Source organism: Ictidomys tridecemlineatus, chromosome 3 (assembly GCF_052094955.1).
Source record: "Ictidomys tridecemlineatus isolate mIctTri1 chromosome 3, mIctTri1.hap1, whole genome shotgun sequence".
In the NCBI taxonomy this organism is placed as follows: domain Eukaryota; kingdom Metazoa; phylum Chordata; class Mammalia; order Rodentia; family Sciuridae; genus Ictidomys; species Ictidomys tridecemlineatus.
In genome coordinates, this window is record NC_135479.1 from 123,476,026 (window position 1) to 123,548,114 (window position 72,089).

General features: G+C 37.7%; 1 pseudogene; it reads left to right on the forward strand.

The window, feature by feature from the left end:
- Positions 1-18,117: 18,117 nt before the first annotated feature.
- On the forward strand, positions 18,118-18,699 carry LOC101974851 (large ribosomal subunit protein uL6 pseudogene; annotated as a pseudogene).
- The last annotated feature ends 53,390 nt before the right edge of the window (positions 18,700-72,089 follow it).

Genomic DNA, 72,089 nt, shown 5'->3' on the forward strand with positions numbered 1-72,089 from the left:
AAGGTCTATCAACAACTAAAAAAAAAATAAAAAAGAAAAAAGAATAAGCCTATACTGTGAATCTGAAAGTGGATCTGGTTAAAGAATTTCATAACCAGGAACATTTCCTAAGAGCACAGTAATGTATCTAAGTGACCCAGCAATTCATAATTTTTTCAATGATAGTGAGATCTATGTATAAAGAAAGAGAAAGAAGCATAATATTAATATTTTTATTAATATTTTTGATGCCTGATGCCTACATAGACCATTGTAATGACAAATCATACTTCTAAGGATTAAGTCTATTGATCTTCTGTTTGTATATCACTGGACATATCTGTACTGGCCTCTGGCCATATCTAACTCATTAGGCTCATGTTCTCAAATCCTACTTTGTTAACATAATGATGGGGTTCCTGTTAGAGAACCTTTGAATACAAAAGCCCTGTTTCATCCTTGTATTCCCCATAGTGTCTAACAAAATAGCTTGCATTTACCAGGTATTTAGTGAACAAACAAATGACTGATGACACTTGGTTACTTGTTTTACTCAAATAAATGTACCCCTGTACCTTTCAAAATCATGGCAGGAGGAAAGTGATCATTGTTTTTGGAGGAGTTTTATAACAGTTACATACTCAGGATGTTTGGATCCTCTATGACCAAGTTCAAAGAAGCTCCACTCTTGGTTCTAATGAAATGAGCATGAGTCCAGTTCTCAGATACGCTATATACAGTGCCCATATTCAACCTTTAGATCATACCTTAGAAATGGTCTACTTTTTTTTTTCTGATTTTACCTTATTTTGAGACAATGACAATGCACTATAAAGAAGAAGAATCTTGGCTAGGCATGGTGGTTGGTGCCTCTTAACCTAGTGGTTCAGGAGGCTGAGGCAGAAGGATCACAAGTTCAAAGCCAGCTTCGGCAACTTAGTGAAGCCCTAAGCAACTTAGGGAGACCCTGTCTCAAAATAAAATGTAAAAAGGGCTGGGGATGTAGCTCAGTGGTTAAGCGCCCCTGGGTTCCATTCTTGGTACAAAAAAAAAAAAAAGGCACTTCAAAGTGGACACTTTTTTCAGTCCTGCTGTGTTGTATGCTTTCCAATTCCACCATATACCATACCGAGGCCAAATTTTATACTTGCAACATTTTAACTAAAATAACAGGTTTTCTTTCAACTACAACAAAATAAATTTTAAAATATTAATAAAACCCTAATAAGATCTATAAGCATGGCCTGGGGCTGTAGCTCAGTGGAAGAGCACTTGCTTCACATGTATGAGGCACTGGGTTCGATCCTTAGCACCACATAAAAATAAATGAATAAAATAAAGGTACTATGTCCATCTACAACTGAAAATTAAAAAAAAATAAATAAAAAGGTCGACAAGCAGAGTTCCCAAAGATGTGAGAAGCAATGCCTTAGTAGATTCTGTCAGAAGTAAGTTTATGTCATTCAGACTCATATCCTTGATACGGACCAGTCATGTCTGAAGCCTACTTTCCTGCTCACACACATTGCATTTCTGTACCAAACTTTTTACAGCCTATATTTTAAGCCCACCTTGTTGTACTCCTCTGACACTTATGATTCAAATTAGTGGTAATTCTTGTCTTTTTTTTTTTTTCACTCAGGTTCTCAGCCATGGCAATTTGGAATCTATCACCCATATACATCACAGTGACCTTAGGAGAGTGCTATACTTAGCTAATGATGTCTGTTACAAGCATGGGAGAAGAAAATAGAAGAATATATCTGCAGCTCTATGTTCTCTATTTTAGGTCCAAAGAATCTGTTATTGGGAAGGAACAAGGCAAAGTGGAGGAAATACTAAACTTCAAGTCAAAGATCCAATTTAAAGCTTTGGCTCCACCATTCAATATCTGTGTGATCTTGAGAAGATCACAAACTGCCTGCATTCTGTTTTTATCCAATTATATCAAGTGAGGGTATCAAATGCCAACACAACAGTACTGATGCCATTGTTCAATACTATGCCCAAAAGTTAACTTCACTAATCAATCATGTACTCTTTTCCTCTAAGCCTCATCCTATCCCAGAAATTCTTCTGAACACCTTTTAGGAAGTTCCAGTGATTCATTTGTATTGATAAGTGAGTAAAAACATCATATTAGTTCTCTTTTGTTCTGAATAAGCTACTCAAAATTTAGTGAATTAGGCCTCAAACATACTGGGCCCAATAGCCATCACTTATTTTGCTCATAAATATCTGTGTGAGTTTGACAGCTTGGTTCTTCTCTGCTCCATGTAGTGCCGACTAGATTGGCTATATTCAAGATGGCACTCTCACATGGCTGGCAAGGTGGGGCACCCTATTGGCTGGAAGATGACCCAGGTATGTAAGCAGAGATCTCAGTTCCTTTTCACATAGGTCTTTCCATGGGTTATTTTAAGTTCCTCACAATTCAGTGGCTGGATTCTAAGAGCAAATGTTCCAAGAGAACAAGGAGGAAGTGCATAGCATTTTTATGACTTGGCCTTAATAATCACACAGAAATTGCTTTCCATATTCTCTTGGGCTAGGTAGTCACAGATACAAGTGATAGGGACATATTCTTCATGAAAGAGTTTCAGATTCCTAGAAAAGCAAGAAGGCTGGCACATATTGTTGTGGCCATCTTCAGAAATACAAGCTGCTGTAATCACATTCACCAACTCTGGATTAATCTATGAGAATCTAAGATTCTATCATTTCTTTCCTTCCTCCCACGTTGACTTTATTTATGCTAATATGTTCTGTCAGTTAGATATTTCAAACAATGGAAGATATCTTGCTTTCCTTGATAATTTGATTTTTTGAGTGCTTTCTTAATTTTTGTTTTTAAATTATACTGTAAAATTGATTTGTCTTTCTTTTGGTGTAAAGTTCTATGATTTTAAACATATCTACAGATTCATGTACTACCACTATAATCAGGATAAGGGCAGTTTCACAGCCCCCCAACCCCACCAAAATCCCTTTACATAACCCTTAGAAATCTTCTGTCCTCCCTCCATTCTTACAGTTTGATCTTTTTGAGAATATTATAGGGATGAAATTATATTGCTTGTAAACTTTTGAGACTGGCTTTTTTCCCCCCAGTACTGGAGATTGAACCCAAGGGTGCTTTACTACTGAACTACAACCCCAGCCCTTTGAATTTTTTGATTTTCAGACAGGGTCTTGCTTAGTTGCCGAGGTTGGTCTCAAACTTGCGATTCTCCTGCCACAGCCTTCTGATTTGCTGGGATAACAGGTGTGTACTACCTTCTTTTATTCTGCCTGACACCTTTGTTCCTTGTTATTGTTGAGCAGTAACCCATGGTATTTCATAACCTATTCATTTAGCAAATGAATAAACTGAAGGATATTTGGAGTGTTTCTAGTTTAGGGTAAGTATGAATTGCTTTTGAGTTGCTGTAAACATCATGCCCAGGCACCTCTCTACATGGGTTCTCTACCTACAGATTCTATAACCATGAATTGGAATTGCACTTTAGGCTATGATGGTTGTAACTATACTGAAAATGTATAGTTTTTTGTTGTTGTTATTTCCTAAACAATGTGGTATAACAACTATATACACAACATTTATATTGTAGTAGGTATTATAAATAATTTATTTATGATTCAAAGAATACAGGACAATGTATGTAGGTTATATACAAATTTGGGGGTTCTGGGAGTCAATCTCAGAACATTTTGTATTAGAGACGAGTATCTGTGACTTTTGGTATTCTTGGGATGTGTGTGTGTGTGTGTGTGTGTGTGTGTGTGTGTGTGTGTGATACCAAATCTGATATTTTTTTAGATTATAAGAATGCCCAATTCAGGTTTCCATTTTAAATTCTAAAATAGACAAATTATAACAAATTCCATAGAGGTCAAATATGTGATGTATTAAAATTACAATTTGTGTAATCTTTCCATTGTATAATATGTCCATTTTAGAGTACTTAGAGCATAACAATTTTTTTGGTATGACCTAGAGGTTTATAATTGTCTATTTGATGCTAAAATCTCAATCATGAGGTACTCATGATTATAACATTATATTCATGTCTTATAACATTATATCTATAGCATCTGCACATAGTGGGCATCTGTCAATGTTTATACAATGAATGAATTAGTGTTATGCAGAGTGTTATGGTGTGTTTGTGTGTGTGTGTGTGTGCTTGCATGTGTTTGTCCTAGAATCAATCCCCTGTGGATACTGAGGGACAACTATATAAGTTTTGGGGTTAACATGTATAAATTCTCTTGATAATGAAGAGTGGGGTTTGGGGTCATATAGTTAGTTTACGTTTGTTTAATTTATAAGAAAAATTGTGCTATCTATGTGTAATAAGAATCATAATGCATTCTGCTGTCATTTATTTTTAAAAAAGAAATAAATTTTAAAAAAAGAAAATACCAAACCATTTTCCAGAGTGACTGGTCCATTTTGCATTATTGCCAATAATGTAGAAGAATTCCAATTACTCTGAGTCAGTGTCAACACTTGGTATTGCTGGTATTTTAAAAATTTTACTCAAAGAAGTGTGTAGCAGTATCTCATAATGGTGGTCTATCTTTGTATCTTATTCAGGATCACACGTTCATGTTGCTTCTGCCTTCTCTGCCCTAACCCAGTCAATACATTTCTTTCAAATTAATCTTCCTAAAGCACAACACTAGTTATACTCCCTTTTTGGTTCAACGAACCTACAGTGGTCTCCAATTATTTACTAAACCGAATATACATGCCTTGTTCTGGCATGTAAACCCTTGCATGATCCAGCTCCAGTTACCTTTCCAGAGCTACCTTGTACTACGTTATTTGATTTCACCCTCACCTAAGTCATTTTGCTCTTATGAACATAGGTTCTTTGCCTTTCCATATTTGACAGTATTGTTCCCAAAACTGACTCTTCTGCCCTTCTTTCTGTAGCTCTCAAGAATGAAGAACTTAAGGAGACTGTCCATGTCCCTGAATATTCTTTTCTTCTGTACCTAGAAGATCATCATACCAAACCATGAAATCCATCTCAAACATATGTTCCAAAACTTAGAGCACCCTCCAGGAAAGTCATAAACTCTGGCACCAGATAGGTGACCAACTAGAAAATGACTTTCCAGGTAATTTTATTGGGCTCCCCTTATTTGGAGATGGGAAAGGACTCAAGGTGCAGGGATAGCTTCTCTTCATTAACATTGCATTCCACTGGAGGGATTTCCCCTTTCCCAAACCCTTCTCCTCTTTAACCAGAAACTGAAGACAACGACTGAAGACGTGTGTGTGTGTGTGTGTGTGTGTGTGTGTGTACACACACACACACATACACACACGTTCTCAGTCATATATATATTTATCTATATGTATATATATGTGTATGGATATATATACATATATGTGTGTGTATATATATATATATATATATATATATATATATATATATAGAGAGAGAGAGAGAGAGAGAGAGAGAGAGAGATGATCTTATGCCTAGTTCTCTGAGAGAGTTTTGAAACTTTTTAAGAATTGGGTTTAATTATATGGTAATTTTCAAATGACTTTTCAATAAAGCATGAAGAATTCTGATAGCTGTCAACAATATGTCACTTTTCCTTAGCAATGAAAGCTGAGAATGAATAATTTAATAACATTAATAGTTTCCTCATGGAAACAATTGCTTTGGTCTGATACCAAGTCTGGTATCTTCTTTAGCTGTACTAGAATACCCAATTTCTGGTTTTAAATTCTAAAATAGACAAATGATAACAAATTCAAATATGTGATGTATTAAAATTATAATCTGTGTAGTCCTCCCCTTGTATAATATGTCCATTTTAGAGTACTTAGAGCATAACTCTTTTTTCTTTTTTTTTTTGGTATTACCTAGAGGTTTACAATTGTCTATTTGATGGCAAAATCTCAATCACGAGATACTCATGATTATAACATTATATTTATGTTCTATAACATTATGTCTATAGCACCTACACATAGTGGGCACCTGTCAATATTTATACAATGAATGAATTAGTGAATGGATGCAGAGTGTTATGGTTTGGATATGAGGTGTTCCTCAAAAGCTCCTATGTTGGGCTGGGGATGTGGCTCAAGCGGTAGCCCGATCGCCTGGCATGTGCAGGGCTCTGGGCTTGATCCTCAGCACCATATAAAAATGAAATAAAGATGTTGTGTCCACCGAAAACTAAAAAGTATTAAAAAATTCTCTCTCCTTCTCTCAAAAAAAAAAAAGCTCATATGTTAATGCAGGGATGTTCAGAGGTGAAATTACTAGATTTGCAAGAGTTATAACCTTTAATGGAAAAACTGGGAGGTAACTGTGGGCAGGTGGGTGTGGCTGGAGGAGGTGGGTCATCCATCCGGGGGGCGTGCCCTGGAAGGGTTCATCTTCCCTGAGGCCTCTTTCCACTGCTGCCTGGCTGCTATGAACTAAGCAGTTCTTCTCCACTATACCCTTTCGCCATGATGTTCTGCCTCATCTTTGTCCTAGAACCATGGACTCAGCTGACCATGAACTGAACCTTTGATACCATGATCCAAAATATAAGTTGTTCTTGTCAGGCATTTTGGTCACAGTGACAAAAAGCTGACAGATACCCCTTCTGACACAGAGCTCTAAGGGGATGTCTCTGAGAGCGCATTCATTCATTCATTGTAAGTATTTAATATGCTCTCAGACAAAAAGGTCTCTTCATAGTTATTTAGGAACAAACAGAACCAGACTGATTAAGCACTTGATTCCACATTAGTGCCTCCTGGAGCAGTCTTGTCCTGCTAGGTGCAATAATCAAGCTGGGGTGAAAGGGGGGCCCAAGTTCTAACACTTGGGGCAAGTTTTACACTTTTCCTTTACTATGAGGCATCCCTGAGTACTGAGCTGTCTTCCTGGTTTTTAGTTCTTAGTGGGACATGAGGAGGGGCTGAGGGGATGCTTCTCTGAGATTTCTCCATCTGACAAGGGCTTTTGAAGCAATTCACTCTCCTCAAGGAGCAAGGATGGAAGAGGCCAGCTTTTTGCTCAAAGCAAAGCATGTGCTAAGTGCTCTAAGGAATCATGGCCTGGTTTTAAGTGCTCTTGGGGAAGACCCAGCCCTCTGAATTTGAGCCACATAATATCAGCAGGGTAATGATGGTTTAAACTCTCTTCTGTGAAAAGGGAAAAAAATAAACAATTAAAGCCAAATATCTGAAAATAAATATGCAAAATGAACATTTTAGGAACAGGGTAGAATTTAGACTTTTCCTAACAGAAATTATCTTCTTTTAAGTAGATTTCTTACTTTAGTTATTTCCTCTTTGATAGCTTTTAAACTCAATACGTTTTTGAAGCATGTTGGAGAGAGTGCTTCACATCATTTCTCTTATTGACTAGATACAACAGATTTACAAGGGGATATTATTATTTCCATTTTACAAAGGAGCGGGTGTAGGCCTGGAGAACTGAGCCCCATGCTCAAGATCCTAAAGCTCTACTAGAAGGTAGGGATTCAGGTCTCCACCCTCTTTAGACCTCCCTAACCCCCTCTACTCAACACCCTCCGGGCTACCTCAGCAACTTCACTAGCTAAGGAAAAGAGCTTGTTGTACCCATGGAGATTCAAAATCCCGCAGCAACGCTTGAGCCCCTGAGACTTTTTCTATATTGATCAACTATCTAATAAATGCTGGTGCTCACTTATGTCCTGGAACTTTCAAACACAGTTCTTAGATGTGTTCCTAAACCTGTTCTTTGCAACCACCCTACAATAGCTACCCAACTGTTTCCTCTTAGGTTTCATTTTAAATATTGTATTTCCTTCTAAATAAATCAGGGCAAAGCCTTAGAAGTTTTTCTGTCTTTCCATTTGGATCTCATAAACACAAATCAGGTAAGTACATCATTTAACCACCCCACCCTCACCCAACTTGACTGAACACTTGCCCAAATCCCAAAGGCTTCACAAATGCTTTCAATCTGGAAACATCAATTTCTCTTTCTCTCCCACCCCTTTCCTTCTCAAGATTAGCTACTTATTGCTCTTCCTGTTTTGCTTTAATTGAAATGAACTGGAGTTCTTATTCTTTCTATTGGATGGATCTCCTAGCTTAAAAGGTTTGAATTAGAATGACATTCACTGTACTTTTTCCGCAGTGTGGCATTATTGCTCATTACAGATATTTGCACTGCTCCATCTTACTCTCGAGAATTTCATGGGCTTTCTCACCGCAAATGAGTCAGTGTTCTGGAATTTGTGACTTTTCAAGTAACAAGTAGATTACCTCATTCTTTAAAAGTTCATTTTGGCAGGGAAACTGTAGCCCACTATCCAAGTTTTATAAAATATGGCTTATTTATAATCAAAACCAGAATTCAATTAATTGGCATTTGCATTATTAGCGTTGCATAAAGGTGAGTATATTTTCCATAGAAATTGAACCTGCAGCAGCTGCACAAGTCTGTACAAGAAGGTTCCTCTTTAAGTGACAATGAGTCAGATATGTATTAACTCAGAAATGAATTTAAGGAGAAAAAAATAAACCTGTCATCTAATGAGTAACTGTTTCATCTCGGTTTAGTTGATAAAGCAGCATCTCTAAAAATAAAACTGAGTGTAGATTGTTCTTTTTTTTCTTAAAAACCAAACTCTTAACTTTGCCTTTTTGCATATCCACATCCTATATAATTTTTTAAAAATGACTCTATTATTGGTATTTGGAAGGAATTGTTTGGTTGGAAAATGGTAAGTTAATGGTAGGAGTCCACACATGTAGGGACATATAAATTTCAAGGAAGTTTAACTATCTTAAATTTAATTCTTTTCCATGAAATCAGACTTAGTTTTTTAAAAAAATCTATATTGACAATAATTGCTAATACATCTTTCCTTCTAAACCAACCAAAGTCTAGATCTTTTTCTATCTCAATCTTCATGGCATTTTATACATTTCAATAGCATTAAATTATGCTTTTATTTAACAATATTTGTTTAAATATGTAAAAAGCAATTGGTGATAATAGGCTTAAAGATATAGATCAAATTGATGTATCTGATTTTTTTTTGGTTGTGTGTGTGTGTGTGTGTGTGTGTGTGTGCACGCACGCGATATTGGAGACTGAACCCATGGTCTCACATATGCTAGCCAAGTGCTTTACTATTGAACTACATCCCTAACCCTCTTTGTATTTCTTATGGCATCTAACAGAGTTTCCTAATTTTACCTTTCCCAGTCCATACAATATGTTATTGTCAAATTTATTTTCCTAAAGTTCAGCTCTAATTCTTAACTAAGTACCTGTTTCTAGTTGTTTACTGAATTTTACATTCCTGTGTTACCTGGCATACAATATTTTCCATAATCTGTCCCCAAACTTTCATTTCCAACTTTATCTCTGCAGTATTTTCCATTCAGACTTGTCTCTTCCTATTTCTGAGAAGAGGTCTGGGATTTCCCATTCTTCTTGTACTATTTCCACAAACTAGAATGTTTCATACAGAGACTATCTCAAATCTAGTTCATAAGCCATGTGAAATCTGCCTGCTGAATACATTTCTTTTTTTTCTTTTTTTATTGTTGGTTGTTCAAAACATTATAGTTCTTGATATATCATATTTCACACTTTGATTCAAGTGGGTTATGAACTCCCATTTTTACCCCGTATACAGATTGCAGAATCACATCAGTTACACTTCATTGATTTACATATTGCCATACTAGTGTCTGTTGTATTCTGCTGCCTTTCCTATCCTCTACTATCCCCCCTCCCTCCCCTCCCCTCTTCTCTCTCTACCCCCTCTACTGTAATTCATTTCTCCCCCTTGTATTATTTTTCTCTTTCCCCTCACTTCCTCTTGTATGTAATTTTGTATAACCCTGAGGGTCTCCTTCCATTTCCATGCAATTTCCCTTCTCTCTCCCTTTCCCTCCCACCTCTCATCCCTGTTTAATGTTAATCTTCTTCTCATGCTCTTCGTCCCTACTCTGTTCTTAGTTACTCTCCTTATATCAAAGAAGACATTTGCATTTGTTTTGTAGGGATTGGCTAGCTTCACTTAGCATAATCTGCTCTAATGCCATCCATTTCCCTCCAAATTCTATCATTTTGTCCTTTTTTAATGCAGAGTAATACTCGATTGTGTATAAATACCACATTTTTTTTTATTCATTCGTCTATTGAAGGGCATCTAGGTTGGTTCCACAGTCTTGCTATTGTGAATTGTGCTGCTGTGAACATCGATGTAGCAGTGTCCCTGTAGCATGCTCCTTTTAGGTCTTTAGGGAATAGACTGAGAAGGGGAATAGCTGGGTCAAACAATGGTTCCATTCCCAGCTTTCCAAGAAATCTCCATACTGCTTTCCAAATTGGCTGCACCAATTTGCAGTCCCACCAACAATGTACAAGTGTACCCTTTTCCCCACATCCTCGCCAGCACTTGTTGTTGTTTGACTTCCTAATGGCTGCCAATCTTACTGGAGTGAGATGGTATCTTAGGGTGGTTTTGATTTGCATTTCTCTGACTGCTAGAGATGGTGAGCATTTTTTCATGTACTTGTTAATTGATTGTATGTCCTCCTCTGAGAAGTGTCTGTTCAGGTCCTTGGCCCATTTGTTGATTGGGTTATTTGTTATCTTATTGTCTAATTTTTTGAGTTCTTTGCATACTCTGGATATTAGGGCTCTATCTGAAGTGTGAGGAGTAAAGATTTGTTTCCAGGATGTAGGCTCCCTATTTACCTCTCTTATTGTTTCTTTTGCTGAGAAAAAACTTTTTAGTTTGAGTAAGTCCCATTTGTTGATTCTAGTTATTAACTCTTGTGCTATGGGTTTCCTACTGAGGAATTTGGAGCCCGACCCCACAGTATGTAGATCGTAGCCAACTTTTTCTTGTATCAGACGCAGTGTCTCAGATTTGATATCAAGCTCCTTGATCTATTTTGAGTTAACTTTTGTGCATGGCAAGAGAAAGGGATTCAGATTAATTTTGTTGCATATGGATTTCCAGTTTTCCCAGCACCATTTGTTGAAGATGCTATCCTTCCTCCATTGCATGCTTTTAGCCCCTTTATCAAATATAAAATAGTTGTAGTTTTGTGGATTGGTTTCTGTGTCCTCTATTCTGTACCATTGGTCCACCCCCCTGTTTTGGTACCAGTACCATGCTGTTTTTGTTACTATTGCTCTGTAGTATAGTTTGAAGTCTGGTATCGCTATACCGCCTGATTCATACTTCTTGCTTAGCATTGTTTTTGCTATTCTGGGTCTTTTATTTTTCCATATGAATTTCATGATTGCTTTCTCTATTTCTACAAGAAATACCATTGGGATTTTGATTGCCATTGCATTAAACCTATAGAGAACTTTTGGTAATATTGCCATTTTGATGATGTTAGTTCTGCCTATCCATGAACAGGGTATATTTTTCCATCTTCTAAGATCTTCTTCTATTTCTCTCTTTAGGGTTCTGTAGCTTTCATTGTATAAGTCTTTCACCTCTTTTGTTAGGTTGATTCCCAAGTATTTTATTTTATTTTTTTGAGGATATTGTGAATGGAGTGGTTGTCCTCATTTCCATTTCAGAGGATTTGTCACAGATATACAGGAATGCCTTTGATTTATGCGTCTTGATTTTATATCCTGCCACTTTGCTGAATTCATTTATTAGCTCTAATAGTTTCTTTGTAGACCCTTTTGGGTCTGCTAGGTATAGAATCATGTCATCTGCAAATAGTGATAATTTAAGTTCTTCTTTTCCTATTTTTATGCCTTCAATTTCTTTCATCTGTCTAATTGCTCTGGCCAGTGTTTCGAGAACTATCTTGAACAGAAGTAGTGAGAGAGGGCATCCCTGTCTTGTTCCAGATTTTAGAGGGAATGCCTTCAATTTTTCTCCATTCAGAATGATGCTAGCCTGAGGCTTAGCATAGATTGCTTTTACAATGTTGAGGTATGTTCCTGTTATCCCTAGTTTTTCTAGAATTTTGAACATAAACGGATGCTGTACTTTGTCGAATGCTTTTTCCGCATCTATCGAGATGATCATATGGTTCTTATTTTTAAGTCTATTGATGTGGTGAATAACATTTATTGATTTCCGTATATTGAACCATCCTTGCATCCCAGGGATGAATCCTACTTGATCATGGTGAACAATTTTTTTGATATGTTTTTGAATCCGATTCGCCAGAATTTTATTGAGGATTTTTGCATCTAGGTTCATTAGAGATATTGGTCTGTAGTTTTCTTTCTTTGAAGTGTCTTTGTCTGGTTTAGGAATCAGAGAGATGTTGGCCTCTTAGAATGAATTTGGAAGTTCTCCCTCTTTTTCTATTTCTTGAAATAGCTTGAAAAGTATTGGTATTAGTTCTTCTTTAAAGGTTTTGTAAAACTCTGCTGTATACCCATCCGGTCCTGGGCTTTTCTTAGTTGGTAGTCTTTTGATGGTTTCTTCTATTTCCTCAATTGATATTGGTCTGTTTAGGTTGTCTATATCCTCCTGACTCAATCTGGGCAGCTCATATGACTTAAGAAATTTCTTGATGCCTTCACTATCTTCTATTTTATTGGAGTATAAGGATTCAAAATAATTTCTAATTATCTTCTGTATTTCTGAAGTGTCTGTTGTGATATTGCCTTTTTCATCCCGTATGCTAGTAATTTGAGTTTTCTCTCTTCTTCTCTTTGTTGGCATGGCTAAGGGTCTGTCAATTTTATTTATTTTTTCAAAGAACCAACTTTTAGTTTTGTCAATTTTTTCAATTGTTTCTTTTGTTTCTATTTCATTAATTTCAGCTCTGATTTTAATTATTTCTTGCCTTCTACTTCTTTTGCTGTTGTTTTGCTCTTCTTTTTCTAGGATTTTGAGATGAAGTGTAAGATCATTTATTTGTTGGTTTTTTCTTTTTTTAAGGAATGAACTCCAAGCAATGAATTTTCCTCTTAGAACTGCTTTCAATGTGTCCCATAGATTCCGATATGTTGTGTCTGTGTTTTCATTTATCTCTAAGAATTTTTTAATTTCCTCCTTGATGTCTTCTATAACCCATTGATCATTCAGTAACCTATTGTTCATTCTCCAAGTGATGCATAATTTTTCCTTCCTTCTTTTATCATTGATTTTCAGTTTCATTCCATTATGATCAGATAAGATGCGTGGTATTATCTCTACTCCTTTATATTGTCTAAGAGTTGCCCTGTGACATAATATATGATCTATTTTTGAGAAGGATCCATGTGCTGCTGAGAAAAAAAGTGTAACTGCTTGATGTTGGGTGGTATATTCTATATATGTCAATTAAGTCTAGGTTATTAATTGTGTTATTGAGTTCTATAGTTTCCTTATTCAACTTTTGTTTGGAAGATCTGTCCAGTGGTGAGAGAGGTGTGTTGAAATCTCCTATGATTATTGTATGGTGGTCTATTAGATTCTTGAACTTGAGAAGAGTTTGCTTGATGAACATAGCTGCACCAGTGTTTGGGGCATATATATTTATGATTGTTATGTCTTGTTGGTGTATGGTTCCCTTGAGCAGTATGTAGTGTCCCTCTTTATCCCTTTTGATTAACTTTGGCTTGAAATCTATTTTATTTGATATGAGTATTGACACTCCTGTTTGTTTCCGAAGTCCATATGAGTGATATGATTTTTCCCAACCTTTCACCTTCAGTCTATGTATGTCTTTTCCTATCAAATGCATCTCCTGTAGGCAGCATATTGTTGGGTCTTATTTTGTGGTCCATTCTACTAGCCTGTGTCTCTTGATTGGTGAGTTTAAGCCATTAACATTTAGGGTTATTATTGAGATATGGTTTGTTCTTTCAGCCATATTTGTTTATTTATGTTACTAAACATGGTTTGTTTTCCTCTTTGATTATTTCCCCCCTTTACTGTCCTATCTCTTACTGTTGGTTTTCATTGTTATTTTGCATTTCCTCTTCCTGTAATGTTTTGCCGAGGATGTTTTGAAGAGATGGTTTTCTAGCTGCAAATTCTTTTAACTTTTGTTTATCGTGGAAGGTTTTAATTTCATCTTCCATCCTGAAGCTTAATTTTGCTGGATACATGATTCATGGTTGGAACCCATTTTCTTTCAGTGTTTGAAATATATTATTCCAGGATCTTCTAGCTTTCAGAGTCTGTGTTGAAAGATCAGCTGTTATCCTGATTGGTTTAACCCTAAATGTAATCTGCTTCCTTTCTCTTGTAGCTTTTAAAATTTTCTCCTTATTCTGTATGTTGGGCATCTTTATTATAACGTGTCTAGGTGTGGATCTCTTATGATTTTGCACATTCGGCGTCCTGTAGGCTTCTAGGATTTGGGATTCTGTCTCATTCTTCAAGTCTGGAAAGTTTTCTCATATTATTTCATTGAATAGATTGCTCATTCCTTAGGTTTGGACCTCTATACCTTCCTGTATCGCAATGACTATTAAGTTTTGTCTCTTTATGTTATCCCATATTTCTTGGATGTTCTCCTCATGGTTTCTTAACAGTCTTGCTGAGCTGTCTATGTTATTTTCAAGTTGAAATACTTTGTCTTCATTGTCTGATGTTCTATCTTCTAAGTGTTCTACTCTGCTGGTAGTATTCTCAATTGAGTTTTTAAGTTGGTTTATTGCTTCCTGCATTTCTAGGATTTCTGTTTGTTTGTTTTTTATTACCTTTATTTCCCTGTATAGTTGATCTTTTGCTTCTTTGATTTGTTTATGTAATTCATGTCAAAGTGATCTTTCATTGTCTGATTTTGCTGTCTAATGTCTTCCTTGAGACTCCAGATCATCTGAAGCATGTATATCCTGAATTCTTTATCTGACATTCCATCTGCTGCAGCTATTACCTCTTCTAAAGTTGAGTTGACCTGCATTGCTTGTGGTCCTTTCTTTCCTTGTCTTTTCATACTGCTTGCGTTTCTTTCTGCTTGGTGAAACTGTTGTGTTTTTGAAAATTTTCCCCCTATATATTTATATTGCTCTTGTATAGTTGAAAAGTCTCCCCTGCAGGGGCGGGCGGTGGTTGTGCTCCTCCTCCAATTGGGGTGATCTGTCTACCACACTGGCGGGCCGCTGGGTCTGTTCTGCCGGTCGGTCGCAGGTCTGCCTACCTTGCAGGCGCGGGCAGCAGCTGTGCTCTGCCCCTCCTCTAATTGGTGTGACGTGTCTACCACGCCCGCGGACCCCTGGGCCTGTTCTGCTGGTTGTTCGCAGGTCTGCCTACCTTGCAGGCGCGGGTGGCGGCTCTGCTCTGCCCTTCCTCCAATTGGGGTGACGTGTCTACCACGCCGGCAGGTCGCTGGGCCTGTTCCAGACGCGGGAGGTGACTCGCTCTGCCCCTACTCCAATTGGGGTGATGTGACTACCATGCTGGCGGGCCGATGGGCCTATTTTGGGCACTAGTGGTGGCTCTGCTCTGCCCCTACTCCAATTGGGGTGACGTGACTACCACGCTGGTGGGTCACTGGGCCTATTCCAGGCGCGGGCAGCGGCTCTGCTCTGCCCCTACTCCAATTGGGATGACGCGTCTACCATGTCAGCAGGCCGCTGGGCCTGTTCCACCAGTTGGTCACAGGCCTGCCTACCTTGCGGGCGTGGGTGGCGGCTCTGCTCTGCCCCTACTCCAATTGGGGTGTCGTGACTACCATGCCTGCGGGTCGCTGGGCCTGCTCCGGGGGCGGGCGGCGGCTCTGCTCTGCCCCTCTGGCCTGATGACAAAGTGAGAGAGACTTGGGTGTATGTCACTCACTTTCTTTACCAGGAGACCAACTGTGTCTGTTGCCGCTGGTATCGATGAAGGTATCTCCTCTGCCGCTTTCTGATGACCTCAGATCTCTGCCATGTTGGTATCCCATGCAAATGGCAGCATTTGGTTTCCTTTGCCGGGTGACCAAAGCAATGGGTGAGTCCTGACCGGCCCTCACAAGCCCCATCTCAATCCTGTTGCCACTGCCTATGAAGGCTCAGTTGGTATTTACCTCCACAGTATTCAACAGGGCCCGGACCAAGAAGCAGTTTCCGCGGGTTCTTTAGCCCTGGGCCAGAGCAGTTTCGGGAGCTGGAATTTGGCCGCTGCCGGAATTCAGCCGCTCCGGGCTTGGTGTATGTTCTGATAGGAGCCTGAATACATTTCTTCTTGTTTCTAATCTTTGCAGCACTTGGTTTATACTACTCTTGTATATTTATGTCACTACTGCCCACTTGGGCTTAAATTATAATAGTCGGTGCACTTGTTTTATCTTCCGTAAGCATGACATGTTTTGAAAGAACATGAACTATGAGTTTGGAAAAATATAATTTCACATCCTGCCTCTGTCACTTATGAGCTGTGTGACTTTGGACAAGTAAACTCTCTTTCCAAACTTCTTTTCTTCTTCTATAGAAAATTACTGGTTTGCTTTTGTTCCTCTCTCTTCTCACATTTTGAGCTATCAGAAAATCATTGTAAGTATAAAAATTATTTCCACCCAACTCCATATACCAACAATTGTGATAACGATGGAAGTAAACCAGGAATAATAAATGAAAAAAAAAGAATACTTACACTGAAAGTCTAAGGACGTCTAAGAGAAAAAAAATAATGTTACAGATATTTAGCTGAGAAAAGAAAGCCAGAAGAATAGTTTTATTTTCAGATTCTTGGAAGAGTTTTTATGAGTAGTGTGTACCTTCACTGTCAGGAAGCAATATCTGTAGTTGTTAAAAACAACCTCACCCCTGGGAAACAACAAGAAGTCAACTCACTTCCCTCTGGCTCTGCCCCTCCTTTAGATCTTTCAGAAGAAGACATTGAAGAGCATATGTTGAGACTTGTTAGCATATTTCCTAAAACAGGAGAAATTTATCATATTGGTCAGGGACAACTTTCTGAAATAATTTTGCCATTGCTTCTGCAGGAAAAGAAAATAATGTCTACATTGATAATACTCAAAATCACAACCCTAGACATTTGTCAAGTGTTTATGATGAGAAAAGCCACTCTGCCAAGAGCTTAGGAACATCATCTCGTATTATCAACTCAGCCCTATTAGGTACGCTTTGTTTTATTTCATGTTATAGATGAAGATTCGCCATATTCGTGTAACTGAGGAGATTAAGAGATCTTTCCCAAGAACACTCAGACTTTTACCCAAATATTGGATCCTTAAAGTTTAAGGGCAATCGTTCTATTGCCCTTTACTCTTTCAATTGTAGTTTCTTTTACCCATGTTATCGAGATAGCATTGATAAATCGTATGGTATAAAGTAGTGCTATCATATTACAAACTTGCAAGGAATTGAAACTTGTAATCCCACACCAAAATGCAAATTTTCATAAGCAAAATTGCTAGAGAATCAGGCAGTTATTCTGGAGTTAATGTTGGTTATCTTCATGGTAATTTTTAGCCCTTCAAAGGGCCTATAAAGTTATTGGTAACCAAAGCTGTCATCCTTTTTTTTTTAAGAGAGAGAGAGAGAGAGAGAACTTTTTAATATTTATTTTTTAGTCATCGGTGGACACAACATCTTTGTTTATACATGGTGCTGAGGATCCAACTTGGGCCGCATGCATGCCAGGCAAGCTAGCTACTGCTTGAGCCACATCCCCAGCCCAAAGCTGTCATCCTTACCAGCTGGATTACCTTACTGTTCAGAGTAGTCCACAGAGCTTGTTAGAAAGCACGTTTATAGTCCCTGCCCAATACCCTATCATATACTCTAAATTTGCTGAGAGTGCATCTTACATGTTTGCACAAACACACACACACATACATGTATGGGATAGATATGCTAACTTAATTGTGTAATAATTTCACAATATACACATATATCAAATAATCACTTTATATAGCTCAACTATATACCATACGATTTATCAATGCTATCTCAATAACAGGGGAAAAAAGAAACTACAATTGAAAGAGTGAAGGGCAAATAATTCAAAGAATTTTGTAATTGAACAAAAATAGGAACAGCTTGTACTATGAGTTCTGGAACCATATTCTAAGGTTAGTATTATATTGATGCAGAAATAAATGTGTTAAGAGCTAGAAGGCATAATATTGAGTAAAAAATAAGCTGCAGAGTAAATTTAGTGCAAAAATGTTAATCACACCATAAAATATCAATATTTTTTAAAATAGCTCTTTTTGCCATATCTACTTCGAGAATGAAGACACTTCTCAGCAATGAGACTGTCGACATTTCAGAAAATGTCAACAGCACTCTGAAGGGAAGCACAGTTCTTGTGAAGGGCCCAAGAGGAACCCTCTGGAGGGATTTCAATCATATCAATGTAGAACTCAGTTTCCTTGGAAAGAAAAAGAAGAGGCTACGAGTTGACAAGTGGTGGGGAAATAGAAAGGAACTGGCCACTGTCCACACCATCTGCAGTCATTTAGAGAACATGACCAAGGGTGTTACACTGGGCTTCCATTACAAGGTGAGATCTGTGTCTGCTTACTTCCCCATCAACGTTTTTATTCAGGAGAATGAGTCTCTTCTTGAAATCTGAAATTTCTTGGATGAAAAATATATCTGCAGGATTCGGATGAAGACAGGTATTGCTTGTTCAGTGTCTCAAACTCAGAAAGACAAATTAATCTTTGAAGGAAATGATATTGAACTTGTTATGAATTCAGCAGCTTTAATTCAGCAAGCCACAACAGTGAAAAAAAAGAAGGATATCAGAAAAATTTTGGATGATATGTATGTTTCTGAAAAAGAAACAGTTCAGCAGGCTGATGAATAAGACCTAAGAGTTATCCAGCCACAGAAACACAGCCCTGGGGTCAATTTGTGATATTTCAGTGATGCAGTAAAAGATCTCCATTGAAAAAACAAATAGACTGGGGATGTAGCTCAGTGGTAGAACACTTGTCTAGAATGTGCAAGGCACCAGCTTCAATATCCAACATGGCAAAATAACAGTAGTATAGTAGTAGTAGTAGTAGTAGTAGTAGTACTGCTCTACTAGTAGTAGCAGTAGTAGTAGTAGTAAAAATAATAAAAGATACCCAGGTAATTTATAAGCACATTAAAGTTTGAGAAACACTAATGAATAAGATTCTTTTTATGAGAATTCTAAAATGCTGAACATTAAGGTCTTAGTCATTTGGGTTTCTCAAGTACTGATAATGATTTGGGTAAATATTAGATTTTGAAATTGCAAACTTGTCCTAATGTTAATATGGTTGTAAGACAGTACTGAAAGAGATGGTGCCTTTTCTCCCTTACAAAGGCCAAAGAATGGCAACCTATAATTAAAAAGTTCTTTCCTAGTCACCTAAAGCTGACCATGGTGGGGGGTGTTAGTATTACTCTCATAAAATAAACCGTGAGATTGTATTGAACTGATTTCCATTATTATAACAAATACCTGAGAATCAAATTGTAAAGAGAAAAACATTTATTTGGGTTTATAGTTTGAAAAGTTCAAGTCCACGATTGGCTGGCCCTGTTACTTTTAGATCTGTGACATGGCAGCACATTAAAGTGAAATCACATGGCAGCGTAAAACTGTTCACCTTCTGACCTTGAAGGGAAAGAATTAGCAAGAAACTAGGACCCCCTAATCCCCTTGGAAGACATTTTCACAATGACCCAAAGACCTGCCACCATATCCCACTTTTTAAAAGTTTCTACCATCTACCAGTTGCACTCAGTTGGAGACCAAGCCTCTAACACATGGGCCTTGGGGGAACACTCATGATCCATATTGTGTTAGGGATGGACAGGTGAAAATAGATTTTGAGGAGGCAAAACAGAGAGGCCATTGCTAGTTGAATTCTGAATTTGCAGGAATATTTTGTTAGTGTAGCTTCTGCAAGAGAAATTGGCAAATATGTAGTAAGAACATTAAAACTCTTTGACTTAGTGATAATATTCTAAGAATTTATATTCTAAATAAAGATGCACATAGGGCTCTGGAGGCTGAGGCAGGAGGATTGTGAGTTCAAAGCTAGCCTCAGCAATGGGAAGGTGCTAAGCAACTCAGTGAGACCCTGCTCTAAAGAAAATACAAAATAGGGCTCTGGATGTGGCTCAGTGACCAAGTGCCCCTGAGTTCAATCCCTGGTTATGCTCCCCAAAGTTGTGTGTACCATTATTTATATTAGTGAAAAATTATAAACACAACAATTGAATGATTAACTAGATTATGATGTAGCCATATAATTGAATTATGTGCAACCATTAATTTTTTTTTATTTGGGAAAAGTTAACAATATAATAAATGTAAAAGTAAACTCATCAAATAAAAATGGAGTATGAGGGATTGGGGTTGTGGCTGAGTGGCAGTGGTTTTCACAAATGTGAGGCACTGGGTTCTATCCTCAGCATCACATAAAAATAGATAAACAAAATAAATATATTAAAAAAGGAGTATGATCCCAATTTAATACAGAAATACTTATTCTTAGGAAAAAAACTGAAAAGATATGCCAAAATATCAACAGTAGTTACTATTTGGTTTTAAATTATGGAAAAGGTTGTTTATGATTTTTAATATTCACCAAACTTTCTATAGTGAACATGTTATTTCTATCAGTAGAAGAAAAAGTAATTAAATCCAAAATATATAGTTAGTTCTTACTCAATTACTACTCCTGAGTGCAAGTCTTGAGCTGGGAAGGGAACTACTACATTCGATGTAGTAGTTTATTGCTTTTTTCTACTCAGTGCTACTGATTCGAAAGAAGAGATTCTCTTAATCTTCTGCTGAATTCTAGAACACAATAGTAATTCTTTCCAAGGTCAAAAGTCCATTTCCCCTACTAAAATAACTTTTTTTTAAAAAAAAAAACACTTTATTTTGGAATAATTATAAAGTCACCAGAAGTTACAAAGGAAATAATGAAAACTCTTTTGTATTCTTCACCTAATTTCCTCTTGAAACAACTTTGAAACATGAATTATTTCATGGATTTAATTCCTTCACTCTTAAAGCATGAGATCAGCACTGAGAAGTAGTGTCAGTTCTAAAAGCATTTCCAGTCCTTTCTGTTTCTCTATTTTGAAAACACGGAAATAACTTTTTTTTTCTAACTTCCCATAGTTCACCCTGAGTCACAGATGTTTGAAAGGAAAGCCTAGTCTGTTCTTTTGTATAACCTCCATGGCTGTGTCTATGTGTGTATTATAAGGAATTACCAAATGCTGGCAATTATTCTTGGTTTAGATGATACAGGGGAGAGGAGAAAGATTATGAAAAAGTCAGTCTCTGTTAATATAAACCGGGATTTCTTTCCTGTCATTTTTGATTTATTGAGGCTTTGTCAACTTAAAAGTTTGGGAATTGAAAAAGATAATACTCTATTAAATGGCTTTTGCTTGATGATATTTTAAAAGAACCTGATTGAAAAAGACAAAACTCAACTACTTCTCTTGCACATTACTAAAGGTAAAAGCACTCTATCACAGTGGCAGGTGGGGCTTACAGTTAAGGGTACCACTCTGGAATCAGAGGACTATGATGTGGAGTCCTATTGCTCAAATTTAAATCACATAATCTGCCACTTTGGTGTTCCTGTAACTCTGAGTGGCTTTTTATTACTAAAATTCTCATTCCTACCACAGAGATTATAAATAGCTAATTCATGTTCTTTGAGACATGAATAACCATCTTATTTATGCTACTCAAGAATTCTTCAAAACTAGCATTATTATCATGCTGATTTATGAGACACCAAGATACACCCCTGTGCACAGCCCACTCATGCCAGGGCAGTGAGGTAGGTTGCTGAGAGACCAAGACAATACCTGGAGACAATGTGTGAGGCATAAGATTTTATTGAGAAGTGCTTATGGGGAAGGTCCCAAGGTGATAGGCTCAACAGACAGCACCTCTTTCTATTGTGGTTCTTCTCCAGGCAGTGCCTCTTATCTCTTCTCCAGGTCAGCCAGCTGGATGAGTGACACATATCCTTCCACAGTATCCTCAGTTCTGCACCAGTTACCACTGAGAAGGGTTTGAAATATTAGGCTTCAGAAGCAGTGACATCACCAGCTTTAGCTTGCTTAGTTTGCTTAGATGACGAGAATTCCCAGAACAGCTGTCCTAGTGTACGAGCAAAAAGGAATTTCCTACAAGTAATATTAACTTGCTCTAATTCCCAGAATTTTGAAAAGAGGAGGGTCTTTCCAGGTAATACATATCTAGACATTTCAGCCCTGGCTTGCTCTCTTTGTTTCCTCAATGTGGCTAGGTTTTAAGTAACAGAAAGGGATCATTAAGAGGATGTTTTACCACGCCCCTTTTTGCTAAGGAAAATACAGTCTCTAAGAAGTGATACTGTACAATCTCTGGTATCCACCTGGTTTTTAAATAGTTGGGATGCTCTTCTCCCAATACATGTTTCCAGAAAGTGATCATATTTCCTCTGTACTCCTCAAATTTGCTTTTCAACAAATTTGTGTTTGTCTCTCATAGCTATTTAGACAATGTAACAATTCTTTGTTCATAACATGTAGAAACTGAAAACATTGAGAAGAAAATCAAGTGACATTATTAACCAAAGGGCCTTACTTATCAGACTAAGAGCCCCAGATAGATATAATTTGGCTTTATCTATCTAATAGAATGAGTGCCTTAATTGGAAAAAAATCACAGTCATTTTGACAAACTAATAGAAAAACATGTTCCTAATTCACTTAAAAGCCTTCTATGAGCTGGGCACGGAGGTGCATGCCTGTAATCCCAGCAACTCAGTAGGCTGAGACAGGAAGATCTTGAGTTCAAAGCTAGCCTCAGCTAAAGCAAGGTCCTAAGCAACTCACTGAGCCCCTGTCTCTAAATAAAATACAAAATAGGGTTGGGGATGTGGTTCAATGGTCAAGTACCCCTGAATTCAACCCTGAATTCATCACCCCCCACCTGGCAAAAAAAAACCCCAAAAACAGAAAAACAAAAAATAAACAAACAAAAATTCCATGAGCCTTTGACTAGTTCAACCAAAAGTAAAACTGAAGTGCAAATTATATAAGAGTGTATAGTAATAAAAATATTCAGCTAAACTCCTTTTAGATAGTAAATATCAGGGTTATTATAGTTTTCAAATGTTCTTAAATGCTCTAACATCCTTTAGAAACATTGCAAATTCTCAGGTCATAGAGTTAGAGTATTTTTAAAGCATAAAGAATCTTCTAAGGGTCACATAGATCAACTCTTATTTTATAAATGAATGGTGTCACCAATGTAAGAGACTTGCTTGAAGGTATTACATACATCTGGTAGCTAAATCAAGATGACCTGGTGCCCTGTGATAACAATTTATAGATGCACAGCTCAGAAACCTAGTAATATACCATCTTCCTTTAACCTTCGCTGTTCTTACTTCTCTCCATCAGAAACCATGTCTCTTATTCCTAAGGTCTTAAGGAATAGGTAATCAGAGAATCATACAAAGTTGTAGGTACAAAACCATATATGCTGGGCTAGGGTTGTGGTTAAGTGGTAGAGGGCTTGTCTAGCATGTGTGAGGCACTGGGTTCAATCCTCAGCACCATATATAAATAAATGAATAAAATAAAGGTTCATCAACAACTAATATATATATATATTTTAAAAAGGCCATGTATGCCAGTGACTCAGGAAGCTGAAGCAGAAAGATCACAAGTTCAAGTCCAGCCTCAGCAACTTAGTGAGGCCCTCAGCAACTTAGAGGGTCCCTGCCTCAAAATAAAAAATAAACAGGACTGGGGATGTAGCTCAGTGATAAAGCAACCCTGGGTCCAATCCCAGGATTATTTGTAAAGGTGGAAATTTAGAAATAATTCATATGCGATCAATAGGGAATTAGTTAAATAAAATATTATACATTCAAAACGAAAACCTCAGTGTCATGTGCTTTAAACATTATCACTTTAAAAAACATGCTCCATGGGAGGATTAGATGAACTCTAGATAGAGCAAAGGGGGTAGGAAAGTGGTAGAATGAGATGAACATCATTACCTTAAGCACATGTGTGATGACACGAATGGTGTGACTCTACTTTGTGTACAACCAGAGATATGAAAAACTGTGCTCTGTGCTCTATATGTGTAATATGAATTGCAATGCATTCTGCTATCATACATAACAAATTAGAATAAAAAATTTTAAAAAAATCGTGCTCTAATTGTTGGTTATTGACTCTTTTTTAATATATATGTATCTTAATATATTTATTTAATTTATTTATTTTATGTGGTGCTGAGGATCAAACCCAGGGCCTTGCATGAGTGAGGCAAGTGCTCTACCACTGAGCCACACCTCCAGCTCCCTGGTCATTGACTCTTAAATCTTTTGCTGCTCGTGCTATCCCTGGAAAATATATTTCAATTATACAGTTATAAAAGACTTTTCCCTCTAACTCAAATGTAACATGATGGTTTAAACTATTACAACCCCTTTAGATTTGTTTATTTTCAAATTAGAGGAATTTATTGAGGAAGTATCATTAAGGATAAGAGCCATGTGGCCAATTTAAAAGACTTCAGTAAGTAGCATCAGAAGATGCTTCATCAGAATCTGCCACTTACTCATTATAGGATCCTGGATAAACTAACTAAACCCTCTGTATTTCAGTCTCTTTATCTTTGCCCTTCATCTCTAAAATGATGTTGACCACTGCCTAGTGTGCTCACCCCACTTATTGCTTTAGAGTGCACAGGGCATAAAGGTCTAACCATTACCCAGGGGTCAAGAAGCGATGTTGAAGCCAGAACTTAAAGAATATGGGGAGAAGTGCAGGAAAGTTCATCTGGAAGAGTGTGTCTGTCTTTGGAAACTTCAAATCTAGTGTGAACAGAGGGCCAGTAGAGCTGATGGTAAGGATGGATTAGGATGTGAGTTCCATAACCTGCCCTTTCTCCACTGACCATAAATATTTTTTAAGTTATTGTGTTTATTTATTTAACAAATCCTCTATTAGGTGCACTTTAGAAGCTTATTTTGCATTACTCTCCATCTTAATATTGTGATATCAATTTGAGGAGCTTGCATCTAAATTTTTAAATTCCTAGTTATTGTCATAAATATTTGCCTAAAGTTGAAGACTTTTCAGCTAAAGAAAAATAAATGTAAAGAAAAAAATAAAAATATCCTCAATGTCTCCTGCAATAATCCAGTGGGCCTGCATATGATTCCAATGAGTTTTCAAGAGATTTCTTGAGAATATAAAATAAATTTTGATCCTATTTCACTTGATGTGACTAAGTACAATTTCACTGAAGCCCAAAGGAGAAGAAGATCTGAGTAGGCTGACACTTACAAATCCATTTTATTTTTTTAGTTTTGGATTGAACCCAGGGCACTTGAACACTGAGCCACATTTCCAGGCCTTTTTGTTATTTATTATTATTATTATTATTATTTTGAGACAGGGCCTTACTCAGTTGCTTAGGACCTTGCTAAATTGCTGAGTCTGGCCTTATGATCCTCCTGCCTCAGCCTCCCAAGTCACTGGGATTACAGGCATATGCCACCATACCTGGCTCAACAAACCCATTTTAAAACCTAAGTTTTGCCTAAAATTCAGTAAACTGGGTCCATGAACAAATGACTGCACTGCACAAACTGAATTACTAGTGAAAATCTAAGGCTTAAGAAACTGTTCTCAATCAATAATTAGGAAGTTGTCTTGCTTTGTGAAAGGTGTGTGTGTGCCTGCAAATAAAAAAAAACTATTTAAACATCTGTCCTTACAAATAACCATAAAGTTCTTTTTAAAACATATTGGCATAAATCAAGCTGGAGAAATTGGACATGTAGTCAGAATTTCTACTTCTATTTAAAAATGGCTCTTTCTAAGGAAAATTTGAAAGACAGAGAAAGCTTTCATCCAAAGCATGAGACACTTCATTATTCCAAAATCTAACCAAACCCATTTTAAATAAGTCATTTAATGCAACATGTGCTTACTGTGAATGTCTTTAGACTTGGAAAGCAAAATACAGAATATTTAATAAGCCAGTTTCTACAGTGTTTAACAAAGAAAGGCATGCAGTGAACTGGGATGAATATGCTAATAGCATTTGAAGGAAGAAAGATTATACAACCAAAGTCATCATATCCTCTTATTTTGTTAGAGAAATTTTCTCAAGTGTCATGAGCACCTAATATTTAATGTTTTAATTTGGGTCATATAGAATTACCATGCCAGATGCAAGATCTAAAATGCTAGCTATTTTTTAAAGTATGATTTCAGTTATAAGATATGACAATCCTATGACCAAGCGTTCATGATTCTGAAATAACTATCTCTATTTTAATTTAAAATAATTTTCTTTATCAGGAAATATGTAAAATTTTAATTAGGAGCATAAAACATTTAGTAATACTATATCAATTAAAAGGGACAACATTCACTAACTTTGTAATGGCAGTCTTCTATTTATGTCCAAAAAGTTTAAAATATTTTACTGTTAAAGTTACACTGTACAATTTGACTAATGATATAAACATTGGAAAAATCAATCTACAGATAAACGTATTGATTGCTCATTATAGCTAGTTCTGAGCCTCTTGTCAGCCAAAGCACAGAGAAATACAATCTAAATCATACTGACCACCAGACCAATGGAAGTATGCTATTATTGCCAGGTTTCTGTTCTCGCGACTAAAAGGCTCAAGGGTCACTCCAGGTAAACTGGGCTAACTAGGCTGCGCAAAATAGCCACACAAGAGACACAGATACTTTTTTCATTGGAGTTGCTGTGAAGGCTCCTCTGACCTTAAGGTTCTGCAGGAAAAGAGAGAGCTAGAGCACATGCTGACCCCTTTTATTGAGGAGAAGCTATTCAAATGAGGCAAGGGGTCAGGTTTCAGGGGGCTGAGTCTATCTTCATGATGTCAACTGTCAGCAGGTTGATTGACATCTGGGTAGGCCACCCAAGTGTATAGTAAGAGAAGGGGACACACACAAGACACTTCCATGGAAGATTCTATCCTAAATAGGGCAAGGGATTATATTACAAAGGAACAGGTGAGCATAGCTTCACTCATGGGGCTGTAGCAAGACACACCCATGCACGAGACACACACCCTCAAACCCAAGAAGGGTGGGGAAAGCTCTGCCACATTTCTGTGACTGAGTGCCTCAGCACCAGTCGGGGAGTGTGACTCAGTCACGTGCAAAGTTGGTCTCCCACATGCTATTTCTGCAGGTAGGCTTTTCCTGGTACTAAATTCTAGAAGGAAGTAGGTTTAATGTGTATTTTCTACCTTATGCATACTGGGAAATTTGCATACATGATATGATTTCATCCTCTCAGGGAGCATCATATTAATGCATTTTCCATTTAAGGGAAATGTAGATTTAAATCTAGTACTATCTAATTTCAAGGATTATACTCTTTCCACATTTCCTAACTGCTTTGTCAGAGCACTAGATCTGCATACATCTTAAATACCTTACTAGAAATATAGAACTATTCTTTAATGGTCAGTCCTACTATTTAACCTCTGCAGAAATTGAGGATATTCATTTTTTAAAAATTTAGTAAATTTTGGTTCTGGGTAGGATGAAGTAAGCATAATTCAATCTGTTTCACCCACTGACAGCAACCAAAAAACCTAGACAGAATGCATAGAAAAGCTATTTTAGAACTCTGAAAAATAAATATAGCAGATGGATTGGAGAAAAAGATCAGAATTTGAATTATCATTGAACTGGCAGTGACTTTCCTATTTTTTTTTCCTCCAGTACTCCCTAGTCTCAACTCAAGACAGACCCAAACATAAAAGTATAGTCAAAATTTGCAACCTGAACAAATCAGTTTTCTGCTTAAACAAAAATATGTTCATTCTCGGCAAGATTTCATAAAGGCCTAGATCCTTATAATATTCAAAATGTCAAAGCACAATTCAAAATAATTCAGCATTAAAAGAACAAGTGAATTCTCAGCTTTTATAGGAAAAAGACAATAAATGCCAACACTAAAATGACCCATGCATTAGAATTATCTGACAAAGTCCTTAAGAAAGCTATTACAAAAATACTGTAAAAAATAGGGAAGGGTGAGGCTGGGGCTGGGGCTCAGTGGTATAGTGCTTGCCCTAAAGATGTGAGGACTTGGGTTCAATGCTCAGCACCACACAAAAATAAATAAATAAATATATATATATATATATATATATATATAAAACTAAAAAAATTTTTTAAAAAAAGTAAGGAAGGGTGAACACTCTTGAAACAAATAAAAACCAGAGGTTTTCAGCAAATAAATATAGAATATAAAAAAACAAAACAAGTGGAAATTTTACAAAGCTGAATTTTAAAAAGTTTTAATGTACAACCACAAGAATGGGATCCTAATTAGAATAAATTATACTCCATGTATATAGTAAATGTCAAAATACACTCTACTGTCATGTGTATCTAAAAAGAACAAATTAAAAAATAAAAATAAATTTTAAAAAAGTTTCTATGATCAAAGAGCTTGCCATCTGATTGGAAGGATAAGAAATTTTAAATTTATAAGAATACTTAATAGAATAAAGATCAAAATTAACAGATTGAAAACCATTTGCAGATTTCAATGAACTCTGAGTGCCTACTGAGGCAGGTAATAATATATTATTGAAAGTGTTGTGATAGAGGCATAAGTAAAGAACAGGAGAGCCAGAAGGAGGGAACGGTCAACCCTATGGGAGAATAAGGATTATCATAGTTTTATACTTTAGGATTAGGCTTGCCCAAGAATGATAGACACAAAAATCATAATGTTGTGGGGTTTTTTCTTGTAAAATTTCATATGGAAGCACTCAAGAGTTAGTGTAGAAGTCCTAAGACCATCTGGATCCCAGGCTGACAGGAACTTTCTGCTCAGGCATGTTCCAAGCCACAGCAAGGAGGGAACAGGGAGTGGGAAAGTATACTTTTTTTAAGGAAGTTTTCCTGAAGTGGTTATGGACATATCATTGACCAGAACTTAGTTAATATCACCACACTTGAAAGTTTAAGGCAAACTGTGAAATGTCTTCTTTATTCTGGAAAGAATTCTGGAGTAATATCAGAAAGATTGAGAATTAAGAGGTCCCAAGGTATACTCATACACTGCTGGTGGGACTACAAATTGGTGCAGCCAATATGGAAAACAGTATGGAGATTTCTTGGAATATTGGGAATGGAACCACCATTTGACCCAGCTATTCCTCTCCTCAGTGTATACCCAAAGGACTTAAAAACAGCATACTACAGGGACACAGCCATATCAATGTTTACAGCAGCACAATTCACAATAGCTAAACTGTGGCACCAACCTAGATGCCCTTCAGTAGATGAATGGATTTAAAAAAATGTGGCATATATACACAATGAAATCTTACTCAGCAACAAAAGAGAATAAAATCATGGCATTTGCCAGCAAATGGATGGAGTTAGAGAAGATAATGCTAAGTGAAGTTAGCTAATCCTGAAAAATCAACGCCAAATGTTTTCTTTGATACAAGGAGGCTGATTCATAGTGGAATAGGGAGCGGAAACATGGGAGGAATAGACGAACTCTAGATAGGGAAGAGGGATGGGAGGGGAAAGGAGGAGGCATGGGGTTATTAATGATGGTGGAATATGATAATCATTACTATCCAAGGTACATGTATGAAGACACGAATTGGTGTGAATATACTATGTATACAACCAGAGATATGAAAAATTGTGCTTTATATGTGTAATAAGAATTGTAATGCATTCTATGTCATATATAAATAATAAATAAATAAATAAATAGGTCCCAACCTTCATCTCCCCCACAGAAATAACAAGAATAATGAATAAACCACCATATACAATAAAAATAGCCCTGGGAGAGCTCTGGAATACAATAGAGAAGTAGTAGAAACTCACAAAAAATTGATGATGGCTACATAGAAAAGTGTAGGAAACATTTTACTTTTGTTCCTATACGTTAGTCCAGGGTTGCTAGGAACCTATAGGGATGTCCCTCTGAGAGATTTCCATTTGTAGGGAAAAGAATTCAGGAATCCCCAGCAGTTCTTGGGAACACTGCAACATCTGTAACCTTTGTCACCAAGGACATCCAAAGTCTTCAATGATGCAAAACTCAGCAGATAGAGCTGCCCAGAGTCCATGTCATTACGCTCCCTTTGGAGAGGGAAGCACAACTGTGTTCCCACAACATGGCCTCAGCTGCTGTAGCATTGCATCATCCATAAGGTCACAGTTGCTGCTGTGCTATGCCCCACCCCTGGAGCCTAAGTTTTTTCTGTGTCCTACTCTTAAGAGCCTTAGAAACTGGTTTCTAGACGCATAGAACCCAGTTACATGGGTAATCAGCGCGCACGCGCACACACACACACACACACACACACACACACACACACTTAAGATTCAGGCATCAACACTATAGCAAGTCTGTCTGTGTCCTCGGACCCACCCTTCATATTTGCTTCACATGTCCCTGTGCCCAGGACCATGCCTGCAGAACCACTTAAATGCCTTCATCCTTGAATCCAGCAGCACTGTGACTGTCTGTGTGCTTATATGCCAGATCCCATACCAGGGGGCTATCCTTTCAGCCTGGACATCCCCCCCACCACTACAAGGAAAACTTGAACAGGAGGAATGCTAACAGCCTTTGCCACTGACATGCCCAACAATCTTTGCTGAGGCCAGCATTGCCACTGCAGATACCTGCAATCAAGGCTCCTAGGTTCCCTGGTTATCTTTGCTGATACTTACCTCAGCTGATGGAGCTGCATGGAGGCTATGTTGCTGCACCCTCTCTAGAACCATAGCTGCCACATTTCACCCAGTCCGTGCCTTCACACCCACTCACAGGTGAAAAGTCTTTCCCCACAGAAGCCAGTTCATAAATGGAAGTGACTGTTCCTCAAATGTGTAAACATCAATGAAAGTCTTCAAGAAACATGAAAAGACAAACATGGCACCACCAAAGGAATGTAATAATTTTCCATTCACCAATTCCAAAGAACTAGAGATAAATTGTCTGAAAAGAAATTTAAGATACTTAAAGAAATCCCAATAAAATACAAGAGAACAGAGATCAACAACTAAACAAAATCAGGAAATAATACATATACAAAGTGAGAAATTCAACAATGAATGGAAAGCATAAAATGGAACCAACAGAAAACCTAAAGTTGAATAAAACAATGAGTGAAATACAAAAAAGCAATAGAGAGCTTCAAAAGCAAACTTAATCAAGCAGAAAAAAGAATTTGTGAACTTGAAGGCAGGTCTTTTGAAATCATCCAGTCTCAGAAGAAAAAAAGAAAAAAGAATAAAAGACTAAAGAAAACCTATAGAACTTAAGGACATAATTAAGCAAAACAATTTATGAATTATGTGAGTTCCTAATAGAAGAGAGTGAGAAAAGGGAAACAAACTTATTTAAACAAATAATAGCAGCAAACTCCCCAACTCTTGGGAGAGATATGGACATCAGATTTATGAAGCTCAAAAGTCCCCACACAAGAACAACACAAAGAGGACTTTACCAGGCCTCATTATAATTGAATAATCAAAAGACAAATAAAAAATCTCAGAAGCAGCAAGAGAAAAGTGACACATCACATACATGGGAGCTTCTATAATGCTACCCGTGGATTTTTCAACTGAAACTTTGCAGGCCAGGAGAGAATGGGGTGATGTGTTCAAAGTGACAAAAGAAAAACAGCAAAGCAGGAATATTTTTTCCAATATATCTATCCTTCAGAAATAAAGGAGAGATGTATTTTTTATGAGACAGACAAAAGCTGAGAGAATTCATCACCATGAGCTCTGCTTTATAAGAACTGTTAAAGGGATTTCTTTAAACTGGAATGAAAGGACACCAACTAGTTACATAAAAACATGAAAATATAAAATTCACTTATAAAAGTGATGTATAGTCAAATTCAGAATGCTCTAAAACCACAATTGCCGCAGTCTGGCTGGGCACAATTCAGGATCCACTTGTCAAAAGAAACGAACTTTATTTTTAGAACCACACAGGCCAAACAAAACAGCTCCTCAGGAAAAACCCTCAGAGCCCAACTGCCACCACCAGCTTCCCACAAGCCTCTCACATAACCCCAAGCATCACCATCTCCCACAATCCTCCTGCTCTTGAGGCTGATTGGCTGGGTCGCATGGGTGGAGCCAAAGAAGTCCCCCAATGAGCATCACCGCAGAGGAGCCAATCAGCTAGATGTTGCTGGGGCCCCTTTGGCTATGGCTCTCAACATCTCCCCCACTGTTTAAACAACAAGCATGTGGCTTAGGGACCGTGCCTGCCTTAGGTTGTCTAATAGTACATATGGTCCTTACCCGTTATCAGATGAGCTGACCTCAAGGCGTCAGCCTCCTGTCTTAGGTTGGTACCACTGCAATTGGATCTTACCTGTCACTGACTACTGGTCCAGTATACAGCCACACCTGTGGAGAGGTCTTTGTACCAGTGGGGAGGTAAGGTTCTTTGCCTCACTTCTGTTGGCCCCCAAATTTTAGCTGAATGATCATGACAAGCAGAAGGGAGGAAGATACATCAAGCCAATTGATGGCTCCTTTTGGAAAAATTGTACCACCGATGACATCATCAGCAAAAATACCCCAACACTACCACAAGTCGCTGCACCAACAGATAGTTCACAAGGCATACAGGTGAATTCACAATGCATACAAGTGATACATAGTCCAGGCAAGTTCTGCAAGCAGTTCAGTGATGGCTATTGCAGAAGCTGTAGATTGGTTTTAGCTTTGTCTTCACCGGCACTGGGATGAAGATAGGAATTCTGGCAATAATGGCTAAAGAAAAAATTATGTAACATTCCAGAAGGCACTAAAAGAAAACAATTTTCTTAACAATTTACATTATCTTGAAGAGAATTATTAAATATAATGAAAAGGAAAGGTGAAAGTAAACAAACAGATCTGTTAACCTCCTTTTTTGTTCACATGTTAAAACAATCCTCAACAGTTGTTTACCCAATTTAAATTAAACCATTTAAATCACGTGAATAAAAAAAATATTTGGATCCATTTTTTCATGAGCGCTCATCATATATGATATATGGACATACATATATTCAAACATATAACACAAAACACAAGTTTGCACACATAATATAATACATACAACACATAACATAATAGTAAAGACCTTATAACTTTTTACAGGTGAAATCTCCATTGCAATGTTTAAAAACTCTATAGTCAAAAAATAGAACTGATCAGCAAAACATTAACCGAGGTCTGTATGAGCTCAAAAAACAGCTCTAAAACCACAATGACATGTAAATTATTTTAACTCTAGACAAAATTCATAAAGATTAAGTAAAGCTCAAATATTTTAAAGGATTCATAATGTTAAATGAAATGAATTGTGACATCAAAAACCATAAAATTTGTGGGAGAGAAATTAAAGTATGAAGCTTTTGAGTGTAATTGAAGCTATTATCAGCTTAAAATAGACTATTGTAACTGTTCGACATTTTCTGTAAGCCTTGTGGTAACCATAAAGCAAAAACCTACAGTAGATACTTAAGACATAAAGAGAAAGGAATCAAAGCATACCATTACAAGAAATTATGAAATCACAAAGGAAGACAGCAATAGGAGAAGAAAAGAATAATGGAAGTACAAAGTAGAAAACAATCAACAAAAATGCCAATAGTACATCTTTACCTAATAATAATCACTTAAAATGCAAATGGATTAAATTCTCCAATCAAAAGACATACAATGGATAAATGGATTAAAGAACAAGACCCAAGTATATGTTGCATATAAGAAGCTCACTTTGACCTTAAGAACAGACATAGGTTGCAACTGAAGGCATGGAGAAAAGTATTTTATGAAAATGGGAACAAAATGGATCAGAGGTAGTTAAATTTATATCAGACAAAAAGATGTAACATCAAAAACTGTAGCAAGAAACAAAGAAGGTCATTATATAATGATAAAAGGGTCAATTCATCAAAAAATTGTTATTACAAATAACAATTTGTATGGACCAACATCAGAGCAACAAAATTTACTAAGCAAATATTAACAGAATTGAAGAGAAATAGATAGCAGTAGAGTAATAAAAGGGACTTTGATATTTCACTTTCAACAATGGATAGATCATACAGACAGAAACATAAGGAAACACTGGAATTGAACTCTACTTGAAACCAGATGGACTAACAGACACATGCAGAAAAATTCCATCCTATGGCAGTAGAATATACATTCCTTTCAGATTTATGTCTCCAGGATAGATCATGCTATTCCAATAAAACAAATCTTAGCAAATTTAAGAGATAAAAATAGTATCGAGATCTTTTCCGATCATAATATCATGAAATAGAAATCAAGGATAGGGAAAAAACTGGGAAACTCATAAACATAGGAAGATTAACATGTTCCAGAGAAAACTTTTCCTTTTCAAAAGGAAATTTTTAAAAGATATTTTGAGTGATTTGGGATATAATTCAGTGGTAGAACATGTGTTAAAATGTGCAGGGCTCTGTGTTTAATTCTGTGTATGTGTGTGTGTGTGTGTGTGTGTGTGTGTGTGTGTGTGAGAGAGAGAGAGAGAGAGAGAGAGAGAGAGAGAGAGAGAGAGAGAGTGGCAGACAGACAGAAATGGAAACACAATATACCAAAACTTATGGCACAAAACAAAATCAATCCTAGGAAGGAAGGTTATATCAATAAACATCTACATTAAAAAAAAAAGTATCTTAAATAACCCATTTTTTTACCTCAAGAATCTAGAAAAAGAGAACAAACTATTCTCAAAGTTAGCAACAGGAAGAAGACAACAAAGATCAGAGTGGAAATAAATGAAAGTGAGAATAGAAAAAAATACAGAAGATTAATAAAATTAGAATTAGTATTTGGAAAAATGAAATTGGCAACTATTTAGTTAGCTAAGAAAGAAAGATAAGACTCAAATAAATAAAATTGTAAATGAAAGGGGAGACATTACAACTGGTACCAAGGAGATATCAAAAGATCATAAGAGAACAGAATGGATAATTTTGCATCAATAAATTGGATAACCTAGAAGAAATTAAAAAAAAAATTTAAAACATAAAACCTATTAAGACTGAATCATCTGATATGTGAAAGCTAAAAAAGCTGATCACATAGAAGTTGAGAGTGAACTGGTGGTTACCAGACGCTGGGGAATAAGAAGGGGGAAGGATAGGGAAGGGTTGGTCAATGAGTCCTAAGGCACAATTAAATAAGAGTAAGAAGTTCTGGTGTGATATTGCACAGTGGAGTGATTATAGATAATATATATTTCAAAAGCTGGGAGAAGGAAGTTTTGAAGTTTTTCATTATAAATGATAAATGTTTAAGGAGATAGTCAGACATATTTAACTTAATTTGAACATTGCACAATGTATGCATATACCAAAACTTTACATTCTTTGTGTGAGAGTTTTAAACATGAAAGGATGTAACTATTGAGATGATTGTGTTTTATTTTTAGCCAAAAATTGTTCATTCCATTAATGTGAGATATCCCCTTTATTGTTTTGTATATTTTGAGCCATCCTTGCATCTCAGGGCTAATTCCACTTGATCATAATATATGATCCTTTTAATATGCTGCTGATTTCAGTTTGCTGGTATTTTGTTGAGGAATTTTGTATCAGTGTCCATCAAGAATATTGATCTGTAGTTTTCTTTTCTTATAGTATCCTATTAATATATACAACTTTGTGTTTTATATATCAACTGTACATTTTTAATAATACTGAATCATGAAGAAATAGAAATATGAATAGATAAATGAATAAGAATATTGAATCGGTAATCAAAACTCTTTCAATAAATTAATGCTCAGAGGGTTGGGATTGTAGCACAATGGCAGAGAGGTTGCCTAGCATGTGTGAGGCACTGGGTTAGATCCTCAGCACCACATTAAAAATAAATAAATAAATAAATAAACAAATAAATAAATAAACAAACAAACAAATAAATAAATAAATAAAAATAGTGTGTTCATCTACACACACATTGAAGAAAAAAAGCCCAGGATCTCATGGCTTCATTGGTCAATTCTACCAAATATTTGAAGGATATGAATAATGCTCAAAATCTTTCAAAAATTGAAGAGAAATACATCTAAATTCATTTTATAAGATTGATCTTACCCTAATATGAAAGCCTGACACTATAAGAAAACTACAGATCAATATTCTTGATGAACACTGATACAAAATTCCTCAACAAAATACTAGCAAAGTGAATTCAGCAGCACATTAAAAGGATCACATATTATGATCAAGTGGAATTTGCCCTGAGATGTAAGGATGGCTCAAAATATACAAAGCAATAAAGGTGTGATACATCACATTAACCGAATGAACAACCAAAAAAAATCACACAATCATCTCAATAGTTGCATCCTTTCATGATTAAAACTCTCAATAAATTAGGCATGTAAGGAATGTACCTCAGCATAATAAAGTTCACATATGACAAGCTTACAATAAACATACACAATACAAGGTTTTCAACTTGTTTGGGTTAAACCAGATGAGGAACTAGACAAAGATTCTCACTCTTGTCACATCTATTCAACATAGTTCTGGAAGTTCTAACCATAGCAATTAGGCAAGAAAGATAAAAAAACATTCAATTTGGGGAATAAGTAAAGTTGTCTCTGTTTGCAAATGATGTGATTTTGCGTACAGAAAACTATAAAGACTTCACCAAAAACCTGTTAGAATTAACACAAATTTATTAAAATTGCAGAATACCAGAACAACATACAAAAACCAGTTGAGTTTCTATACACCAACAGGAACTATCCAAAAAAGAAATTAAGAGAACAATTGATATATAGAGAAGTAAATCCTCCTGCTTAGTTGTGATAACATAAATGAACACAGAAACATAATGTGAAGTGAAATAAAACAGAGAAAGACAAATACTGCATAATCTTATTTATACTGTATGTTAAACCTATGAATGTCAAATTCATAGAAACAGTAGAATTGTGGTTTCCAAGGGATGGGGGTTAGGGGAGATGGGGGGATATTGATCAATAGGTACAAACTAATGGTTGCAAAATGAATAAGTTCTGGAGATCTAATAATATAGAGTGTGATTGCTGTGGTTAATTATAATGAATTATACATTTGAATTTTGCTCAGAGAGATTTTAACTCTAAGTAATAATGTGAAGTGATGGATCGGTTCATGAGCTTGATTGAGAGGGAATCATTTTGCAATGTAGGTGTGTATCAAAATATTATGTGAGCATCTTAAATATGTACAATGTTTGTTTGTCAATCATATATCAGTTTTTAAAATGTGAAAAAAAATCTGGGAGTTCTAAAACTGATACTAGACATTTTTCCAGACTCACTTCGAAAGTGAGAAAGAAGATGAAAGTAGATCCCGAGGGACATCATTCAATCTCTGATTTAGTAAGCTTCAGGGAGTAAACATCTGAAGATCTCTTGGCTTTTAAGACACCCCTTTTTCTTAGTTATCCTTCTTCTTCAAAGGTCTCTTTTCTCTGTCTCCTTGCTGGTGTGTCCTTAATATTTCTGTTGTAAATTTAGTTCTCTGGAAGCAGAGGCTGAGATAAAGTTTAGAATACAAGATGTATCTTAGGGGTGAATACCTATGCAAGGAAGAGAGAGAAAGCAGGAATGGTCTGAGGGAGAAGTCAAACTGCCCCAGCAAAGTTTTAGCCTATCTAGTGGGCTGCTCTGGGTCAACTGTTACTGGTCACAGTTGTCTCACAGCAGGAAGAAAATACCTGGGCTTTAAAAAAATAACGGAATCACTAAACTAAGGCTTTCTTGAAAGGGCAGGACCTTGGATGAGGAGGCTCCTTGTGTTGGATAAGGTTCTATTTTTTTTTTAAAGACAGAGAGAGAGAGAACTTTTTTTTCCTGTTTATATTTATTTTTTTTATTGGTTGTTCAAAACATTACAAAGCTCATGACATATCATCTTCCATACATTTGATTCAAGTGGGTTATGAACTCCCATTTTTTACCCCAAATACAAGTTGCAGAATCACATTGGTTACACAATCCACATTTTTACATAATACCATATTAATGACTGTTGTATTCTGCTACCTTTCCTATCCCCTACTATCCCCCCTCCCCTTCCCTCTCATCTTCCCTCTCTACCCCATCTGCTGTTGTTTAATTCTCTCCCTTGTTTTTTCCTCCTTACCCCTCACAAACTCTTATATGTAATTTTGTGTACCAATGACGGTCTCCTTCCATTTCCATAAAGTTTCCCTTCTCTCTTCCTTTCTCTCCCCCCAAACTGTGGCATTTATACACAATGGAGTATTACACAGCACTAAAAAACGACAAAATCATGGATTTTGCAGGGAAATGGATGGCATTAGAGCAGATTATGCTAAGTGAAGCTAGCCAATCCTTAAAAAACAAATGTCAAATGTCTTCTTTGATATAAAGAGAGCAACTAAGATCAGAACAGGGAAGAAGAGCACGAGGAAAAGATTAACATTAAACAGAGAGAGAGAACTTTTTAATATTTATTTTTTAGTTTTCGGCGGACACAACATCTTTGATTTTGTATGTGGTGCTGAGGATTGAACCCGGGCGGCACGCATGCCAGGCGAGCGCACTACAGCTCGAGCCACATCCCCAGCCCTGGATAAGGTTCTAAAGGAGCAAAGAGCTGGAGGCAGCCTGCTGACTACCCTCCCTGTAGCTAGGTTTTCAATCCTTTACAGAAGGGGAATTGGGAACACCTCTCCTCATCAACCACACTCTCAGCTCTCAGCCCTCATCTTTTCTTTCTTCAAGGTTATTATGCAGGTGATCTTCTCTTGTATTTATAACTCTCACCTGGACCTGAGCCTCATAGCTCTTCTAAACTCCAGACCCAAATGTTCAATTGCCTACTTCAAATATTCTCTTAGACATTTAATTTATCTAAAAAAAAAAGCATGATTATAATTGTACTTCTGATTCTATTCTCCCAAACCTCCAACTTTTCACATTTCAGTAAGTAGCACAGGTCAAAGCTTGGTGTCACCTTGAGTTCTTTATTTTTCTCACAATGTACAGTCAATTCACCATCAAAGTGTTTTATCTATCTTGAAGTTGTCCAGGGCTGGCCGTGTGACTCAATGGTTGAGCATTTGCCTAGCATGTACAAGGTTTGGGGTTTGATCCCCAGCACCCCCAAAAAAAGATTAAAAAATAAAAATAAATTAAAAGATGTCCAGAATCTGGTCACTTTTCACCATTATTACCTCTTTATCCCAAGCACCACTACCTCTTTATTCTAAGCACATATACTTATTAAATAGAGTTTTAGGTCTCCTTATTATTCTACCTTTAATTTTTCTGTTATGAATTTCACAATTGTCATATTCTAGAGGGAAAATCCCACTGGTATATATTTTGTTGATAATACTGGAATGGTCATAAGCCTATAAATTAAGTCAGAGAAAACTGACATTGCCACATTTAATCTTTCCTTTGAGGAATATAGTATTTTTTTCATAATATTAAAGCTTTCTTTTACATTTCAGTTAAAATTTATGGTTTCTTTATTTATGTCCTGTGTATCTCTTATAAGCTCCTTCTGAGCTACTTTTATATTTTGGTTGCCTTATGAATAGCATCAACCTCTTCATCATATTTTTCTGCTTTCTATTGCAGCAATATTCATTTAATGAATGAAGGCGATGATTGACTAGGTAATGGTAGCCTCCAGTTTATCCTTCAGGTGGGCTTTGAAATTCAGGTGCTTTTGAAAAGATAAAAATAAAACCCCTAAACTTTAATAAAGTCTACTGATGAGGTGGCATACTTAATCCTCAAATAAAATATAGTCATTTTAATCAAAGATTAAATGTTCCAGGTGTGTGCATTTTGTAAGACTTGCCAAACAGTACATTCAAGCTTTGTGCATTTCACTGTATGTAAATTTTACCCCCAAAAATCCGTGAGCAAATTTTTTAGCCCTAACCATTAATAGGCAGGCTGAAATATTTAGAAATAAATGCTGATGCTACCATGTATTTAAAGCACACTTTTAAAAAGATGGATTTGATGGGTGGACAGAAAGATAAAACAGATGAGCAGATATTTAATAAAGCAGATATGGAAAAATGTTAATAGGATCTGAGTGGTGAATACAGGCATGATCACTAAAATTTTTATCAACTTTTTAGTATATTTGGAAATTTTCATAATAAAATGTTGGAAAAAAACTCTAGAATCAACTGCATATCCCATTAAAATATTCTGGTCTCCAACAGCTGACCAATATCTCAATAGTTTTATTGCCAACAGAGGGAATTTCTTTCATGCCCAGCCTGAGCCTTCCTTTTGTTCACTACTTGTGAATTAAGAACATCTTAGATTTTTTTTGTTTCTATTCTTAGACCCTTATAATCAACTTTGATGAGTTTATGATGTCACAGCACCCAGTGTTATCTCGTGCCAGCAAGTAGCCCCAGACACAGGCTTCATACTGCATGGAAGGTTGGCTCATTATTCAAATACAAGGATGCAAACCTGCATGGTAGCATTCAAATAGCCAAATTAAAGGGCAATGACTTTAAATTGGGGAATGAATCACAAACCAAACTTGGTGGATCTATTTTTCATTGCCTCAAAGTCAAAATTTAAAATATGGCTCCTGAGGCTTTCAATTGCTTTCTCTTTTCAAATATCTTTTTTAGTTGTAGATGGACACAATACCTTTATTTTGTTTATTTATTTTTATGTGGTGCTGAGGATCGAACCCAGTGCCTTACACATGCGAGGCAAGCCCTCCATCGCTGAGCCACAACTCTAGCCCCTTGGTAGCTTTCTTTTGCTTGTAAAAGAATAGACAAAGCTAAGTTGAAGTAAACTGGGGAATGGCTTTGAATTCTGAACTCCTAGAGCTATCTGAGTATACTTTCCCCCCACTTTCTCATAACCAGTTTCCAGGAATGAGTGGGACAGTGAAGCTTTCATCACTGCTTTCTTTTGATACTGTAATCCCATTCATTCCTCTTAGTCATAATTCTGGACTTTCTAGTATTGTTTGCTTTTTCACAGGTTTGAGATTTTTTTATAATGGTGAATATTTTAAACATACTTATCTCAGTTATGAGAAAGAGATAAAGTTCTATAAAAAAAATTTCACCTTCTCAGGTCTAACATTGTATCTCCCACTCAGGCCGGACATTGTGTAAAATATATCAGTGGAGGGCTGGGATTGTGTCTCAGTGGTAGAGTGCTTGCCTAACATGTGTGAGGCACTGGGTTCAATTCTCAGCACCACATATAAATAAATAAAATAATGACAACTAAAAAATATTTTTAAAAGAATATATCCATGGAGGAAAATATATATTCTTAATATACAGGACTTTTTTTTTTGTCTTAGTTTTGTCTATTTCCCTAAATATTTAAACAAAAAAAACATTCTGATTCAGCATTTAGGACCTGCTAAATTTTTTTGTTGTTTTTTTCTATTCTGGACTTTCTAGTATCCTCCAACCTGCTCCTTCTCCTTCTGTATCCCTATTCTGCTAAAACGTGTAAAACACATTGTGGATTTAAGTCCATCTCTCACTTCTAGCCTATACATAAGGAATGTTGGAGGTGAGAATCACTTTGGAAACCGTTATTGGAGCACTATGAGTTGAAATCTTTCTATCCATCCCCCTCCTTACAGGAGATAGGGAGCTTTAAGAGACACAGAGCTTTTCCATGTCTCTCCAGGAGATTGGAGGATCCAGAGACTGATTTGCACCTGGCTAAGTCTAAACACAGAGCTGGTCAGAGCTGTCCCTGACACCAACAGAGTGAGAAGTGAAGATTATAATGGGAAGAGCCAGAGATTTCAAAATTTCATGGGTTAGAAGAATATGTATTTCTAGCAGCCTGGAGTGGACATTGCGGTAGGTGGTCAATGTGCATTGTCTCAAAGTATCTTCAGTGTAGAGGGCTATCTGAAAACATGGCCCTAAGATAGAATGGTCCTGGGATGTAAAGCCAGAGGCAGGGAGTGGGGGAAGAGTTGTGGGGTCAGCTGGAGGTGCTTGCCTACATCAGGGAACAATGTAGTGGGAGGCTGTGGTAGAGAGTCTTTCAATAACCCACAGAAGTGCCCCACGAAAGAAGAAGCCAGTCATTTTGCACCTGATAGAAAGAGGGCTGTCGCCTTCATGCAGCATCAGTTAAACAGGGGAAGAGGTAGAACAAGAGAACAAAAGCAGATTTTTCCACTGCAAGAGTCCAAACTTAGGTCTGAGAGCTATGGGAGAGAAAAAGAGCTTTAAACTGACTCAGAGATTAAAATTTCAGTTTTGATCAAGTAGAATTAAGTCATGAAAGTGAGACTGTGATAATTCCTCACAATTTTAAGAAAAGCTTTTAGGTCTGCTCTGAATAATATCTAGAGTTGGAGAAAGGAATAATATTAAGGCTAATTTGAAAAATTATAAGAAACATAATCCTATTTCATAATTTTGCCCTATGAAATCCAGTTAGTTTCACAAAGATGAAACATTAATAAAAGCAAAATACACATACATCCACAGGAATTTGGAGCTGATGTGATTTTATTACTGTTGCCAATGATTCACTGTTTTTCTGTGTGAAAAAATTATACTTAACCACTGACATCAGACTTGAACATGTGACTTGATTTGGAAAAAAAAAAGTGGTAATGATGGACATTTCCAAGAAAAATCTTTAAGAGTCATCATATGATTCCACTATTGCTCATTTCTCCCTGCCAAAAGATTAGCATGTCCCACATTGAAGCTGATCCTCCAACCTAGTTCCCAAAGTAAAGAGCATGAATCTGATCCACAGCTAACCTGCAACCAATATGAAATATAAGTGGGAAAATAATATTCTGTTAGTAAGACACTGAGATTTTGGGGGTTGTTTGTTACTGCAGCATAACTAACATATCCTGACATATACACAATATTTGGCAAAACTAAGCACATAAGAAGTTAAATAACAATATAAAAATAGAAAGTGTGATGAGAAATAAGATAAGTGGCACTGATGATAGTGTTAGGAATTTGGAAAAGGGAAAGAAAGCATAATGTTGAAATGATAAGTATTTTTTTTAGTTGAAGTTGGACACAGTATCTTTGTTTTGTTTATTTATTTTTATGTGGTGCTGAGGATTGAACCCAGAGCCTCGCATGCGCTCTACCACTGAGCCACAACCCCAGCCCCTTCAGTCTTGTTCTTAACATTTAAAATTAGAAACAAGTTAACAGAATAAAATAGAGTATTAGAGATGGTTAAAATAATCATAAGGACAGATGAAGATATTACATAAAACTGTTTAAGGGCTTTTTAAAAAACATTTTCTTTAGTTGTAGTTGGACACAATACCTCTATTTTTTGTTGTTGTTGTTGTTTATTTTTATGTGGTGCTGAAGATCAAACCCAGCACCTCGCACATGCTAGGTGACCACTCTACTGCTGAGCCAGCCCCCTGTTTAAGTTTTTAAAAATCAAAATATACAATATGATTCTTGTTTTATAAATAAGAAAAGGATATGGACTTTATTCTCTCTCACTTTCATTTAGGATTAAAAAAAAAGGAAATTATCCTAAAACATTAACAGCACTTGTCTTCGGGTAATAGGATTGTAATTAGTGTTTAAAATGTATAATTTCTGCTTATACAATGCAAAGAAGGAACGATTGTTTTAAAATAAAAATACAAAAAAAGAGAGAGAGAGAAATACTTAAAGGAATAGGGAGAAAGTGAGCTCTTGTCATAGTAATGCAAATGACAAAGACGGGAGGGCATATAAAGCTTAACAAATTTTATATGTTGGAAACTTGGTTCACCAACCTCTGAAACTCTGGGGCTTCACCATGCTTTCCTACTGAAGGAATTTTGATCAATGTACTATTTGAGTCCTTGAAATCAGTTACTTTCATTATGCCTTTCAAATCCAAGATTCATACTCTCCTCGAATTAATACTCACCTTTCTGCTTTTCATGCTTATTTTTTCTATATCACCCTCTTTAATCCTCTCTCTATTGTAAATCAATTCCTGAACATCCTCACTCTTGTCTTGAAGCCTATTGTTCAACCCAAGGTAGCACAATGCTTGGTACATAACAGATGTTTCTGTGATCCTGCATCTGACACCCTCATAGTGGTTCTCCATCCTTCAACCTGCTCCTTCTCCTTCTGTATCCCTATTCTACATAAATGGCATCACACCCAGTTACTTGGTCAACCAGAAATTGCAGAGAATCCTAGAGTCACGGTTCACTTGCCAGGACTTATCAGTTAGGTTTCCTTTATGCTTCTCCGACAAGTTTCTTGCCTCACCTTTTCTGCCACTACTCCAGTTCAGGGGCTCTTCATGCCCTCCCTGAATTATTGTATTACTCTTGTGTCTAGGCTTTTCCTCTTTCCATCCTTCTCATTCTTTTACCAACCTCCAGGATGACTATTTTTTCCCTCCAATACGGGGGATCAAACCTAAAGCCCCATGCATACTAGGCAAGAGCTCTGCCACTGAGCTACATTCTCAGTCTCAGGGTGATCTCTTAAAAATACAATTCTGATTTTATATCATCCCACACTTATAAATCTTTCCAGGGTAAAAAAGAAAAGAAAGAAAGAAAGAAAACCTAGCCATATCATGGTGAGTAGAAAGAATTCTTCACTATCAGGTCTCTAATTACCCTTCTTCTTCCGCCAAACTATGATGCTCCAAGCATATTAAAAACTGCAATCCTTGGAGCACACCCTGCTCTCATTTACCTCTGGACTCCCTCTGCCTGGTGTGTTCTTTGCCTCCATCTTCATCCTGTTCTTCTCATGATTAAAACCTAATCCTAGCCCTCCCCTGCAAATACAGCTCAGGCATTATCTCCTTCAGTAGGGTTTTCTGGAGTCATTTTGTCTTCCCAAATCATCCCATGCCTGTCTCCATCACAGCGCTTTGTATCAACCAGTCTGGCATCATTTTCATTGGTGTTGTTATTGTTGTTCTTGTTTCTTCTCACTGCAATTTATGCTCCTTGGGATCACAGATAATGTTTTATTCATCATATCTTTGGCCGAGAGATGACACCAAAAAATGATGTGAACTGAATGGATAACCACATGTTTTGCAGATTGATAGGATACTAAGACTAAATGAAATGGAGAAGTCCAATTGACCGATATTGATACAGGGTGGTTAGGAGAAGTGAGGCACTGAGAGTAGAAACAGGGAAGTTTGCAGGCAGAGTTAGTGTGAGGAGAAGGCTGTTTCTTTGACTTTACACATAGTGAATTTTAACTGAAAGTATCCAAATGGAAAAAAGACAAATCCAGACACTTTCTTATATAACTGCAATACCCCCACCCACAGAGATCCATGGCAAATATAACAGCTTGGGAGATATGTGGGCATAGCTGACTCCTCACTGGAGTGGCAGCAGCCAGACCATCGTGGAGTGTGAGGTTCCCACAATGACCCCTCCTCTCAGAGTTGTGTAAGAGAAGAATAGGGTTAAAATAGATAGCTGTCTTCTTATATTTGCAAAAAGTAACTGAACCCAAACTAATAACAATGCAGATGGAAATGATTCGTCATTTCCTTATTATAGTTTCTGTTTTCGTTTTCCCATTAATATTATCATATCCAAAAGGTGAAAATAAAAGTAATCCCTAATAATTTCAAAAATAGAAAATAATAATGTGTTAGTCGGCTTCCCGTCACTATAATGAGCTACCTGAGACAATCAACTTATAAAGAGAAAAGGTTTATTTTTGCTCTTTTTTTTTTTTTTTTTTTGAGATTCCAGTTCATGTTCAGTTGACCCTGTCATTTTAGGTCTGTGGCAAGGCAGCACATCATGGCAGGAACACATGGTGAGGTAAAACTTCTTACCCCATGGCCAGAAAGCAAAAGAGAGGGAAAAGAAAAGTTCCCAGAGTCCCCTTCTGGGCCTCTAAAAGGTGGGACTCTTAAATGTTACAACACTTCCCAATAGCACACCACTCTGGAAACAAAGCCTCGAATACACGGGCCTTTTGGGTGACTTTCAGCACCCAAACCACAGTTAATTTTTCATTGTTTTTAACTATATATCAAGTTAGTGATATAACCACAAACAGAAAATAATGACTTGACATTGTTAACTCAGTATTTTGACTAGATATCCTAAATAGAATAGAGTCTAAGGACAAATAGAGCTGAAATCACAAACATCATGCATTGAATTGTCTTATCGTTAATAGTATTATCAGTCTTAGTTTGAAACTATGTTCTATACTGTGGGAGAAAGCAAACAACTATACTAATATTGTTAAGGACCAAGATTTCTCTTTCTCACTCTCTATTTATCTCTATATATACTCTACATACCCATATACATACATAGATTCTTTAATGTTAAATTTGAATTGGAAATATCAGTATGAGCCTGTGATTTAAAAAAAAAAAATTTCCAGAAATACTTATTTCCTAGCTCTGTCCACTGAAAAGTCCTAGAAGTAATGACAGCACAGATTGTGGCCTTTAAATACCATTTCCCACTCAAGAAAGCAAGGATTCTTGGAGGAATGAACGATTTCATGTCTATGAATATACATGCACTGTACCTTGCTTTCTCCATGGATATTGGTAAGATCATCATATAGGAATTAAATCATCATCAGGTCTTAGGTGATGAGGATATGGGGGACACACTTGGTTCAACCAAAAATAATTAATTTGTAAAAATCAGGATGCCCCTTCATTATTTTAGAAAAGAAAATAAAACTACCAAGTAAACTGGATAGTCAAATTCTCTCTGTGCAGACACATCTTGAGAAGCCAAACTAAAAGCAGAAGTACTCAAGCCTGAGTGCGGAGGGTTAGTGGGGTAACCCCGTGGCTGATGTTATCAAGCCACAATCATCTGGAGCACACGTCCCCACAGACACATCAGTGAGCGCCTGCTACATGGAGTGGATTCCTGTCCTAGCTCACCTAGAATTGCAACACCAGAGACTCACAGTCTCTGTTCATTTGCAGGCCCTCCCCTCTCTGTGCTTTTCTTCTGGCCACCCTCCTTCCCAGGCAGCCTCTTTCTTTAGAGATAAGACCATCAGGTCTTAGCAAGCAAAAGATCACATCTGTCCCTACAGACTGTGTTTGTACCACTTCGTGCACAACACTGGTTTATTTTCACATGAAAATGCAGAATCCTGACTTTAAAAAAACAGAAAAGAAAAAAAAATAGAAAAATGAATTGGGTAACCAACTAACTGCACATGGCCCCCACTTGACCAGGGAGCCCACCCAGCTCAGCACTCATTTCTGTCACCTGCCTTGCCACTGTAAGTACTGAGTTCACGATCCTGGTTTGAAGGTTTTTCTGTTGAAGCAATCCCTCTGTTGAACCACTGACTTATTCGGTGGTTAACTTTCGGTAGTAGGTGTGTCTTCCTAGTGTCCAGGTTCAAGGCCACAGTAGGATCGTTCCCTGTGGGCCTCTGGTCTACATTTGTACCATCTACTGATGAACCCATGAAAGCTCTGAAACAGAATGAGTTCTTTGGAGAGAAAGAGACTAAGGCCCAAGCTTTGTGGAAAATCCACCGCAGAAGAGTGAGAGGAGAAAAAGAATCCTCTTCAGATTGGGCAGACTGGTTTTCTCTTTTTTCCCCCTTTCTTTTAAAATGTTTTAATACACTTCTCACACAGTAGAGAATCAGTGCTTCCTTCCGAAGCAAATTCTCTATAACCTGAAGCCATGAAGCAAATCTTTAACCTGAAATTTGCTGCCTCAGTTCACTAGCTGAGTCTCCACCCGATTCACCTTGTCACACATAGTGATGTTACTGACCCAGGCATGGGCACAACGCACCCCTGTGTGTGCGCTATAGGCAGGCTGAGACCCAAATTAAATTGGATCTGTTACAGATGTTCTCCTGCATTCCATTTTTAACTCTGACGTAGGCATATATGCTGGTTGCCCAGGCCATATGAATCTGGGCAAACCAGGGTAAAGAGTGGCCTGGGAGGAGGCAAGTTTTGCTTCTCTGTGGTCCTGAGCACTCACAACCTCCATTCAACACAGACACGTGGTAGATACCAGCATGGGGGCAAGTGGGTACAGCTGACCCCTTGCTGGGTGGCAACAGCTGGGGGGATGGTGGAGACTTTCATGACCTCCCCTCCTTTCAAGTTCCATCTGCTCAAAGAAGCCATGGCTGGCCTCTGGGTCAAATCTCATTGAATATTCAGACGCCAGAACCATTCCTTTGTACATTGCTCCCCAGCAGGATGTTCTTTGTTTTCATGTGTTTGTTGAATGCCTTCTTCTCTAGATACGAGTGTGGGGACCACCCTACTTTGTTCATCTATGCATATCCAGCATCTAGCATTCTCTCTACCCGGAGTAGGCACCAAACACCCACCATGAAAGAGAATGAAGCAAGGGCCATTGGCAGTGGAAAGGGCCTTAGATGAAATCCAGTTGTATTCTTCATTTGACTGATGAATATAATAGTGAAAAGATTTCCCAAATAACATGGATTTTCAGAAGGGCCACATGAAGTCATAATTAAGACCACTGACTCTCAAGATATTTGGTTTTATGTTCGTAGTACTGTCACTCAATGATTTGGTAAGTTCTTTAACATCTCGGATTCAGTCTCCTTATCTAGAAAATGGGTACAATTGTAATAGCTCAGAGGGTAAGTAGGTAAAATAGTACTTAGAATATACTAAGCAGGTATATAATTGTTTGGGGGTGGGGAAGCAGACACTGGAATAGAACCAAATTCTAAGCCTGTTGATTTCCTGTCTAGTGCTTTTCACAAAACTGCCTGATGTTATTTTGTCATTGGTATAGATCAGTGTTGTGCTGTCCGATGGAATTTTCTGTGATACAGTAAAGGTATTGTGTCTACACCACTAGCTGCATTCAGCTGTGCACTTGAAACATGGCTGGTGTGACTAAATAAATGGTTTTTAATTTCATTTAATTCGAATTAATTTAAACTTGAATTAATTTAAATTTGAATTTAGACTATCCTGATGGGTAGTCAGGAACAGAAATTGTGAACAGCCACATCATCATGGCTGTTGGAACAGGTATATGGCTGTCCTAAGCTCCTGAGTTTTTTTCTATATTTTTATTGGTGCATTATAGTTGTACACAATGCTGGAATTTGTTGTTACATATTTGTAAATGCATATAATATAACAGTATGATCTGGCCAATATCATTCCCCAGTATTTCCCCTTTCCCTCTCATCCTTCCTCTCCCTCCTTCTGAGCTTCACCATATCTTGGAACCAAAAGGCTCCCCACATCTTTATTTTGGTCAGACCTCCCAGACCAGGCACTTGACTCTAAGTGAGGTTGCTATTCTAGGAAATAGTTTTGCAGGTTGCTATATCCCCCGAAACCATGGTTGGGTAAACCAATTAAAAACTATTTTTCTCTCTTTTTAAAAATATCTTTATTTTGTTTGCTTATTTTTATGTGGTGCTAAGGATTGAACCCAGTGCCTCACAGGTGTGTGGCAAGCGCTCTGCCACTGAGCCACAACCCTAGCCCATCTTCCTCTTTTTTTAAAGGACCAGATACCATGAATTTTAAGACAACAATAGTGTGCAGATAAACAAAACTTCCAAGGCATGAATATTTGTTTTTCAATCAGCTTTAAGATGATATATATTTTTTATTTAGTTGTGGATAGACACAATATCTTTATTTTATTTATTTATATGTGGTACTGAGGATGGAACCCAGGGCCTCACACATGCTAGGCAAATGCTCTACCTCTGAGCCACAACCCCAGCCCTAAGATGATATATTATTTTAAAATGTTTGAAATGCTACATTTGGAGAACACTTTTCCATATGTATAGACATCTACTGCCATTACAAAAAAGTCAATCCAAGAAAAAGGCAAGACCTCAACTGCTTGGCTTCCGAATTAAGCTACGGCTTGAGCTAAAAATAACTGCCAGTGTTGAGAATCTGTTCTCTGAATTTAAATGGCTTGCTTCTCTCCCAGAGGACAACACTCACTGTGTTCTATGCCAGGAGTGGACTCTGGGAAAGCACAGTTCATGTTTTCTTGGAATTCCTTTCTACTTTGTGTTCAAAGCAGAGTAAAAGAAGCATAATAGTTTCAGATTCTATTCATATGCATTAAGTGTAATAAGCATAAATATCTACACCTTTTCTTGGGAGGAGTGTGTATGTGTGTGTGTGTGTGTGTGTGCATATGTATGTGTGTTAGTATGTGAATTTAACTTTGTGCAGATAGTCCTAAAGGCATTCCATAAGAGCCCAAAGGTATGTTTTGAAATAGATTTTACCTGCCTTTCTTTCTTTTTTTTTTTACCATGCTATCATTTATTAAAAATTATCCTCTCCTAATTTTCACTGAAAGATTTTATGCTTTTTAATTTCCAGAATAATCCCCATGTTTTTCTGACCTCTTTTTGAACTCTGGGTACTGTTTTTATTGATGCATATTAATTATATGGACTGGTGAGTTTCATTGTGGCATATCAGTACATGCATATAACATAATTTCATCTGCTTCACTCCCCAGGACCTCCCCTCCCACCTTTTTTCCTCCTTCTCACATAACATTCTATCTAGTGGTGAAGACCCAAAGAAGAAAATAAGAGATAATAAGTAACAGGTTTAATATGTGACAATAGGCACATTTTCAGTTGTATTGCATTATGTACACTCATTTTTTTTCAATACCTAAGAAAGCATAAGTCATCTATCATTAGGTATGCATATACCCGTAGTTTAAAAAATCAAATAACCCCACAAATATTATAATTAACTTTTAGGATGAGAACTTCTGTATATGTCCATACTTCTCCAGGTACCTCCAAAGTCTCCTCTTTCACCCTCCTGCCCATGTGGAGAGAGGACTCACCAGAAACCAACCCTGCTGGCACTGTAATCTTGGTTTCCCAGCCTCCAAAACTGTGAAAAAATAAAAATTGCAGATGTTCTACAGGTTCCTTCCATGTTTTAAACAAAATTCATCAGATGTTGTTTTGCTCAAGGTATAATAACCCTCTTTGCACTCATTCTACTTTCTGCCTTTAGACTCCCTTTCCTGGTGTCTACATGTCAACACCATACCTGTATCTCAGAATCCAGGCTAAATGCAGCTTCCTCTAGAAAGGCTGTTCCAGTCTTCTCAGCTGAGCTCTGTAGCTCTATATCCCTTTCATCACTTTTCATTTGCTCCATTTTTCCATCAGTCCGTCCTCAGCTCCTCCATGAATTCCTAGGGTGCCAACTGGTTCTGAGTCATCCTTGTCATTGCCTTGATCCTTCCCCTGCACAGTGCCTTATTCTACATAGATGCTTGAAAAATGTGTAGCATGAGTAAGTGAGATGTCTACTGTATACCACTGATAACCAGGTAGAGCTGGAAAGAGGTTACCCAGGCTGACTTCAAACTCCAGGACTCAAGCTAATCTCCTGCCTCTGCTTCCTAAGTAGTTGGCATCAGAGGTGTGCACCACCATCCCATCCTGGCAATAAGCAATAGTATTGAGACCTCAATTTTAAAAAGAGGTAAGTGGGAGGAAGAAGATTGATGTTACGAAGCATCTGTTGTTTAAATCACCCGGTCTGTGGTATTCTGTCATGGCAGAAAGCTTATCATTTGGTTTAAAACATTTCTTTGTTCTCACTCTTTGTGTTCTTTGGTCTTCTATCTAAAGAAGTGTCACTCTATTGCTGTGAGTTTTTTTTTTTATTAATTTGGTAGCCTGATATTGAATACTCATTCATATTTGTGCTACACTCACTTTTATACAAATATGCAAAAGTCACAATCCCACCCTGAGTGATTTCACTGAGATGTCTTAATAATAAAAATAATAACAATGAAATTAGCACAGCCGCTTATTCTGAGTAGCTACAATATATCGGACACTATTCTAAGTGCTTCTCATTTTTGATTCATTGAATACTTACAACAATCCTATAAGGTAGTTACTTTTATCATCCCTATTTCACAGATAAGAAAATGAGGCACAGGAAAGTGAAATAGCTTGGGTCAGATTTTATAGATAGAAAATACAGAAATGGAACTGACCTAATTTACTTAGACATTTGTCCTTATTATTAAAATGCTAGCAGGAAGTATAACCATTTGAAAATGTGTAGAGGGTGATTTATTTTTAGATGTGACCCAAAATTTCAATGGAAAATGAATTCTGTGATGAAATTCCATGCCACATGTGATGTGAGTCAAAGGCAGGATATGAGCATTGGGTTTCAGGCTTATATCCAAACACCAGGCACTCTTTGCCTCTCTTTACCCCACCATCACTGAAAACAAAACACACAGCACTCAAATTTACAGATATCTGACCAAACATTCTTCACAGAGTTCTGACTGATGTTTAAGCAAAAAATTGGAGTTTCTGGGCTGAGAGAGCTGAAGAACACCCCTTGGACCTTAGGGATACCCCCATAAAGCTCTATTTGAATGGTTAGCTCACCTCTCTTTTGGACGTCTCTGTTTTGTTCTCTTTCCAACTCAATACTGCCTTTGTTATCTTTATTTTGAAAATCTGGACTGTGCTTCAGTGCCAAGACTCTGTCAAGTTATACTCTAGATTGAGTTTTCTTCAACTGGTTGTATAAACTCTGGAAAACAGAGAACAGATTTTTTTTTCCCTCTGTTTTTCTCATCCGTTACTTCCTTTGGTGATAAATAACTTCAATGTGAAACACACAGAAAATCCTCAATAATAGTTCTGAGCTATAGAAAAAAAATAAATAAATTGGCACCATTTCCAGAATGAACAACAACAAAGATGAACTCTATATTTGAACAGTCAAATGGACTTCATAGAAGGCAGAAGGAAACTTAAGGGAAGGTGCCAGGTATGTGGACAATTCTCCAACCCAGAGGTTAAGGATGTTGTAAGTTTATGCATTGTTCTGGAAAAAGGTTCTTTAGTAATTAAATAGTTAAACCTCCAGTGAAAGCAAGCTGCAGCTGGAGGGAGTGTCTAGTGTGAGGCCGGAAGTGTAGAGCCAATGACTTCTGCTGGCAGGAAGGAGCCCAGAGGAAGGGGGAGGGAGAGGCAAGCAGGGTGCCAGGGGGAAGATTCTTAGTTGTTCTCAGCCTGGAAGACTTTCTCTCACAATTAGAAGCCAGATATTGGACAGAAAACTTTTCCCATTGCTCCAGAAAGGATGAAAATGTGCTGAATACAGATAGAGGGAAGCCAAAGTTGAGAGATACAGGCATTGTGCCCAGGATACAGTTGGAACTTGCAACGTTTGAATGGGATTATACAAAGTAGGAACTGAGATGCTTAGTCACTTAGAAATACAGTTGATAAAGCTTTCTTAAATAATAAATGTTTAACAATTATTTAATAATTTTTACATGCCAGGAACTGTGTTAAATGTTTTCTATGCATTATTTTATTCAATTTTCAAGAACTTTATGAGGAAAGTCTTTGTTTTAGGAATTTTTTTCTCTTTTTACAAATAAGTAAATTGAGGCTTTGCAAGTTAAATAGTTTAATTACTTAACTATTTAACTTGCAAGAGTTAGAAATGATAATTTTGAAAAAGTTAGAAATAATGATTTTCATATAAGTACATAGTAAGTAAAGATCTACTATCTGTTTTCCTCGTTTATGAGAAAAACAGCTGGTTCAAAGAGGAAGATAGGAAAGTGTGTGTGTGTGTGTGTACACATTTCACCAGTGGAAGAAAAGAATACTGGATAAAAATGCCTCATTAGAGAACAGAAATGTCTTTGAAAGAGTACCTTCTGCAGAATACCCAGTCTGCAGGATTTTGAAAGCACAATGTCCTACAGAACAATAAAATCAAAGCCTTTGGAGTCCTTTTCTATTGGACACAAACCATTTGCATCTCCATAGGATAAAAATAATTTGCAATTTGTGAATCTTATAGGAGTTCACATCTAATTTTGAACACTTAGGACCCTAAACAATGAAACATAGTAGATCAAACAAAAATTATGTGCCAAATAATCAAGTGATCCTAGGCAGACTTATTAGGCAATGTTAGCTGCAGTCTGAATGTTTATATCCTCTCCCAAATCATATGTTGAAACCTCATCACCATTGTATTAATATTAGGAGGTAGAGACTTTGGGAAGTGACTTGGTCATGTGACTTGGATTAGTCCCCCTATAAAAGGAGACCTGGAGAGCTGCTTTTCCCTTTTTACTATATGAAGACAAAGTGAGAAAGTGTCTTCTATGTGCCAGAAAGTGGGCCAGACATTGCCTCTGCCAGCAGGTTGATCTCAGACTTCTCAGCCTCCAGAGTTGTAAGAAATATGTTTCTCTTGCTTATAAGCCACCCAGACTATGCTATTTGGTGACAGTAGCTCAAATGGACTAAGACAATATCAGATACAGAACTTCCTGTGATGATGGAAATTGCCTGTACAGGGAGACCGCATGTGGCTCTTCGGGGACTTGAAATGGGACTGGCAGAGGGACTGAGGGACTGAACTTTAAGTAGTTTAAATAGTCATATGTAATAATGTCTATTGTATTGGAAGACTAGCCTTATGGCTTTGAAAGAACACATCTGCAGAATACTCAGGTGATCCACATGCACAGCAAATTCTAAAAGTACAGTACTGATGATGGGGGTTTGTCAATACATTTTGAGATATGTGGTCCAATCCATGCCCTTTCAAAACCCACTCTCTAAAACAGACAAAGGTGGTGTTAGCAATCCCATTGAGCAGTCAGTGCTGAAGGTAAAATAATTTGTCAGTGGTAAAACTGAGATTGGGATCCAAGGCTGTCTGGTTGAAAAGTTGAGATCTCAAATCCCTATAGGAGCTAGCTACTCTAGAAGATGGGTCAAGTTGTTTGCTTATCAACAATCTGAAAGTGGCTAGTTTAGACGTGGTCAATTATAGCCCAGCATTGCCAGGTGGTCTAATTTCTCCAGGAAAATCTACCAACCTGAATTTTTATATAGGGTAGTCTTGATTTTCAAAATCCTGTGTCCATCAAAACAAAAGGAGTTCACAGTTCTTATGATGCACAGACCACCAGTTTTCAACCCTGGCTAGCTCAGTAGTGTATAAGCTTTCCTCTTTGCCTTGCTGCCTCTATAAGAACTGAGGTCAGAGGTGTGACTTTTCCAGACAGAGTCAAGGGTTTCTCACAGCAATTGTCAGTATAGCCCTATGCTTGTAACATATGTCTAAATGGTTGCTTAGAAGTTTTTCTTCTCAACTAGTTTGCAAATACCTTGAGGAGAGGAACATCTACTAGGCCATCTATGGTCATCAAAACACCTAGCAAATAGAAAGCCTTTAATACATCTTAGTTGAATTCATGTTCATAAAAATCAAAAGCTTAAACAGAATCACTATGGGCCATTTCTTCGTTTTTACTTTAAATTTATGTGAACCAAAATGATTGACTTCCTTGCTGTTTTATTGTTGTTTTTAAACCTATGCTCAGACTTGCACTCAGGTGTGAAGAACATTACACACAACAATTCAGAAATATTCTCAAAATAAAAATAGCTACAATTTTTAAAACAAACTCTTCTAGGAGTCCATATAGGGTCTTATTTAACCCCTCCATTACCCACTGAAATGAACACGATCATCCCTATTTTACTGAGGAACAAAGAAATTCCCAATTGTTAGTTGTTTGCCCAAGGATCCACAGCTCTCAACACTCCCTCCTCCCAGGATTAATGTTCCATGAACTCTGATGAGTAGCTCCACCTCTACTTTTGAAGTCTAATCCTTTCCTTTACTGAGAAGGCTGAAAAAGGAGGGGGAAAGTGAGCCAGGGTGGGATCCTGAGGCTGACACTAGTAGTGAGGAGCTCTTTGAGTGAGAGCCGAGTTGCCCAGATTCCAGCAAAGGAGGGGTGAGTGAGATGGACTATGGAAGTACAGAGTTGGTATTGGTGAGGCCCGATAGGCGGTCTTCACAATAAGGATAACCAGAAAAAAGAGCATAGAGCCCAAGTATCTGAGAGAGTTGGGAGCTTAGCGGGGTGGGGGTGGGGGAATGGTGCCTGCATCAGAAGGTCACACTGGTTTTTCACATGGTCTCTGAAATTGATACTTGAGACAATCACAGGATAGAACAAATCCTCAGGGTAGTGCCAGGTATCAAGCAAGGTCTCAAGTCAGACTTGCTGATTTGTTGTCTTAAGTTGCCCATAAGGATTTGTCAATAGATATCTCTTGCCCTCAAAATTCAAGCAAAAGAGAATTTCAGAAAAATTCAGAAAAATCAACAGCAACAAAAACCCACCTAACCCATGGGTATTTCAAATGGCAGTTTTCTCCTACCCTGTCCATTTCCATTTGGGAAATTCTACACCAGCAATTGCTATGTCCCATGAAAATTTTATCTTTTGATATATATTAATCCATTTTGATCTTAAGGATCAAATTAAAACATATTCAAATACAAAGCTGATTACTCTCAAAGAAGACCTAACCAAAATGGAGAAATTCTAAAGCAAAAATTCCAAAGTAATTAAAAGAAAGAGAATGGCCTCCTATGGTTTGGATTCTGAACACTGAGTCCCTGTTGGAAATCCAGGAGAGAGGAATGATCCAATCCTGCTAGGTCAGGGAAGGAGTGGACCTGGTGAGTGAACACAGAATTTCCCAACAAACTCTACATCAAAAGATTGGAACATGACATTACCCATGAATTTGACAGTTTTAAGGTGCATAAAAACAAGGTATGCTATCATCTTACACATTTGGCAATGACTTTATGGAATATTTTGCCAAAGAAATGGTTCAGAATGAAAATAGAATTGCTATAAAAATATTTGGATATATCTGATCATCAAATTTACAATGTATTATTAAAAGAAACTAAGGCTATTTCAGGGCAGATATGTTGTTGATTCTTTATAATTGGCATCCCAGAAGGCAAACATCCCTAACAACAAAATGTCCCTGCATATCATGTAAAATATTTTTAGGTGTTTGTTTAAACATAAAAAGATTTCTTCATTGTACAAAGAATTTCCATAGAAAACAACTTTGTTTAATGTTTTGGGTTTCATTTTAAAAGTAAATAAATGAGTTTTGATAATGCCAAAAATATTTTTATTACTTAAGAGTATACAATAGCAAGAATTTATTTTGAAATTAAAAAGCTGGCAACAAAACCAAAATACCTAGGGCTGAAAGTGTAGCTCAGTGGTAGTGAGCCTAGCATGCATGAGGATTCCATCCCCAGCACCATTAAAAAAAAAAAAAAAAAAAAAAGCCAGCAGGGACCGTGGCACCCACCTGTAATCCCAGTGACTTGGGAGGTTGAGGCAGGAGCATTGCAAGCTTAAAGCCAACCTCAGCAATTAATCAAGGCCCTCAGTAACTCATCAAGACCCTGTCTCAAAATTAAAAAAATAAAAAGGGCTAAGGATGTGGCTCAGTGGTTAGGCACACCTGGGTTCAATTACCAATTCAAAAAAAATAAAAAGAAAGAAAACAAAAATTTTTAAAAAGTGAACGCAAGAACTTAATTTTCTAACACTAGGTTGAGTTCATTAAAATATGAAATTCAAATGAACTGTGATGGGATTCCTCCACAACTCATCATTTTATTGATGGGTTTTTTATTTGTGATCCCACAAATAGAAACGTATTTGTTAAATGCATAATGTTATATAAATTATTTATTGATTTAAAAGTTAGAACTGGTCAGGCACATTGGCACACAATTGTAATCCCAGATACTCAGGAGGCTGAGGCAGGAGGATCAAAAATTCAAGACCAGTCTCAGCAATTTAGGAGGACTCTGTCTCAAAATAAAAAATAAAAGGACTGGGAATGTAGCTCTGTGATAGAGCATCCTGGGTTTCATCCCCAATACTATAAAAACAACAGCAAAACTTAGAACCGAAGTAATATCATAGATCTTTCTAGGTAGAATGGTTAATATCAATTAATCATACAAATTGACCACCCAACTATTATTTCTTAATGTATTTTTTTAAATCACATACTTTCCAAGAAACATGAAATATAGTCATCCCTCCACATCTGTGGGTTCCATACCCATGAATTCAACCAACCATGGATCAAATGATTTTTTTAAAAAATTGCCCCTGTACTAAACATGTATAGAATTTTTTCTTGTCACTATTCCCTAAATAACACAATAAAACAACTACTCATACAACACTTACATTGTATTAAATATTTTAAGTAATACAGGGATGATTTAGAGAGTACATGAGGATGTGCATAGGTTATATGCAAATGCTATGCTATTTTATTTAAGAGGCTTGAGCTTCCTGGAATTTTGGTAAGCTCATTGAATCCTGGAACCAACTGCCCTTGGATACCAAGGGACAACTGTATTCCTTTTTTGAACAGGCCCATCTTTTTTTTTTTTTTCCATGCCTGACTTTAAGGTAAACTAGGTCTTCCTAATGACTTTACCAAAATTATGTTGTGAACTACACCTGATACCTCCTCTTAATTTTTTCTTGAGAAAAAAAAATGTAATTTGTGGTATATAGAAAAATCTACCTAGTGTTCTTGAACAATGCAGTCATTAAAAGCAGAGCTGCAAAGACAAAGGTGGGGGGTTCTTTTTTGTACTGTGAAATTTGTTTCTCTGTAAAGTAGAATTTCATCAAACTGAATGTGTCATGAATTTTAAATACTGTATATTTGATGCTAAAAGAGAAAAAATAAGTATGTTGTCCTTTCTTGTAGGCTTGTCTTTAGATGTGTCTGGTCATTACCTTGGCAACCCTTACAAATGGCAACTGACGTCAAGAAAAGAGGAAAAACACTGCTGAGAGCACACACTCCATGCATTATAGATAATTCTGAGGATTTCGGCTCATGCAGGCACTAAATGGCTTTAAGATGAGCACAAGCAAGCTTCCATTTTATGAACATTCTTCACAAACTTTTTGAGGATTTGGAGATCTGAAAAGAGAATCTTCAAGCAAAATGACAGTTCAGCTGTTAGCTTAGGTGCCAAGGGTATTAAAATACTCGGCACTGGTAACTCTCAAAAACAAGTCAAAGCTGCCCTTCCTTTCTCCCTTGCTTGCTTCCTTTATTTCTTATTTTTTGAATTTTTTTATTGGTACACTGTAATTATCCATAATAGTGGGATTCCTTATATACTTTTCTTTTGGAAGTAGCTTCCTCAAACATTTTATTATGAAAAAACTTAAACAGGAAGAGCATGAGAAGAAAATTACCTCTAGATAGGGAAGAGCGGTAGGAGGGAAAGGGAGGGAGAGGGGGAATTGTACGGAAGATGGAAGGACACCCTCATCGTTATACAAAATACATGTATGATGATGTGAGGGGAAAAAAATGTGTCACATTAGATTGGGTAGAGAGAAGTGATGGGAGGGGAGGGGAGAGGGAGGGGAGATAGGGAAGAGGAGGGGGGATAGGAAAGGCAGCAGAATAAAATAGACACTAGTATTGCTGTATGTATATACATGTCTATAACCAATGTGATTCTACAACCTGTACACTCAGAAAAATTAGAAATTATACCCATTTGATTCAAATGTATGATATGTCAAGATCATTGTATTGTCATGTGCAACTAATAAAAAAATGAAAAAAAAACCTTAAACATAACAGCATGTTGAAAGAATGTTACAGTGCACCCATATCCCTCATCGCCCAGATTCCAAAGGTACTCTGCTGGACTTATCACATATCTGTCCATCCATCCAGACATCCATGCATCTACCCATCCCTTTATCCACACCTTAATCTATCTAATTTTGGTGTATTTCAAAGTATGTTGCAGACAAAAGTGTACTTCCTTAATATTTTAGCATGCATATTATTAAATAGAATTCAATATTTGTTTGAGGGTTTTCTTTTGATACATATCATGTATACATACCAAATGAAATGCACAAATACTAAATGTCCAATTGCTGAGTTTTGACAAATGTCTATATTTGCATAACCCAACTTTCTCTCAAGACACAGGACTTTACCCTCACCCCACACAGTTCCTTCTGCTTCTTCCCTGTTAATCTCCACTTCACCAATTTGTTGATTTCTGGAAATACATTTAAGAGCCTGGTATTAGCACTTATTACTTCTAAGAGCCTCCTCCCTTGAACTGTCTTGGGGTCTTCATTTATGCTTCCAATTAAAAAGTACAACCGCACATATTCCTTCAGTGTAGTAGTGACACACAGCATCACTGTGTCCAGCGTTTACTTTCCCTCCTCTTTAGCCACGTAACCACAGTACCCCACTTCCACAGATGACAGGCATAATAAAAACAGGCTGCACAATTTGTGAGACCCAGTACAGAATGAAAATGCAAGGACTTTTCCAATATTTATTTAAAAATTTTTAAAACAGTGACAGCCAAGCAATAAACTAAGTGTGAAACCTGTGTGACTGAACAGTTTGCAACGCTCATAAAACTGACCTTGATCAAAATATTTAATAAAGATTATGGTGTGACTCAGATGATTAAATTACATATCAGCCATGGAAGCAAAGCAGGATTGCTGGGCCGGGTCCTACCTCTTTAGCAGCTGGAGGAGAGGGGAACTCTAGGGTACTTGGTGACCCTCCAAGGTAACTGGGCAGCAGGGAAGAACCTGGGGGATTCTAGTAGTAACTATAATAATATATAGTGATGTGTCAGGTGCCGCAGTCTGGCTGGGCACAAAATAACCAAGCCGCCACACAGCCTTGTAGGTTCAAACAGCAACCTTTATTCCCGAACTCTCACGGGTACTCTACACACACTTCCAGGGAACACACTGCTTCCACCGGGCTCCGTGCACCAATTCTCTCAGAACTCCAAAGTAGCGGGCGCCCGAGGCAGCAGGCTCCCCCCTAATCCCAGCAGGATCCGCTGTAATCCCGGAGGAGGGTCACCTTTCAACCATTCCCTCTAGCAAAAGGCTAGGCGTCATTCCGACTAAACTGTGGCTCTCAACAGTCAGGATCTCAGCCTTGGATGTGGCCCTTCTAGTGTCCACTGGCTGAAGATGAGTCCAGTTCCTGATGGGTGAATCAGGCACCTCCTATGTTGCAGCCCATTCTCTTGAGTGTGTGAGGAAGTAAGTTTTAACCCAAGAGAGGCTAATTGGAGACCTTCCCTGTGATGTTTGTAGAAGCAGAACTTTCCCACCCCACCCCCAATTGCTGTCTTAGAAGAGGAACAGGTCAGGACTTTTCAAGACCTGATGTGTTTCAGAGTTTAGTGGATCAATTTTTCTAATTTTTTTTCCTCTAGGGTCTCCATACATACTATTTTTTTTATAGTAGACTTTATGTTTTAAAGCAATTTTAGTTTCACAATAAAATTGGGTGGAGAGTACCAAAAGTTCCCATATGTCCCTTGACCTTATGTGTGTACAGCCTCCCCAGCTACAAAAATCCTGTGCCAGAGTAGTGTATTTGCTACAGTCAATGAACCTAAGTCAAAGCTAAAGTCTATAGGTTACATAGGGGTTGGGTCTTAGTGTTGTTCCTGCTATGGGTTTGGATAAATGTATGACCATATGTTTCTACCTTTTTTGCAGAGTCACATAGAGTAGTTTCGCTGCCCTGTTCATCTCTCCTTCCTTACAATCCCCTGGAAACTATTGACTTTTTACTGTCCCCATAGCTTTCCCTTTCCTATAAAGTCACATAGTTGGAATTGTGCAGTGTGTAGACTTTTCAAATTGACTCTTTTCATTTAACAATTTGCATTCAAAGTTCCTTCGTGACTTTCATGGTTTGGTAGCTCTATTTTTTTTTTTTTTTTTTTTTAGCACTGAACAATATTCCATTATCTGAACGTATCCCAGTCTATTTGTTCGTTCACCTACTGAAGGACATCTTAATTGCTTCCAAGTTTTGGCAATTATGAGTAGAGCCACTATAAACATCCATGTGCACATTTTTGGACATAAGGTTTCAACTCATTTGGGTAAACACCAAGGAGTACAACTGCTGGATCAGATGGTAAGAGTATGTTTAGTTTTGTAAGAAACTGCCAAACTGCTTTCCAAAGTGGCTGTACCATTTTGCATTCCCACCGGAATAAATGAGAGTTCCCATGGTTCCACATCCTTGTCTGCAGGGGCTGTTGTCAGTGTTTTAGATTTTGGCCATTCTACTAGGTGTGTGCTGGTATCTTATTTTAATTTGCATTTCCCCAATGATATATGATGTTGAATATCTTTTTATATGTTTATTTGCCATCTGTGTGTCTTCTTTGTTGAGGTGTATGTTCAGATCTTTTGCTATTTTAAAGATTGTGGGTTTAGAGCTGGGATTTTAGTTCAGTGGTACAGTGCTTGTCCAGCATGTGTGAGGCACTGGGTTCAAGTCTCAGTACCACATAAAAGTGAATAAATAAAAAATAAAGGTCCATCAACAACTAAAAAAATATTTTTAAAAAAAGATTATTTTTCCTTATTATTGAATTTTAAGAGTTCTTTGTATATTTTGAATAACCGTCCTTTCTCAAATATGTATTTGGCAAATATTTTTTCCCAGCCTGTAGCTTGTCTTCTCATCTTCGGGACGGTGCTTTTTGAAGAGCTATTATTGTTTTCATTCAACACGTAGTCTATTTGGCTGAGGGGGCAACTCAGTAGACAAGAAGATCCCTGCCCTCACTGAACCTACATTTTAATGAACAAAATAATGATAAATAAATGATTAAACATATAATAGGCATTAAACAGAGTAATTGCTGAGATCAAAATTATAGCAGAGTAAAGAACAGAGAATGACTGAAGAAGGGTCATTCTGGAGGCTCTGAAGACCTAATGGGGCCAGGAGTAGGCCCAGGAGACCTGCTAGGGGTCTGTTGCAGTCATATAAGCAAAACATGAAATGGCACAGACGAGGTGGGAGCAATGGAGGTGGTGGGAAGAATCTGGATTCTGGACATCTTTTAAAAGTTGAACAGAGATGACATGGTTCATGGGTTGATGTAAAAGAAAGAAATGATTCAGGGATAAAACTAGGTTTGGGCCTGTGTCACTGAGTGAATGGTGGTGAAACTGGGAGGGGAGTTAAGAGAGGAAGGGAATAGGGGACCAGGCTGGGACAGTCAATGGAGAATTCAGGGGGACATGTGCAACTAGGCCATTTTGACTCAGCTTGGAAGTTAGGGTGAAAAAAGTACAAATTCAGGCATCTCTAGCAGATGTAGCATGCAGCATATTTTTGTAGGCTGCAGGGTCTCTCTTCGCACCTCTCTGTCCAGCTCTCTGCCTCCAACCAGCCTGACCTATATGGATTAAATCAGTAGAATCCAATGATCTGGTTTATAGGTGGATTTGGCCAGCTTAGTAGCAGGTCAAAAAAAGAGAGGAGAGCAAGGGGAATCTTTCATTCCCCTGATTGCTCCTTCCCTGCAGTTTCCCCTCAGTTGTCTTTGATCAAAAGCCACAGGTTCTTTCAGATGGGTGTCTCAATCCCCATGCTGTTCCTATAGCAGAACACCTGAAACTGGATAGTGTATAAAGAAAGGAGATTTATTCCATTCAGGATTCTGGAGGCTGAGAAATCCAAGACTGGAAGGCCATGTCTGGTCAGCTTCTGGTGGGGGCCTATGCTGCTTTAACTCATGGTAGAAATTGGGAAGGCAAGCGGGCATGTGAAAAAGAGACAGCACAGGAGGGTCTGCCTCACTTTGAAGCAACCCACTGTCTTGGTAAACTTCAATAGTTGCAGAAGAGTGAGGACTCACTTAGTAAGAAAAGCATTAATTTCTCCCAATGACCTAATCACCTCTTCAAGGTTCCCCCTCCCAACATTACCAAAATGGCAACCAAATGTCAGCCTGAGTTTTGGAAGGGACAAACATATGCACATCATAGCGGCAGGTCTCCTCATAGCTGTCCCTTTCCAGGTACAGTGACTGCTTCTGATTGGATGCAATCACTTAGGGAGTCATCCCCACCACCCCATGTACAAGAAAAGAATTTGAGGAGGAAGGGTCTACCACGGGGGAGCCAATAAGGCAGAAGAAAATCAGGAATATGTGGAGCCTGGTGTCTGGGTGGTGGCTCAGTCAAAGTGTGTTTGAGAAACAGATCTCCTAAAGCGCCCCAAGCTACTGTGTTCCTGGGACTCCCAGGACCTTTTATTGCCCTGGCTCATTGACCTTTTTTTTCTCTCTGGGTCTTAAAATTGCTTTGCAATTTCACTTCTGACATGCCCAGACCTGCTGATGTGCTGTCTGGATCAGAAACCTAAGGGAGATAATGGTTTGAGCTCTCCTCGGAGGCTCTCAGCAACTGTGCATGGCTATGGAGGCCTCAATATGGGAAGGAGAGGGGAAAAAAGAAGCACCGACAGGGAACATGTACACTGTCATATTTTCCATACACAATTATATTTTAAAACTGCCTCAGGTGCAACACTGAGTGTATAACCAAGGCAGGAATTATTTCACGCTCATCATTGATGTTCAGTACCAAGTACACAGAGGGAGTTCAATAAGTGTTTTAAAAAATGAATAAATGCTTTTTAAAAATATGGCTTAGTGTGTTATAGTTCTACTATGCTTTTTGTGCATGAAAGCCTCTTTATCTCTTTATAAACTTAATAACTAATTCCTTAAATTGCCCTATTATTATATATGCCCAGTTTTACATTTTTTAATATTGTATAATGCCTGGGTGAATGTCCTTTTTTTTTTTTTTTTTTTTCCTTAAACAGAATTGCTTTGAGAAGATGACAGCATAACACTGCAGAAACAAAGGCTGTGGATTTAGGTCATTTGGGCTCTGGAGCCATTGGGTAAATATATTAGTACTGTATTTCTAACAACAATTCTCTTTGTTTTAAAATGTGAACTGCTATTCACTAATAGCTTGGTGCCATTCCCAGAAAGTATGCTTCGTGTAATTGGCACGTTTTCACGAAGGCTGTCTTTTATTCATATTAGTGTGCTTGACTGATTTCCTTAACTTTGTATTGTATCTTAACACAGCTTCAGTTAAAAAAAACCCTCCTTATTCAACAAAGTTTTTAGACTTAATATGTATTATGTATGTATGCGTGTCTATATAGATTCATTTTAATATTTATATTTGAATTTCATCCAGAACATTTTTATTTCTAACTTTTATAGAAGTTAGGGTGAGATAGCATTATTCCATTCAAATAAGTTTTGATGTTCTATGTTTGACAACGTGACCAAAGATAAGTTCATGTTTCAGAGGCTCAACCCCAAATATAGAGGAGCAGGTGTAAGGAGAAAGGCAACAGCTTAATAACGAGCTGGAGGTACTAGGGGGCCTTTGTAGTCTTATTAGACTCTGGGTGAGGGGACAAAGTGATTCTTGAATGCTCCACGTTGATTAGAGGTGTTGTGTTAATCAGGATTCTTTTGCAGGTGACAGAAATCTAATCCAAAGCAAAATAAACAAAAAGGAGAATTGGGGGCTCTCATAAACTGAGGAAGGGCAGGGCAAAGAGGGGCTTTAGGGATGTCTTGGAAGCAGGAAGTCAAGTGTCATTAGGATTCCTTATCCTCGTCTCTTTCTTGGGATTCCATGATGGTTGAGAGTCCTAAATTTCCCTCCAGACTTGCCACTCCTGCTAGCCACTTCTCTCACAGAGGAGATAGTCCATAATCTTTTTGTGCCAGTTTGGAAAATCCTGAAGGACAATGATGGGCCTTGCATGGGTCACTCTCCCAGGGCTGAGATCAGTATTTATCAGGCCCCACTAGGATCAAGCGGTTGGAGGGAGGACAAGAGTTCTTCTTCAAGAGAAGAGGAGGGGAAGTTCTGGGCAGATAGGATACTGCTCAGACTCTGAACTGAGTTGAAGTCTAATGGAATGGGTTGCAACTCGAATTGCCCTGAATTATAAATGACCTTGGACCAAGATTGACCTCAATTTTTTTTTTAAAGAGAGAGTGAGAGAGGACAGAGAGAGAAAGAGAATTTTTTTTTTTAATATTTATTTTTTAGTTCTCGGCGGACACAACATCTTTGTTGGTATGTGGTACTGAGGATCGAACCCGGGCCGCACGCATGCCAGGCGAGCACGCTACCGTTTGAGCCACATCCCCAGCCCTTGACCTCAATTTTAAATCCCTCAAAAATGTTTTCCCTATCCACAGTCCTCCCAACTCCATTGGTATATGCCTTTCGGGGAGTTTTGAGGGACTGGAAAAGATGGTAAGAGAAAATTTTTCAAGGCATTTGCTTTTTTTGTGCTTGAGTTGTTAAATTTTCTTTTTCCAAAATGCCATGTACATTTTCAATGCCTTTCATCAAAACAGAGGATGTGGACACAGAAAGAAGTCTGTAAGAAAATTATCTACCCTGTGATTAAAATGCTGCCACACTGTAGAGATTCTGAACTAAGCATCAAAGCAGAGGTAAGGATAGGAGTGCTGGGAGAGATGCTGGTATCTAAGTACCACCTAAGTCAAGATCCTAAAGAAATTTGCTTTTGATCAAGATAAACAGATCCGTTCCTTTCTGTCCCCTGCTTGCCTGTTGTTCTTAGAGCACTGAACAAATATAGAACCCATACCAAACTTATTCATAGGAAAAATTTTAAAAGAGTTTTCCAGCCCCTCGGGTTCTGGTGCTATGATTCCTGCTCTTGCCTGCCCTTGTAATGCTGCAGTCAAGGCCAAATCTAATTTGCATGTGAGATTTTAGGCTGCTGACCCAGTTAATTTTCATGTGGGAGAGATGGATAAAAGAGGTGGGAAAATAGAAAGGCTCCTCCAGGCAGGGTAAGATAAGAGAGCACGTGAGAAAGTACTGAAGGATACAAAGCAGAAGGGGTAACATGAGTTTGAGTGGAACTGTGTCCAATTGCTCCCCGATAAAAAGATATTTTGAAGTCCTAAACTACCTACTAATGTGACTTTATGGGAGGAATAGGATCTTTGCAGATATAATCAAGTTAAGATGAGGCTATTAGAGTGGGCCCGAGACTAATATGACTGGTATGTTTATTTATTGACTGTTATTAAACTGAAGATTCTATAAAAGTATAGAAAATGCTCTAAGAGCAACTTTTGTTCATGGTCCTTTCCATTCTTGTAATGGACTGTTAATGGTTCTCTTTAAAACAGTCTTTTGAATGTCCTGAGGAGTATTAAGTAAGGCATCATATACAGCATTCACAAATTTAGCATTAATCCCAGAGTCTTCAGGGTATTATTCCTCAGATACGTCAGCAGTGCATCATAGTTGTGCATAATGATGGGATTTGTGTTATATTTTCATACATGCACATGATATAACAATATAATTTGGCCTATATCACTCCCAAGGACTTCCCCCTTCCTTCCCTACCTCTCATCCCTTAAACCCTTTCCTCTACTGATCTCCCTTTGATTTTCTTAAGTTCCACTCCATCTTTTTTCTCCTTTTTCTTCTCTAGCTTCAGCATAAGAGAGAAAACATGCATCCCTTGACCTTCTGAGTTTGACTTATTTCGCTTAACTTGATGGTGGCAGCAGCATCTTTCTGAAATGCAGCATTTAATTCTGGGAAAGCATCAAATGCTGCTCTATCAAAATTGTGTACTGTTTTCCAATCTCCTGAGGACTTAACTTTCTCTACATCTTCCGGAAAATTTTTCACAGTTTTGAGCTGGCGACTTGTGTCTTAATAAGAGGAAATTTGGACCCAGAAACAGATTTTCACAGGGCAAATACAATGCAGAGATGCAAAGGGAAAAAACAGCCGTGAGATGACTGCAAGGGGGCAGGAAGATTGGAGTCACATTGTCACATATCAAGGAATAACCTGGTGCTATCAAAAGCTGGAGGAGATAGGAAAGATCCTCCCCTAGTGGCTTCCAGGGAGAATGTTTTGGACTTCTAGTCTCCAGAAATGTGAAACAATACTTTATTATGGTAGCCTTAGAAAACTGTTACTGATAGTAAAGTGAGCATTAGGGAGCCATGACTAAATAAATTAATAACAGATCTCACTGGGAAAACCCAGTATGAGTGATGTGATGGCACTTATTCATCTATGTAAAATTACAGTGTTTGCATACAGAAATTCAAATTTATAAAACAGAAAACAAAGAAGAGCAATATTGCCCCCACATGTTTAGCCAAGCAAAGATTCATCCAGCTGGATACACAGCCATCTATTTTAAAATGTAATCATCTCTTCAGAAAGTTAATTGGAAGAGTTCCTACATTTAATGTGAAGTTCTGCAATAAGCTAATCAAAGAACTCCCCCTCCCCCATCTCTTTGGTGGTACTAGAAATTGAACACAGGTCCTCATGCATGCTGCTAGGCAAGTGCTCTACCACTGAGCTACATCCCCAGCCCTCTTAAATTTTATTTTGAGACAGAGTCTTACTAAGTTGCCTAGCTGGCCTCAAAGTTCTGATCCCTCTGCCTCAGATTCCTGTATGTACCGTGGCATTTCTTAGTACTCAGCGGATGTTAATATAGAGGGTCTCCAAATTTTTGCTTAGGAAAACTGAAAGGCCAAATTGAGAAGCCCAGTATGGTTAACATAACCATGATTCTGATATTTTCTAGTACTATTCCTGCTTAAAAGTTTTTACTATTTGGCTTGTTCAACCATGTGACCCAAACCCTAGTTTGATGAATATAAAGTTTGGAGAACTCTGAGTAAACTAAAAACCTAGAGTTCTGCATAAGGGTGCTATAAATAAAAATGGGCAGGGTTGGGTGCAGTGTCTTCTGTGGAAGGTGGTGGTTGCAGCTGAAGGTGGCTGAAAAAACAAGGGGAGAGGACTATTTTACTGAGTTCCATCATTATGAAGATTGCTTATTGGCACCACTTAATGTCATTGAGCTATTACCTTTTCTCCTTGCCTGCCAGGTGGTTGCTGGTATCTGTATTACTAGTTTAAAACGCTGTTGCCAAAGTTCAACTACAAAGAAACATGCAACAACTGAGGAACCGGATTCTAAATCCGAACTCTGATTCAGGAGTAAGAATTTAGTTTGGTCCCATGCTTGGGTATGTTATGTTCGCTCTTCTTTCCTTCCTCCTCCTTCTCCTCCTCCTCTTCCTCCCCTTCCCCCCCTCCTCCTCCTCCTCAACATTTCTCAGATCTTTCCACCAAAACACATTCCATTCCCTTCTCCTCAAACCAGAGGCATGAGTGGATGTGTATCTAGCCCTGGAGTGAAGAATCTGAAGACAGATCTGAAACAGCCTGCAGCAAACAAAGAGTTTGGATTTCTTTTCCAAAAATCCATTTGAATATTGCATTCTAATCAGTGCCATGTCAGTGTTTGTTTCAACAATGAATAATGTTTACACTTACCTACTGGTTAGGTAACTTAATTCCCTTCTCTTATGTCCTTCTCTTCTGATCTTGGGAGGGGAAAAAAAAAAACAATCTCCAAGGAGATATGCCATGTTTATGCTCTAGCTTAGAGCACCTCCCCTCCTTGTTTACCTGCTTTGGTGAATCCCAGGAGAACATATACTGCAGTTTGAGAGGCATGGAGGTGGGACCAGTAGGAGCTCAAACCCCAGGAACAGCTTAAGGAGCATAGGAAATGGGAGTGAGTTAGTCAGTGCAAAGCTGCTAATGCTTCGTGACCTTAAAAGTCTCATAAGGAATCTTAGAAGTGGTATGGCCTATAAGGCAGGAGCTTGCAGCTGAGTTCATCTCAGCTTCCGGCCTTATCAATATGTAAGCCTGGTCTTTGGAAGAACTGTGAAGGGGGCAAAGTGTAGCCTGGATTATCTTCTTCTCTCTAGATAACCCTAAGTTACCAATGACCAGAATTGCCTTTGGTTGCTGACCCTGTTTTCCTGACTGTTGCACAAGATAACTTTTCCCCAAAGGGCTCATTCTTTAGATATTTCTTCTTGACCCAGTTCCTACTACCACCCAACTCCTACTGGAAAAAATTGACTCTCCTAATTACCACTTCCAGGTAATGCCTGCAAATGAATCTATAATCAAGTAAGTTTGCTAGGGTCTGTGGAGATACATCTCCCCAATGTTAGGCTATGTATGTATGTATGTATGTACATATGTGTTGGGGATTGAACCTGGGGGCTTATGCATGCTCCTACTTAGCTACACCCTAGCCAAGCATTATGAGTCTAGAAGAGGCTTTACTTTGAGCATTGTGAAATGGACAGAGATACATTTAGAAAAAGGATCCTTTAAATTATAGTGGGAAAGAAGCAGCTATTCCACTCCCATAGGGCTCTCCCTCCCAGGAGGACTGGAACTTGGACTGTGATAGATCTTAATTGTTTTGAGTCTTAGTTTCCTCGACTATAAAATGGGATTAGCAGTACAATGGATCCTTGATATGCAGATTACATATTTCTCAAACTCAGATGGACTTATTTTTTTTAAAGAGAGAGTGAGAGAGGGAGAGAGAGAAAGAGAGAGAGAGAGAGAGAATTTTAATATTTATTTTTTAGTTATTGGCGGACACAGCATCTTTGTTTGTATGTGGTGCTGAGGATCGAACCCGGGCCGCACGCATGCCAGGCGAGCGCGCTACCACTTGAGCCACATCCCCAGCCCGTGGACTTATTTTTTTTAATTTAAAGGAATTTAAACTGTATTTGCAAATCACAATCAGTGCTCACAGTGCTTTTGCTGTCATTCATGAACATGTGCAGAGCAATGAACAGTGTGAGAAGCCTGGCACACACACATTCCTGACACACACATTCAGATGAGGGCATTCTTTGCCATCTACTTTTGGCTCACACAGTAAACAAGGGTCTTTTTAGTGGTTCATTTAGTGCCATTGTTTTAAAATTTTATGATTTTTTTTGAGACATTGATGTTTACAGTGGTCTCTTATGAAGTGCCAGTGTTCCTAGATAAGAAAGCTTGATGTGCCTTACAGAGAAAATCTACCTATTAGATGAGCTGTCTTCAGGCAGGAGCTATAGTGCTGATGGCTGTGAGTTCAATGTTAGTGGATCAACAATACCTATTAAATAAGATGTTGAGCCAAGACAAACATAAAGCAAGACTATGAACTAGTTGGTTGGTGAACATGTTGTGATTAGAGGCTTCTAGGAATCTCACTCTATTTCCTCAAGGAACGGTATTTCAATATTCACTAATTCTGTGTTCAGAGGGACTTTACAAAAGATGGTTGATATGAGTGATGAGAATCAACTGTGCCTGTCTTTACATGGACTGTGGAAAGATTCGATTGTGTGGCAGGGCAGGTTTCCGTTTTCTCCCTCACCCTGTCCTGAGTCTGACCCATCTGAAGAAGAAAGCATTTTGTAATATGACTTTAATTTAAGTTTAATTGAAGTTGGAGGAATACAGACAGTCCCTTTTAGTATAAGAAAAGGAATATCAACAACCATTACAACATAAAAAAGTCTGATTGCCTTTCAAATGAGCCCATCCGAGGCCAGAACACCATGAGGACTAACGGACATTTGTCTCCTCTCTCCTCAGCACCAAAGCCCTTCTCCCAGTCTCCTTCTTACAGTAGAATCAGGCAGAATGACTGACAGGGGAGAGGCTGGGGTGTGGAGGGATAAAAGAGGGTTCAAAACACAAATGTGGGAGGTAGCTTGGGAGATACTCTTAACCACCCACAGAGGTGATCAGGCTGGGTCCTCCCAATGTGCAGTGTAAAAGGCCTCATGAACAAAACTAGAGAGAGCTTGAAAGGACTAGAGAAACTATCTCCAAATTTCTGATGCCTGTGGACTGATTTTTGATATCGTAGATTCAGCCAGAGTTGGAATATAACATTTGAAACTTACATTAGTCCTTTATTGCCACTGTGACAAAAATACCTGACAAGAACAATTAGAGGAGGGAAAGTTTGACTCATGGTTTCAGAGGTCTCAGTCCATAGGCAGCCTATTCTTGATGGCTCCAAGGCGAGGCAAAACCTTATGGTGGAAGGGTGTGGTAGAGAAAAGCAGCCCACAGCATGGCAATTAGGAAGCAGAGAGAGATCTACTCACCAGGGACAAATTATGTACCCCTAAGCCGTGCCCCCAGTAACCCACCTCCTCCAGCCCCACCCTACCTGCCTATAGTTAACCACTCATTTAATCATGTCAGTGAATTAAGGTACTGATAAGGCTCTCATAACCCAATCATTTCACTTCTGAACTTTCTTGCATTATCTCACACATGAGCTTTTGGGGGATATCTCATATCTAACCCATAACAATGAGTATGCTTTATAGGCTGGGAGTCAAAACATTTGAAATGGACTCACTCCTTCACTTCTACAATAAGGACATGCTGGTGTTAT